The sequence below is a fragment of the Sceloporus occidentalis genome, unplaced genomic scaffold, assembly GCF_023333645.1.
Source record: "Sceloporus occidentalis isolate IW3139 unplaced genomic scaffold, rSceOcc1.0.p SCAF_196, whole genome shotgun sequence".
In the NCBI taxonomy this organism is placed as follows: domain Eukaryota; kingdom Metazoa; phylum Chordata; class Lepidosauria; order Squamata; family Phrynosomatidae; genus Sceloporus; species Sceloporus occidentalis.
Window position 1 is genome coordinate 1,130,377 of NW_028317176.1, and position 72,089 is coordinate 1,202,465.

General features: G+C 42.6%; 1 protein-coding gene across 1 annotated transcript; it reads left to right on the forward strand.

Annotated features, from left to right (window-relative positions):
* The first annotated feature begins 4,512 nt into the window (after nucleotides 1-4,512).
* LOC149278281 (FERM domain-containing protein 8-like) lies at nucleotides 4,513-51,474 on the forward strand. Its single transcript, XM_089502164.1, has 11 exons — nucleotides 4,513-4,588; nucleotides 10,584-10,754; nucleotides 11,096-11,197; nucleotides 16,620-16,678; nucleotides 17,999-18,165; nucleotides 18,423-18,644; nucleotides 18,758-18,881; nucleotides 20,475-20,618; nucleotides 21,291-21,465; nucleotides 21,693-21,787; nucleotides 50,878-51,474. The coding sequence occupies exons 1-11, from the start codon at nucleotides 4,513-4,515 to the stop codon at nucleotides 51,472-51,474; spliced, it is 1,932 nt and encodes a 643-aa protein (XP_089358290.1).
* The last annotated feature ends 20,615 nt before the right edge of the window (nucleotides 51,475-72,089 follow it).

Below are 72,089 nucleotides of genomic sequence, written 5' to 3' on the forward strand. Positions count from 1 at the left end.
GGGGTATAAGGCATATCGGGGAGCACAGTGGCATATCAGGGGGTATAATGCATATAGTGTATATAAGGCATATGTGGGGGGGGCAGTGTGGCATGTCTGAGAGGCAGTGTGGCATATCAGGGGGTATAAGGCATATGTTGGGAGGGCGGAGTGGCATATCTGGGAGGCAGTGTGGGAAGCCTGGGCTCAATTGTGCATAAGTTGGTGGGGCAGATTGGGAAATAAAAACCCATTTTTATCAAAGTTTTGTTTATTCTGCTGTTAGTTTTTAACAACCAGTATGTTTATTAAATTATTTTAAATAAATGAAAAATAAAAAATTATCCGATTGATCGATTAATCGAAGAAATCATCGACCAACTAATCGATTATGAAAATTAGTTAGTTGCAGCCCTACTGCAAATGCTTTTTTGTACAATGTATAGATCATGTTATGAGCTTTATAGCCTTCTCATGTTTATTTCTTGCCCACTTTGTATTAAAGGAAAGTATAAAATGTTAGATTTGCTAATGGATGATGGACGCATGTCTTTTTTCAGCCTATATAACTATGTAAAGACTATTTGCTGCGCTAACTAGATAGCTGCAAAACACATATTGGGGTGTTGTTTGACAGCGCCATATGCCAGGATTGGTAAATTTGTACCTGAAGTACAAAAACAAAAAAAAAATACCACTACAAATTTTGACAAAGCTTGGTGGTAAAATTAGTGCGTGGAAAGGGTTAAAATTCCATTGCTTGAAATACCCTGGGATATCTAGTTTTCAAACATACAGTATGATGGGGGTAAATTGAATTGGCCAGGTTCAAAGATGTCCCTAATAAGACATGAAGTCAGAATCTTCAATGTGTCAAAATTCCAAATTGAAAAACTGAATTGTACATGGCCTGCATGTGGCCTATTACCCCCCCAAGCAACCAGACAAACCCATGCATGGGTGGTATCGCTGTACTCGGAGATGTTGCTGAACAAATATTGGGGAGCTGTTTGACAGTGACATATACCAGGAGCTGTAAATTCATACCTGAAGTAAAATGTGTGTTTAAAAAGAAAACGCAAAAAATGACTACCATAAAGTTTGACAAAGACTGGTTGTAGAATTAGTGCATGGTTAGGGTTCAAATACTAGCATTTGAAATACCCTGGGCTACCCTCTAGTTTTCAAAAATATATGGTTTAGGGCTGCAACTAACGATTATTTTAATAATCGTTAAAATAATTTTGTCGATTAATCGGATAAAAAAATACATTATTTTAAATTGAAGAAAAATTGCAATAAAAAACGTACAATTTTAGGGCTGCAACTAACGATTATTTTAATAATCGATTAGTTGGCCGATTATTTTTTCGATTAATCGGATAAAAAAAACAATATGCAAATTTTTTGTTTATTTAAAATAATTTAATGAACTGGATGTTAAAAAACAACTTAAAATTTACATTAACATTCTTATTTTGTTATGATGTAATAAAAAAACAATATTTTCAAAGTACAAAAACCCAAACACAATATTTATGAAACAAAATAACCCCAAACATTCTGAAAAGAGGTGGACTATTACTGTTCAAGAAACTTTGCCCCAGCCCTGGCACTTTGCACCCAGCACTTTTTCCCCAGCCCTGGCACTTTGCACCCAGCCCTGGCACTTTGCACCCAGCACTTTTGCCCCAGCCCTGGCACTTTGCACCCAGCACTTTTGCCCCAGCCCTGGCACTTTGCACCCAGCACTTTTGCCCCAGCCCTGGCACTTTGCACCCAGCACTTTTGCCCCAGCCCTGGCACGTTGCACCCAGCACGTTGCACCCAGCCCTGGCACTTCGCACCCAGCACTTTGCACTGTGCCCCTGCACCCAGTCTCCAACTCTGCCCTGCCCCCACATTCTGCCCTGCCCCCACACTCACACCCTACCCCCACACTCACACCCTGCACCCACTCTGCCCTGCACTCACACACACCCTGCATCCCCACCCCCACTCTGCCCTGCACCCAGTCTCCCACTCTGCCCTGTACCCACACCCTGCATCCCCACCCCCACTCTGCCCTGCACCCACACCCTGCATCCCCACCCCCACTCTGCCCTGCACCCACACTCACACCCTGCCCTGCATCCCCACCCCCACTCTGCCCTGCACTCAGTCTCCTACCCTGGCCTGCACCCCCACCCCCACTCTGCCCTGCACCCACACTCACCCTGCCCTGCATCCCCTGAAACCCCACCCCCACCCTGCCGTGGACCCCCACTCCGCCGTGGACCCCCACCCCCAGAACCGCTCTGTGCGAATGGAGCCACTCGCTCAGAGCGAACCGCTCTGCGCGAATAGAGCCACTCGCACAGAGCGATTCGCACAGACATTCCCACAGACATGAAGAATACTTACCTCCGCTACGGACTCGTTCCACTTTCAAGCTTCAAGTCTACAACTTTATTAAACTCTTGATGCGCGTCACATCCGTCACGTACGTATGCAGAAGGCGGAGACTGCAGAAACGGGGCAACGCTCGCGGAGGTAAGTAAAAGGAGCCGAGTGCTCCAACGACGAATCGATCGCTCGATTAATCGATAACGGAAATCGTTGACAACGATTTCCGTTATCGATTATCGATTTTATCGATTCCTTGTTTCAGCCCTATACAATTTACACTTTCATCTCTTTATTGCAATGGCCTCTCTCTATTCACCTTCTTATTTTACTGACATAATAAAAGCTACAAGAACCCAAACACAGTGTGTTTCTCAAACTAGGTTTTAATACAAAGTTATTAGTAAATATTAATTCATATGTTAACTATTTTTCATATTTAATAAAAACTATGAGAAAAAAGCCTTGTTTACATTTTTTTTATTTAACAAACTGCCCCCAGTTATGCACATCTGACCCCCAGCTTGCCACTCTGCCCCCATATATGCCTTATACCTCTTATATGCCAGATTCCGCTGTGCCCCTGATATGCCTTTCAGGGCATATAGGCATATCAAGGGGCATAAACATATCTGGGGGTAAAAGGTATCAGGGGGCTCAGTGGCATATAGGGGGTATAAGGCATATCGATATTAGGCATATCAGAGGGGCATAAAAAAAATCTGGGGGTAAAAGGTATATCAGAGAGCTCAGTTGCATATCACTGGCATATAAGGAGTATAAAGAGTTTATTATGAGCAAGTGCTAAAATTAGCGCTGTATCTTCCCAAAAATCCTGACATGTAAAAATGTAAATAAAAGCATTTCAAATACCCAAGGGGTGTCTAATTTAAAAAAAAAAAATGAATGGTTTGATGGGGTAAATTGGAGTGGCCGGGCTCAAAGATAGGGCATAGACACAGACTGACCAAAATGGGGGGAAAAAAAGCGCACTACCAAAATGTGGCATATGAACCCCAAACAGACAAACCCATACATGTGGGGTATGACTGAACTCGGGAGATGTTCCTGAACACATATTAGGGTGTTGTTTGATAGTGACTTTTAGGGCTGAAACAACTAATCGATAAAATCGATAATAATCAATAATGAAAATCGTCAACGATTTTCATTATCGATTAATCGAATCGATTTTTATCGATTTATAAAAATTATAATCCGACCTCAGAGATCGGATTATAACACTAGAATCCAGATCCCCCGCAACGCTGCAGGGGACCTGGATTCCCCTCACTGTCGGCCGGTCTCTCACTTCCGTCTCTCTCCCCCTCCCATACACCCCTCTGACTCCTCCCCCCTCCCATACATCAGAGTGGCAGAGTGCTCCGTTACTGACTTCATAGAAGCCTCAGCGTAAGTGAAGGGCAGTAACGGAGGCTGTCTGTGCGCATCGTTTAGACCCCCACCGGCTGACAGAGGATCATGGAAAGAGTTGAAATACCTTGGGGTGTCTAGTTTTCAAAAATATATGATTTGATGGGGTAAATTGCATTGGCCGGCTTCAAAGATACCCGAAATGGCACATGGGGGGAAGAATTACCAGATTTGGAAAAAATGGTTTTGAAATAGCAAAACGCTACTTGTACTTAATGCTCCATAACGTGCAGAAAAAAGCAAAAAAACATAACATTGGGTATTTCTAAACTCAGGACAAATAGTAGAATATATTTAGTAGGTTTTTCATTAGCTTTTTTGGATGAGTAAAAGAATTTTGGGGTAAAAGTCAGAAAAAGTGTTTTTACATTTTTCATCATATTTTTTTTTTTTTTTTAATGGGAAATTGGATAATATGATTAAAACAATGGTATCTGAAGAAAGCCCTTCTTGTCCTGAAAAAAACAACATATAATTTGTGTGGGTTCACTAAATGAGTGAAGAGAAAATTACATCTAAACACGAACACCGCAAAAGTGTTACAACAGCCTCGGTCCCAATGGTATAAAAGGTAAAACACAGCTTGGTCCTTAAGGGGTTAAGGCCATCTACATTCTATTACATTTTTCATTTGTGTGTTTTGTTGTTTTTTTATGTGTAATAAAGTATAATCTATGATTTAATTTAACCTCAAATATAATTTTATGCTTTCAGATGGATGGTAGTGAAACCTCCTCACGCGCAGGTGCAAATGACTATTTGAAAAGCATTGAGTCTCCAGGAACACGATGTACGTTTACACTTTTTAATAACACGCATAAGGAAGGACTCTATTATGAATAGGTCATCTGGCTGTTGGAATATATTGATAAGTGTGTTAAATGGATGCCCGATTCTTCTTCAACAGCCAAATTCTTTTACATATAGTAAACTAAAAAGTCTTCATTTTGTCCATGGACTTTGAAATCTGGAAGATGAAGATGTAAATATATTATTGTCATTGCATGCATAAATAATTCTCCTCATATAGGACCCTTATTCTTTTTTCCCCAGTAGAAGCGAATGTTGAATTTGTCCTGCTACTCAATACTGATGATAAATTAGATAAGGGGTCGACAACTTTGATTTGGAACTAGGAGTAAGCCAAAAAAAATTTTTTTATTTTCATCATTTAAAAACCTGCTTTTTTTTCCTTCTTCCATAATCATGTTTTTATTTTCCTATATTACCCTTTTCACTTCACTGCGGTTAACCCCTTCATAAGGGGTATTTTACACGATAAAGGCTTGTATGTTTAACTATTATTCCTTTTTTTGTGTTTTTAGAAGTATACCAAAAGAGGAATAATGGTTAAACATGCAATTTTGAGTCTTTATGGTGTAAATATTACATCATTTCAAGGTTTTATATTAAACCATATTAATGCTTATAAATATTGAGGCATGTACCCGAGCTTGTTTAAACTAATTTGCCGTACCTACAGTGCTCTCTCTTACCTCGTTGCTATCCAACAAACATACACACACTGGTTAACCCTATATGTATATAAAAATACACACGCTGACACAATACAGTAGATGTATTAACTCTGGCACTGTACCCATACATACATGCATACATACAAACACACACTATACAGTGCCCTCACTAATATTGACAGCTTGGTAAATAACAGCAAGGCTGTAAAATGTTCTATTGTTTAACAACGATTTTCATTATCAATTAGTCGAACTGATTTTTATCGATTTATAAAAAGGGTTTTTTTTCAGAGCAAATGCTCTGAAAAACTTCTCTCCTTTATATAATCCGACCTCAAACAGAGATCGGATTATAACACTAGAATAATCTCACGTGCGATTCGCACAGACAACTTCTGTCTCTCCCCTCCACTTCCGCTGGGGCTCCTACGATGCAGCGCCAGCATCACATGATGTAGAAGCCCCAGCAGAAGTGAAGGAGAGTAACGGAGGCTGTCTGTGCGCATCGCGCAGACCCCCACCAGCTGACAGAGAATCGAGGTCTCCTGCAGAGGATCATCCTCTCTGTCAGCTGGTGGGGGTCTGCGCGATGCGCACAGACAGCCTCCGTTACTCCCCTTCACTTCCGCTGGGGCTTCTATGAAGCTGCAGTGAAAGTGCCTGTCAGCAACGGAGGTTCACAAAACACCAGGGAGTCGGGAGAGAGGCAGAGCGGTGTATGGGAGGGGGGAGGAGGCAGAGTGGTGTATGGGAAGCCACCCTCCCATACACCACTCTGCCTCCTCCCCCTCCCATACCCCGCGCTGCCTCTCTACCCGACACCCTGGTGTCTTGTGAACCTCCGTTGCTGACAAGAGGCAGAGTGGTGTATGGGAGGGGGGAAGAGAGGCAGAGTGGTGTATGGGTGAGTTATAGTGGTGTATGGGGGTGTAATGAATTTCAGAGAGGCAAAGTGGCATATCTGGGGGAGTTATAGTGGTGTATGGGGGGTATAATGAATTTCAGAGTGGCATATCTGGGGGAGGCAGAGTGGTGAAACAGGGAGTATAATGAATTTCAGGGTGGTGCACGGCATTTATCGGGGGCGGAGTGGCATATCAGGGTGCACAGTGGCATATAGGGAGATATAAGGCATAAATGGGGGCGAGTGGCATATTGGAAGTCATAAGGCATATCAGGGGGCACAGTGGCATATAGGGAGGTACATTGGGGCAATAAAAGTATTTAGTCAGCCACCAATTGTGCAAGTTCTCCCACTTAAAAAGATGAGCGAGGCCTGTAATTTTCACCATAGGTACACTCCAACTATGAGAGACAGAATGGGGGGAAAGATTACAGGAAATCACATTGTAGGATTTCTAATGAATTCATTGGTAAATTCCTCAGTAAAATAAGTATTTGGTCACCTACAAACAAGCAAGATATCTGGCTCTCAGAGATCTGTAACATCTTCTTTAAGAGTCTCCTCTGTCCTCCACTTGTTACCTGTATTAATAGCACCTGTTTGAACTTGTTATCAGTATAAAAGACACCTGTCCACAACCTCAAACAGTCGCACTCCAAACCCCACTATGGCCAAGACCAAAGAGCTGTCAAAGAACACCAGAAACAAAATTGTAGACCTGCACCAGGCTGGGAAGACTGAATCTGCAATAGGCAAGCAGCTTGGTGTGAAGAAATCAACTGTGGGAGCAATTATTCGAAAATGGAAGACATAGAGGACCACTGATAATCTCCGTCGATCTGGGGCTCCACGCAAGATCTCACCCTCAGGTCAGTGAATGACCTGCAGAGACCTGGGACCAAAGTAACAAAGGCTACCATCAGTAACACGCTACGCCGCCAGGGACTCAAATCATGCAGTGCCAGACGTGTCCCCCTGCTTAAGCCAGTACATGTCCGGGCCCGTCTGAAGTTTGCTAGAGAGCATTTGGATGATCCAGAAGAGGATTGGGTGAATGTCATATGGTCAGATGAAACCAAGGTAGAACTTTTTGGTAGAAACTCAACTCGTTGTGTTTGGAGGAGAAAGAATGCTGAGTTGCATCCAAAGAACACCATACCTACGGTGAAGCATGGGGGTGGAAACATTATGCTTTGGGGCTGTTTTTCTGCAAAGGGACCAGGACGACTGATCCGTGTAAAAGAAAGAATGAATGGGGCCATGTATCGTGAGATTTTGAGTGAAAACCTCCTTACATCAGCAAGGGCATTGAAGATGAAACGTGGCTGGGTCTTTCAGCATGACAATGATCCCGAACACACCGTCCGGGCAACGAAGGAGTGCCTTCGTAAGAAGCATTTCAAGGTCCTGGAGTGGCCTAGCCAGTCTCCAGATCTCAACCCCATAGAAAACCTTTGGAGGGAGTTGAAAGTCCATGTTGCCCAGCGACAGCCCCAAAACATCACTGCTCTAGAGGAGATCTGCATGGAGGAATGGTCCAAAATACCAGCAACAGCGTGTGTGAAAACCTTGTGAAGACTTACAGAAAACGTTTGACCTCTGTCATTGCCAACAAAGGGTATATAACAAAGTATTGATATGAACTTTTGCTATTGACCAAATACTTAGTTTCCACCTTAATTTGCAAATAAATTCTTTAAAAATCAGACAATGTGATTTATGGACTTTGTTGTCTCATTCTGTCTCTCATAGCTGAAGTGTACCTATGGTGAAAATTACAGGCCTCTCTCATCTTTGTAAGTGGGAGAACTTGCACAATTGGTGGCTGACTATATACTTTTTTGCCCCACTGTATAAGGCATAAATGGGGGTGAGTGACATATTGGAAGTTATAAGGCATATCAGGGGGCACAGTGGCATATAGGGGGTATAGGGCATATCGATATTGGGCATATCTGGGGGTAAAAGGTATATCAGGGGCTCAGTTGCATATCACTGGCAGTATAAGGCATATCGGGGGCACAGTGGGAATCTCTGGCATATAGGAGGTATAAGGCATATCTGGGGCAGAGTGGCAAGCTGGGGGTCAGATGTGCATAATTGGGGGCAGTTTGGTAAATAAAAGAAAATCTAAACAAGGCTTTTTTCTCAGTTTTTATTAAATATTAAAAATAGTTAACATATGAATTATTTACTATTAATGGTCTTTCAATGCTGATGTTCCATTAGAGCACAGCATTGACGGATATTTAGTCCCAGCAAGCTTGTGGGGACAAATGTTAACCCCTGTAATGCCACAAATGTGTCATACACAATTGTCATTGAAGGGGTTAACGCTGCACTGTCGCTCCGAAGAACCCTATCCCTGAAGCTGCCTCTGGCAGCTGGGATGCAATTGCTGGTCTATAGACCAGCCATTGCAGGGGGGAGTCTCTGATGACTGCTGTAGGCTTCCATGCCTACAGGAGTCATTAAAGGGCTTGTGGGGCTCGTTTGTGCTGTTGCTGGTCTGCCTTGGATTCCAGGGCATTGAAGGGGTTAAAGCTGCACTGTCGCTCTCATGGAGCGATCAGGCAGCAGGGGGGTGTTGTCAGGTCCCCACACTTGTGTAGAGACCCAATCAACACACAACCCCCTTCCCTGAAGCTGCCTGTGGTTTCAGCCTACAGAATCATTCCGTGGGAGTCGTCACAGGCTCGGGGGAAGGCTTTGCGTGCCTGTGCTGTCTGCCCAGACTCCTGGGGGCATTTTTCGGGGATTTAACAGGCTGACAAACACCTAGGCACCAGGGCAAAATGCTCAGTCGCCTTGGCGACCTGGCGCCTGGGATTTGCCGAGCCCTGGATTAATCGATTAATCTGAAAAATAATCGGCCAGCTAATCGATTTATTAAAATAATCGTTAGTTGCAGCCCTATTTTAAATACACAGAAATACTCTGCCCTCAAGGACATCAAATGATTGCAAACACAGCACAGGTGAATGCCAAAAAAGTGTGGCACAATTATTTGCACCCCTTCATGTGAGAAAAATGCTTGAAGTATATTTCTGTTGATATAATTTTTAAGTACATCTGAGCATCCAGGAGCAGAAAATTGTTCAACCATGAGACATAGGTGAAATGTAGTCTTTCATCACCATGGGTAAGATCAAGGAATATACCTGTGATGTGCAGCAAAAGGTTGTCTCAGCGCACATGAAGAAGATGATGTGGCCTAAAAAATCTCCCAGGATCACAGCTGGAGAATTGCAAAAATTAGTTGCTTCTTGGAGTGAGTCTCCAAAACTGCTATCTGAGGTCACCTACATCACCACAAGTTCTTTGGAAGGGTTTGCCAGATGCTACTAGAGCTTTTTGGCAATAAACACCAGAGGTGGGTTTGGCGCACAGAGAAGTATCCATATGGAAAAGTACCTTATGCCCATGGTTAAATATGGTGGTTTTCTACCAGAGGACCTGGACATTTTGTTAGAATACATGGCATCATGTCAACCTCGAAATTTGAAGGCTCTGGAGAGATTCTGTATGAAAAGAACTGTCTCTGATCCCTTGCCATGTATTCACCAACCTCATCAGACACTAAAAGAGCTGTTATCTTGACAAAGGGAAGTAGCACAGAAGGATGCACTAAAAGGGTGTCTGTGCCACACATTTAGCCAATTATTTATTTTTGGATAATTCTGTGTAGTGTTTTCAATTATTTGATATCCGTGAGAGCAGAGTATTTTTTTAAGAAACTATAAAGGGTTGAACAATAGACAGCCTTCTTTGTTCATATTTACAAAGGGTGCCAGTATTAGTGGAGGGCACTGTATACACATACACTCCAGCACCTTATACTTTCCTGCAGACGCACATTATGTGTCCCCGCTGGACACCTCACGGCATCTGCTTCCACTCAACCCCCGCAGAAAAGCATATGGTGCTGGATTCACAATGGCAGCCCTGGCCGTTGTTTACCCTTTCTTGTTCTTTCAAAACCCTGGGTGCCAGGAAGAGGCTTCTAGATGCCATTGTGGCCTTTAGCCCGATGTTTGTCGAGCTCTGCGTTTGATAATGTGATCAAAATAATGGTATCTAAAGGAAGCCCTTTTTGGCCTGAAAAAAAGCCTAAACAAAACACTGTAGACATGTTAAAACAAAAGGTACAAAAACAGCACAGTTGAAATGCATTCATATTTTGTGAGGCTTTTGGGGCTGTAAACTGTCCCTTTTAAGTTGAGTTATTTTATTGCAATTTACCTGTTTAGTAAATAAACCCCACTGTCTGACATATGTACTTGAACAATGTGGATGGATGTAATGTTCTGTTAAAACATTGCCACTTGTATATTTTTTTTATGCAATTGTTGAATCTCTTTTGAACTTGTGTGTTCTCTCTCTCTCTCTCTCTCTCTCTGTAGCTGTGGATGTGATTGTTTACTTAATTAATGACTGTGCAGTGCCACTTACATTGGACAGCGTCCTTTCGGCCACCACAGCTCATGAGTTACACAGGTTGATTCGTGGCATTCTGCAGCTACCAGATATTGCCCAGGAAGTTTTTGCGCTGTGGCTCATTTCGCCTTTCCTAGGTAAAACTAGAGGGAAATTACCTAATTGGAGTGTTTCTTGAAGATAAAGGGAATGGTTAACGTTGTTTTTCTTATTGCCACCTTTGTTATGTTACTATGTGGAATGTATTTAAGAAGTTTGTTTGTATATGAGGCATAATTCCAAATTTCTGTGTTGGGAGTTAAACAACTGTTCTCATTGTTTATCTTTACAGTATTTGATTGTACATTGTACATTGCACATTATGTAAATTATTTAATAATTTGTCATATTTTTAGACCGAGTAATAAAGTAGTAGAATACTTTATCTAAATATTAATTTCCGTATAGACCATCTTTATTTCTAAAATTTATATTTCAGAGGTACAGCTAAAACCAAAGCATCAGCCTTACAAAGTTTGCCGCCAGTGGCATGATCTCTTGGCACGTTTCACAACCTGTTCATTGGATGAAATTCAACAGGGTAAGTAGTGTTTAATGGTCTGTATGTATTCAATTAGATCACTTGGATCATTGTGTCAAAACAGGGGAAAATCATCTGTTCTGGCCCACTCCCATATGCTACTGTGCCACGAGTCATCCAAAGCTTAATTTCATTTTTACAAAGATATACATCTGCCTAATATTGTGTAGGTCCCCTGTTGCCACCAAAACAGCCCTGACACATCGACTCCACTAGACCTCTGAAAGTGTGTTGTGGTATCTGGCACCTAGATGTTGGCAGCAAATCCTTTGAAATGTGGGGCCTCCATAGAAAATGTGATCCGTTGGACCAGGCCACCTTCTTCCATTGCTCTGTGGTCCAGTTCTTATGCCCACATGCCCATTGTGGGTGCTTTTCGGCAGTGGACGGGGGTAAGTCACCCTGACTAGACTGCGGCTACGCTGCCCCATACACAACAAACTGTGATGTTCTGTGTGACGGAACCCTCCATCACTGGGACCACTTGAGAGGCCCGAGAGCCAGCCTCCTCCCTGTTGACTATGAGCCCTGGGTTTGTAAAGACTTCTGTGTCTACCCCCAGCAGTATATCATGTCATCACTTGCTGAGGGGATCATCTCTGGCAGACAGCCAGGTTATGCAACCAGGGAGTGACCGCCATTGTTTTAGTTTACTGTTGTATAAGTCAGTCCCCCCCCCCCCCCCCCCCCAAGTTCCACCACAACAGACATTCACCCCGGCCAAACCCTGGAACTGATTTTGGCCAGAAATAACTAGTGGAGGTTGGGACCCTGTTGTATTGTAAATCCCTTTATTGGCCCTGATGTCTCTGGGAGGCAGATTAAGTGGGTGGTTTGTATCCCAGTATCTTGATGTATGTTAATGTGTGTTTTGCTGGCTATATCCAGCCATGTGTGTCCAAAATAAAGAAGTCTTTGTTTTGTTTGTACCCTACAGTGAGTTTCAGCTAGTGACTGGGAAACCGGGGAAACAGTCTGTTGTCCCAGGCTAAGGAAGCACAAGTTAGCGGAGGTAGTCGGTTGGACTATCCAGATCCATGACACTCTGTGTGTTCTGACAGCTTTCTATCTGAACGAGCATTAACGTTTTCAGCATTTTGAGCTACAGTAGCTTGTCTGTTGGATTTGACCACATCAGTGAGCCTTGGCTACCCATAACCCTGTCGCTGGTTCACCACTTTTCGTTTCTTGTACCAATATTCATAGGTACTGACCGCTGCAGACCGGGAACACCCCACAAGAGCTGCAGTTTTGGAGATGCTCTGACCCAGTAGCCTAGCCATCACAATTTGGCCCTTATCAAAGTCATATAGATCCTTACGCTTGCCCATTTTTTCCTGCTTCTAACACAAGCTTTGAGAACAAAATATTCAGTTGCTGCCTAATATATCCTACCCACTGACAGGTGCTCCATGGTAACACAATTATCTGTGTTCATAATTCACTCCGCCTGTCAGTGGCCATAATGCTATGGCTGATCGGTGTGTGTCTGTGTATATGTATCAACATCAACAGCAACAAATTAACAGATATAGGAAAGGCTGAACTTTATGGACGCATGTCTTTTTTCAGCCTATGTAACTATGTTATATATATAATATACCGTATTTGCTCGATTATATGACGAGGTCATATACCCCTCGTCTTATAATCGGGGTCGTCTTATAATCAGACCTCAAATAGGTCTGACTATGAGACTAAGATCCAGATCCCCCGCAGCGCTGCTGTCTTATTTCCCCCCCCCCCCCCCCCAAACTTACCGGTGCTTCTGACTCCCTGGTGTGTAGCCGGGGCAGTGTGTAGACATCTTCCACTGCAGCCGGAAGGAGGTGCAGTTACCAGCTTGGGTTTTCTGCGTCCATCGTGCAGACCTTCCCCCAACTGTCAGAGATCAGAGTTCCCCACACTGCTGCAGGGAATTCTCTCTGACAGCCTGAGGGTGTATGCGCGATGGGCGCAGACCGCCCCCACTGCTAACCGCACCTCCTTCTGGCTGCAGCAGAAGTTGCCTACTCGAATCACGTAGACGTCTACCTGCTGCCCCGACTAGACACCAGGGAGTCAAAAGCACCGGTAAGTTTGGGGGGGTGTTAAATGGGGGCATAAGGCATTTCTGTAGGCAGAGTGCTCTATGAAATGCCGTTTAACCCCCTTACTGTCACTCTTCCTCCAGAAATGCCTTTTAACCCTCTATACGCCACTCTGCCTCCTGAAATGCCTTATACCTCCCTATATGCCACTGTGCCCCATAATATGCCTCTTAACCCCCTAAATGCCAGAGTGGCATATAGGGGTATAAGGCATTTCTGGAGGCAGAGTGGCACATAGGGGGTCAAAAGGCATATCATGGGGCACAGTGGCATATAGAGGGTTAAAAGGCATATCATGGGGCACAGTGGCATATAGGGGTATAAGGCATTTCTGGGGCAGATGTGCATAACTGGGGGGGGCAGGTTGGAAAATTGAAAGGAAATAAAAACAATATTTTTCTCAATCATAGCTTTTATTAAAAAAAAAAATAGTTTACATAGTTTACATGAATTAACATTTACTGGTAAAGCTTTTTTCCTATAGGGTCGTCTTATATTCAGGCTTTTTCTTTTTTTTTCCTAAATTAATATTCAGATTTTGGGGGGGTCATCTTATAATCATGGTCGTCTTATAATCGAGCAAATATGGTATACTGTGTGCACGTGTAACAGTAATTTCCAAACAAACACCTAATATTTGAGCAATTTCCTCTTGTTCTCGCTAAACAGTGAAATGGAGAGGCTTTAAAAATAAATTCCACAATATAGGTTGCAGCAGGCATGCAGTGCTGTGAAAATGTGTTTGCGCTTTTGTCACATCTAAATGTTTTTCCTGGCATATAGTGGCAGTACAGATGGGGTGGTGTTCTTCCTTAGGGACAAGGATCTGAAATACAAAGAGTTAAAACCCTCCCCCTTCCCTAACTCACCCTCCTCTTTACCCATAAGAGCACATCGGAACAAACACAGCCAGTTCTTCCTTGTCCCTTGTCAGGGATGGACGTGTAGTTTGGTGGGGGCACACGGGTTGTGTCCAGGGGGATCCCTCCTGCTCCCCGGGTGGTGAGCAGAGTGAGGTAGAAACATCTGGATCGGCGGATGTTACGGAACAGAATGAGAGTTCTCTCTCTTCAAGCTGGCAAGGGAAGGAGCATAAGCACAGCGGTGGAACGCACACTCGGGAGGCGTTTCATTCCACCGAAGATATCCTCACAGTCACCCAACTACTGAACAAGGAGATTACATGGTGACCATGGACCTGAAGGATGCTAATGTGCATGTGCCTATTGCAGTTGCATCCAGTAAATTCCTCAGGTTTGCTATTAGGAACGCGGCGAGAGTTCTCCATTTCCAGTTTGGGTCTCTCAACTCAGAGTATTAGGTATTTGGATCATCCCATACCTAGATGACTGGCTCATCAGTCATTTCAGCTTCGGCCTTTGTTCTCATGAAGACGGCATTGTTTCCCCATTGGCAGAGCTCATCAAGCACATGTCTAATGCAAGAGTGTGCTTCCCCAGGATAAGAAGGCCAGATGGAACAGGAGGTGTCCATATAAAACACCAGGCCTTTTCAAAATTTTTATAAGGTGCAGAGTTTTTGTAGAGTTTTTGGATTCTGGACCTCAAGTAGTTCAGTCCTTGGTTAAAAGGGAAGGCTTTAAGAATCCAATCCGACTACGCTACCACAATATTGTATATCGACAGGGCGGCACCCGGATTCCAAAACTTCAGGCCTTCTCGGTTTTGTTGAGCCCATGGCATGACTTCTTCCAAGAAGATTTGTCAGCCACGCGTTTCAGGGGAAGGGACAATTGTATTGCAGATGACCTCAGCAGATTTGATCCCTAGACAAAAGAATCTTCTCCATCCTTCTTTTTTTTTTTTTTTTTTTTTTTTTTTTTTGTTTGGCCTTCCAGGAATCGACCTTGTGGCAACCAGAGACAACAGCAATCTTTTGGGTTTTAGCCTCTCTGTATTCATGGGTCAACCCTCTTGTGCTGGACAGTATGTCAGTGATATGAAGATTCAGGATGGCTTACATTTTTCCTCTGGTGGCGATGATCCCACGTGTCCTCCTTTAAGATTCGAACGGACAAGGCCAGGGTCTTAACATCTATCCCATATTGGCCAATACAGACTTAGTTCTTCATCTGGTAGAGAACAGAATTCCTTCAGATGGTCATTTTGACTGCCTAGCTTTGGATTATCCTTGGAGATAATGGACTCTCCCATGACATGGCTGATGTCCTCCTTATTCTGAGGTTTCAGGCTTGGGGGAAATTCCTCTCCTGGTGATGCAGGGATTTTTATTTCTACTAGTTCCGTCCTCCGTGTTTTTTGCAAGACGGATTCTCCGCAGGTCTTTATGTCTCAACCTCAAAAGGGAAAGTATCGTCCCTCTGTCTTTTTTTCTCCTTTCGGATTTGGCCTTGTATGTTCTGATCGGGCATGTCTTTAAGCGGCAACCATTGGCACAGATGGGATGTCCGAAGAGCTCTAAGGCATTTACACCGCTGCTTTCCGCAATACGGATTTTTTTGGTAGATCTTCAGATCAAGCAGGCCATCTCTAGGTGGCTTACAGAGACCATTCGACTAGCTCACTCAAGCAACAGGCAAGTCATCTCGTCCCATATTTCAGCTCGCTCCACAAGAGCTATGTCTGGGTCTAGGGTTGAAAAGTTGATCTCATCTCCTGAAGAAATATATGTAAGGCAGCTACCCGGTCTTCCTTCGATGCATTACTGACTAGACACCTCCTCCTCTGGCGTTTTTCTGGCGCAGGATGCACCAGTCAGTGGCCTCTTAAGTATTCCCCTCCCATTGGTTATCATGTCTTGCTATATCCCATCTGCACTGCCACTATATGCCAGGAAAAAAAGGAATTTTATACTCGCCGTAAATTCTTTTTTCCTTTAATATAATGGCAGTACATGTTTCCCTCCCTCATTTTGTCTACCATTAAATATATTTTGCAAGCATGTTTGTATTCTTGGTACTTACTGGCTGTGTTTGGTCCGGTGTGCTCTTATGGGTAAGGAGGAGGAGGAGGAGTTGGGGGAAGGGGGAGGGTTTTAACTTTGTATTTCAGATCCTTGTCCCTAAGGAAGAACAGCACCCCATCTGTACTGCCACTATATTAAGGAAAAAAGAATTTACGGTGAGTATAAAATTCCTGTTTTTACATCAAACTAACTTACAAATTAAAAATAAAGGAAAAAATCCTATCCATCCCTACTTGGCCCTATATGGAAAAAGTAGTGTGCAACATTTACAATCCCTTTTAAGAGTTGATTATTTTATGTGTACCTAAGGGTTTATGTAAAGTGCTGTTTTATTTACATCCATTTATTTTTGTTGATTTTACACCCATGTTTATTTCTAACTTCAGATGAACCTTGCCTGCAATTCCGTAGAAACATTTTTTTTCCAAAAGCACGAGAACTTAAAGTAAGTCAAGACATACTATGAATTTTAGTTCAAACTGTTACCATGAACATACCACAGCAACACTGATGACGATAATATCTAAATTGTCTTCAGGCATCTATTAACCCCTTCAATCCCCTATAGACGTACCGGGACGTCCAAAAAACGCCTATTAAGAAACCCCTGTGGACGTCCCGGTACGTCCAGCCTTTCTTGCAGCTTCAGGGACACATCCCTGCCGCTGCACGGGAGACCAGGCTGTCAGCAGAAGCCGGCATTGTAGGCCTTCTGCTGTCCGATCTGCTGTAACAGCTTCCGGCATTAAATTAAATTTATTCATTTAAAAAATAGTAAAAAAAAAATCATTAAAATAATAATATAAATAATACTAAAAAAAATAATGTGAGCTGTGATGTCATTGTGACATCACTGGCATGTTCAGGAGGTCCCTAAGAGGACCTCTAACCATTTTTGTGTAAAAAAATAAATAAATAAAAAACCTTATATCCCATTTCCCTAGCATAACATATAACCCTCCTGCCCCTGTTCACAACCCCCAAACCCGTTAAGCCATAGGCATAAAAATGTATACAAAAATTGTACACCTTATAGTATGCTCCCTGGTGCTGGTAAAGTATGGAAAATCTATATAAATTAGGTATTTCTGAAATCGGGACACCTGAATTGTTATACTTGGAGGGGATTTTCCATCACTTTACCTAATTTTGTGAGGTTCAGAGGGGAAAATGTAAAAAAAAAAAAAATTTTTTTTTTTTCTAATTTTCTCTAGTTTTTACTAAATTTCTCATTCTAAATTTTCAGCTAATCATTCAACTATGGTATCAAAAGAAAGCTCTATCTCTCCTCGAAAAAACAATATATAGTTTACATGGGTACACTATTCACAGGAAAAGAGAATAATCTCTGAACCGACAGCGCAAAAATGGCAAAATTGCTCTGGGCTTTGAGGTACCAAAAACCCCTGGGATTGAAGGGGTTAAATTGCATTTCTTGTTTGGTGATTTGTTATGACAACACAATGTGATAACACTGCCAAGCACTATCTGCCATTTTCTTTATGGAGTGGAGAGTGTAGCTGGTTCTCCAGTGCTTCTCTTTAGTATCGTCTTCATTTTTATGTTGTACACCAATCAACACCTGCCATTAGTTGCCAGTTCCTAGATTCACAAAGTGCACTTAGTGGGTCTGAAAAACAACCTACATACATGAATCAATTTCAGTATGCAAATTATAATCAATTATAGCCGAAGTTTAAAAAATAATTTTCCAATACTATACTCTGCATTTGATACCTACATTTAATCTTTCATTTCTGGTAAGATTTCTAACGAGGAAATCTTAAGATTGCTGTACGAAGAAGCAAAGTACAATGTCTTGGAGGGACGGTATCCATGTGATGTGGAGGACTGTGAGATCCTTGGAGGTCTGGCCTGCTGGCTAGAACTTGGACCATATGATCAGGAGCAGCATACTCCCTCGATATTAAGGTATGAACTATTGAAGAAGTGGAGAAGTAACCAACAAAGTTGTATTTAAAGTCGGTTTTCTCCAACTTGCTGTAGAAACGCCTAAATATCACCTTTCACGTCATAGCTTACTCATTTCCTGTGTGATCCCAAAATTAAAGCCATTTTCATTAATGGTTTCTTATATTTGCACTATTGGCAGCACTGTGTTTTGCATTATTTGCTAGTTCTAATTACATTTTATAATGAGACTGAGATTTGTGGTACTTGCTTCTCAGGCCCAAACTGGACTCATTTCTTCCTCAATATATTTGTAAGAAGAGAAATGGGAGCTTGCTGACTGCTTTCAAAAACAGAGGTGGACGTCAGACAAGTTTCGAGCAAACGCTATTAAATTCATACAAAGAAGTTACAGAAAATAGTGCATGTTCAGAGGTTGAGGCCATGAAGACCCATTACAAGGAGTATTTGAAAAAGTGCCATAATCTTCCCTACTATGGGTGCGTATGCTTTTGGAGCACTACAGGAGGCGTCGTAGCGAGTGGTTTTATATTTTAATAAAAAATATTTCTAGGTGATTTACTTTATGCAGTGTTGATGTGCGTGTCTGCAGGTGTGCATTCTTCCGTGGAGCAATTGATAAGCCTGCACAGGGTATATTAAACAGAAGTGGACGGAAGAATGTATCAGTGGCTGTTAACTTGGAAGGAGTGTCTATTATTGACCATAAAGAAAAGGTAAAGTGCTTGCTTGTATTATTTTACATGAATACCTAAGAATAGGTGGGCATGCCAGCTTTTGAGGTAGCAAAAGCTGAGCCAGGCTCCATGCTCAGTTTTTTGTGTGACTAAACTTTAGTTCCTTGCACAAGTTGGTAAAAATGCTTGTTGAAGTGGAAGAGGAGTTTGAAGTTTCGTGCTGTTTAAGCAGGGAAAGTCACCCAAGATATTGCATGACCCGTAACAATAGCAGCTTCCAGATCATAGATACATGGAGTTTGACTGCAGATAAAAACCATTTGCTCCATCTAGTGTGTATTGTTTTTGTTTTGTTTTTTACTGCTTTAAAGATTCAAGCCTAATTCAGTCCTTGGTTTCTTCTTGGATTCAGAATACTCGCATGCGTGTTTTCCTTTACTGTGTTTTTCTGCCACTTCTATTGGGAGGCTGTTCAACTTGCCTACCACACTCAAATAAAGGTCTGCAGATAAAGGATGTTTTGGTCAAAGCTAACTAATATATAGCGCTGTATTTTACACTCCAAGAGAAAAATATTTTCCCCATGGGACTTCCTTAAAGGGACACTACAGCTATCATATGTACATATCACATGGTCCCTTTAAATTTTCATGTAACCTGTTTTCCAAATGCATAAGGAGATTTTGCAGAGCCCCTTTCCCCAGCCACATCTCCCTGCACATGAGATATTTCCCTTAAGTTGGAGCCGGTGCTGGCTTGGTGTATGCCGTGGGCTGGAGTGTGTTCAGACCCCCCTTGTGTATGTGTGGAAAGTGGTGCCATTCATTTTAATGGGAGAACTTTCCTCTCACTCATTGGCTGCTTCAAGCAGCCAGTCAATGGCTAGAATAGTCAGATCATTTTGTTTATAGTGGGTGTATCGGGGACATTTAACTCCCCCTTTAAGTTCTTAGTGGCACGTCTACCATGTAAAATGATTCCAAATACATTTGACAGGGCAGCAGAGAATAAGAAAAATCTGACAGTGTCCTGTGTTACATTATACCTATACTAATATTTGAAAGGTATAATAGATTTAAAGGTATTTGCACTTGCTTAGATGACATCCTCCAACTAGGTTGGTCACTTAATATTGTTTTTGTACCCCGGATGCCCCGGGTTAATTTAGGGGTAGTTGTGGTTGATGGGGTCTTTAGGGTTAGTTTAGGAGCAGTTGTGATTGATGGGGTCTTTAGGGTTAATTTAATGACTGAGGGTTAATTTCATTAATTTAATAAAGTTAACTCAGGTGCAGTTAGAGATAAAGGGGGGCAACTAAGGGGAATGTAAATCCTCCGTCATAAGCAAAGGTTGTCTGCGCACATCGCACAGACCTTCACCGGCTGCCAGAGAGGAGGATCCAGGTCCCATGCAGCGCTGCAGGGGATCTGGATCTTAGTCTTGTAGTCAGACCTCTGATTACAGAGGTCTGATTAGAAGACAACCTCGAATATAAGACGATGGTTATTTTTCAGAGCATTTGCTCTGGAAAAAAAACTCGCCTTATAATCAAGCAAATACTGTATATAAAGAAAAGCTCTTGTATGGTGAATTAAGCCCCGTGCATTTTAAAACAGAATGTTCTTTACACAGCATGTCTTGATAAGCTTGAAGTATTCAGAGCTTTCTTGGGATCACACCTATCCTGATGAAGAGGAGCATATACTTTGGTTGGAATTTGATGGTGAAAATGAAGGTGCACCTGTCAACAAGCTGTTGAAAATATATTCCAAGCAGGTAAATAGTTACAGAAAATGTTTAAAATGTGAATACCAAAATGTCTTGGTGCCATAATACACCAAGGTTATTTTTGAGTGCATGTACAAATGTGAATGATTTGACCTGGGACCCATGTATATCTAAAGATTAAGCAAACACACCCCCTAAAAAAAACATTATCCATAATTTTAAGGTAAAAACTCTTAGTTAATCCAATCATGTTTTGTAGATTGGGCTACCAAATAAACATACCATATGGCAGGCGCTCATGTTAAAATGAGCAAAGTGTATGTATTAGAACAAATGTAATGAGTAGAATTAACAGATGATTGTTTCTGGCAATACAGAGGAAAAAGGTGCACGTTACTGATACCTTAAATAAATTGGGTAACTTTCCAATCCAGAAACCAGAGCCATCATTTTCAAATGCTGTTATTTTAAATCATTTTACTGACATATTATGATGAAGGACCAAAAACTTTCCCTAAACTATTAAGTGATTAATGGCACAAAATGTATTTATCTTTTACTTGGTCTGTTAGGTGATATTTACTTGGTAGCATCAAACGTTTTACGAAGGAATGACCCCACCTCCCAACAGATTACATCGCTCTTTATATTTAGAAGATTTTTAACCATATTACGGATATTATTGTGAGACAATTAAACGTGTGTGTATTTGTGTTTCAGGCAGAACTCATGAGTGGCCTTATTGAGTACTGCATAGAGCTCAACCAGACACTAGAGTCTGAATCTGATCCTGTTAATCCCCAGCTCTCCGAGAAACGTTCCAAGCTGCGCAGACAGGATAGCGTCTTGTGTAACCGCATGAAAAATCTTGCTACAATTGACTATGTAGAAGATGGTAAGTGTGGTAAATGGTATGTGTCCCATCCTACTGAAAACTGACACCTCCAGAAAAATGTGTACAGCAAAAAGAATGCTTGCTTATAACATGTAAGGTTTATGTGTAACACAAGAGGCATTTCTGTGTCTTTATATCTAGGGTAACGTATGAGCAGTCCCAGTATCTCATTGGAGATTGAAGAATTCACACTCTGTAAAAGTAATTTCTTAACCCTTCCCTTTAAGGTACAGAAATCAAACGAGTGAAACCTAAACGAGCTGCATCATTTTTCACCCGACAACCAACACATAGCTACACCTCGGTACAACCTTCTGAAACAGTAGGACAGAGATGATGCTGGTCAAGAATGCATTGTGTGACCAAAGAGACTGACTTGGCACTGGACCTTTAAAATCATGATACTGACCAAGTAAAAATAATAACAAAATAGCATTTCATAGCGTTTCATTTTGATTGCATGACAGATTTTTTATTTTTTTTTGCAAGGCCCATTGGTGTTATTAATGAGAGCTAAAGCTTATCATATGATCTTAAGGTGCCAGTCAAATGTGATGATGGCCTGCACATTTCAAAATTGTTAGAAAATTGTTTATAGATGGATTTTCATTATTTCTTTATCTCTCCAAGTGCACGTTGTGGAGTAATTCTGATGCATATTTATGTTCTGTTGTACCTGTGTAGTACTGTTAATTGGCAAAAAATATTTCCTGCATAATTCAGTCAAACCCAAAAATCTGCCTGAATGACTTTTGGTGTGCCAGGCCTTGAACTTCGTACATATAGTTCTAGTTTTTAATGACAGGTGTCGGTTATATCAGCAACTGTTTAAAATCAGATCTTTTGGGGGTGCACAAATGAGAATGCTTTTCAGTTTTGGCTTGATATCTGTGAGTCTGTATTTGTATACTGATCTTGTTCTACCAAGGTGCTTCACAGCTAAATGTTTCACGCAGTAATTGTATTTTATTGTACCACCTAACTCCAATTTAACATTTACATTAACTGTTAGAAGATGTTTGAACACAGATTTCATCTAAAGTGTGTCATGATATAATTTATTTACTTTTCTGTTTTGTTTATATTTGGCCCAGAAGAAAATCTTTTTTTGTATCAGGAAAACTAAAGTTTTTTTATGATGACTAACCCTTTAGTCATCATAAAAAGGGATGGTTATGGAAAACTGGTACTGTATGTTCTGCCTCTAACAATCTTCTTAAAATCCCTGTTTAAAGAGCCATTTGACCACTATAATTTTGAAATAATGCACATAATTAAGATAAAAATCAATCTAGGAGAATGTTGAGTGTATCGTAAACTGCAGGTATTGTTGATTTGTACTTTCTTACATGAATGTGTTGACACTTCTCAATGAGACTCCTCATTGTTAAATTTGAATCAAAATCTGCCTTTATATGCATAAAGTTTTTTATGATGAATGTCATTTGTACGAATAACATTTGCAAACAAAGACTGTTTACAGCAACCTATGGTCTCAGTGTAATTTATTGTGTGTGGGTGAGATTAAGTAAACTGGGGCCAGCATGAAATTCAAAAAAGAGAATATGCCCGGTAAATGTATAAAATAAGTGTTACAAGCTTTGAATAATTTATATACCTGTAAAATTGTGAATAAATGTTATTTAAAAAAAAAAACCATAAAAAAAAATGCCTTTCATAATTTGCTTTCCATATCATTTGCATGGGTACACTAAATGAAAAAGGGGGAAATAACGGTTGAAGAAATATAGCAACAACTAAATTTCTCAGGTGCTATAGCATTAATAACAAGTATGGGCTGTAATTACCTTATTATTTATATATATTTTCTGTGGCTGACTGATTTAACCCCTTCCGGACCGGGACGTACCAAGTACGTCATTCCCAAAAACCATCGCTACAATCGTGGTGATTGTGGGGGCGCGGCTGCTGCTGTCTGCCCAGGAGTCTGTTCATAAACATATACTTTTATGGGGTAATTTTAAATTGGGGGGGCTTCCAAAATATCCCAAGTGGGATATGGGCCCAGCAAACCAATTTCAGAAAAATTGCGCATGTTCCAGTTTTGGCCTCATAGCTTCCTCAAAAAATGCATGAACCGTGCATGTGAGGCCTATTTGGAATCGGGATGTTGGTAAACAAAATGTGGTGTTTTCTTCCACTGTTGCACATATGCTGTGCAAGACATAAATTGCAACATTGAAATGTATGCGTTAAAAACGCAATAAAATACATTTTCCGTGAACTTTGGCAGACATCAATGAAGAAATGGCTGCCTGAAAACTGTCAAAATTACCCTAGTTGAACACCTTGACTTGTCCACTGTTCATAAATATATACTTTTATGGGGTCATTTACAGTGGGGGGGCTTCCAAAATGTCCCCAATGGAATATGGGCCCAGTAAACCAATTTCTGAAAATTCCAAATTTGAAAACTAAAATGCGCATGTTCCAGTTTAGCCTTCATTGCTTCCTCAAAAAATTCATGAACCATGCATGTGAGGCCTTGTGGGAACCGGGCTATGTTGGTGAACACAATTTGGGGTTTTTTTCTGCAGTTGCACATATTCTATACAAAATATAATATGAAATCTAAAGCAACATTGCAACATATGCAAAAAAATCCCTGTTTGAAAAGTGTCAAAATGACACCTTGACTTATCTAATGTTCATAAACATATAATTTTGGGGGGATAATCAGTATCTGTGACAACTATTGCAGTTATTAGGCTACCATGCCAAATTTGAAAAAAATTACATTTTAAAAACGTGATGCATGCCTTGCAATATTTGCCCTATACTGGTCAAAATAGATGAAAATCCTGGCCATATTGGGTGGTTTCAAAATCAGGACAAGTTAATGAATATATTTTGGATAATTTTTTCCCATTGGTTCAATGTGTGTACAATTTGTACGTATACAAAACTGTGTGTTTTTTCATTTTTTCCCCACTTTTTCCAGTTTATTTCAAACAAAGCAATGCACCACCCAGCTTAATATGGTTTCAAATAAAAGCCCTACTTGTGCTGAAAAAAAACTATATGATTTGTGTGGGTGCACTAATTGATAAGAGAAATTACAGTTGAAGAAAGACATAGCAAAAACACAAACAGTTCTGGTCCTTTAGCGACATGTTAGTATCAAAATCCTGGTCCTGAAGGGGTTAAACACTCAAATTAAGTATCAAAATTAGGCAGAAAGAAGCAAAGACAGTTCTAAGAGCTGCCAAATCACATGCAGAAGAACGAATTGCCCTGTCAGTAAAAAATTGAGAAAACATTTTTTAGATATATATACCGTATTGGCTCAGATATAGGCCGCACCCTAAAAAAGCACCAAAAAAACATGCTGCCACTCTCCCCCCCCCCCCCGAGATATGCTGCCACTGTCCTCCTCCTCCTCCTCCTCCTCCTCCTATTCCCCCGCCCTGAGATATGCTGCCACTGTCGTCCTCCTCCTCCTATTCCCCCGCCCCGAGATATGCTGCCACTGTCGCCCCCCCCCCCCCCCCCGAGATATGCTGCCACTCTGCCGTATACAACTTCCGGTGCCAGCACTCAGAGGATATGCCGGCACCGGAAGTTGTATACGCGTATTGCGTAGATGTCCCCCGCCGGCCCCGCAAGACACCCGGGAGTCTGCTCTAGTAAGTCTTGGGGGCAGAGGTAAAATGCATCGTGCGGACGGTCACTGGCTGCGGCGATGTGGGTAAACAACCTCCGCAGCCGGTGACCATCCGCACGATGCGCTTACACAACCTCCTGGCACCCCCTGCCCGTGGAAAGTGCTGGCAGGGGAGGCTGTCTGAGCGTATCGGAGAGTAGGATGCAGTTCCCCTGCACCGCTGCGGGGGATCTGTATCCTTAACCCCCCTGCCTGCATGTCCCGGGCGTCGGGCGCTAGACCCCGAATATAGGCCGCACCCCCACTTTAAAGACAAAGTGGGGGGAAAAAGTGCGGCATATATTCGAGCCAATACGGTAAATGAGAAAAGGAAAGTAAAACAAGGATTAGTTCGATTAAAAACAAAAGGAATATATGTAGAAGAGGATAAAGGTCTAGCTGACTGAAGCTCAATGAATATTTCTGTTCCGTTTTTACAAATGAAAATGAGGGAATGGGACCACAGTTAGGAAAAAACACTGAATCATTTGAAATATGTGAGTTTATCGAGGTGGTGGTTCAACTTCAGTTGTCTAAGGTAAAGACAAGTTGATGGGGCCTGATGGGATACACCCCAAGTTATTAAAAGAGCTTGGGGGTGTACTAGCAAAACCGTTAACCGATTTATTTAACAAATCATTGGTAACGGGAGTCGTCCCAGGGGATTGGAAAGTAGCGAATGTTGTGCCCATTCACAAAAAAGGCAGTAGGGAGGAGTCGGGCAACTACAGGCCAGTTAGTCTTACATCTGTAGTGGGGAAATGAATGCAAACAATGTTAAAGGAAAGGATTGTTGAACATCTGAAGTCATATGGGTTTCAAGATCAAAAACAACATGGGTTTTCCTCAGAAAGATCATGCCAAACGAATCTTATTGATTTTTTTGATTGGGTGACTAAAGTAATTGATCAAGGTGGTGCAGTAGACGTTGCGTATCTGTATTTCAGTAAGGCATTTGACACTGTGCCACATAGAAGACTTATAAATAAACTGCAATCTCTGAGTTTAGATCCTAATGTTGTTGAATGGATTAAGGAGTGGCTGGGTGACAGACAACAGAGGGTTGTAGTCAATGGCGTATAGTCAGAACAAGGTCTTGTAACCAGTGGGATACCTCAGGGATCTGTACTTGGACCCATTCTCTTTAATATTTTTATAAGTGATATTGCAGATGGTCTTGATGGAAAGGTATGTCTATTTGCTGACGACAAAAAAATTTGCAACAGGGTTGATGTTCCTAGAGGAAGAAGCCAAATGGAAAATGATTTAGGTAAACTGGAAAAATGCTCAGAGTGGTAGCAACTGGCATTTAATGTGGATAAATGCAAAGTGATGCATCTAGGGCATAAAAACCCAAGGGCAGAGTATAGAATATTTGATACTGTCCTAACCTCAACGTGTGAGGAAAGGGATTTAGGGGTAATTATTTCTGAGGATTTAAAGGTAGGCAGACAATGCATTAGAGCAGCAGGTAATGCTAGCAGAATGCTTGGTTGTATAGTGAGAGGTATTAGCAGTAGAAAGAGGGAAGTGCTCATGCCATTGTACAGATCACTGGTGAGACCTCACTTGGAGTATTGTGTACAGTACTGGAGACTGTATCTCCAGAAGGATATAGAAATGTTGGAGAAAGTTCAGAGAAGGGCTAATAAAATGGTTTATGGATTACAGGATAAACCTTACCAGGACAGGTTAATGGATCTTAACCCATATAGCCTGGAAGAAAGATGTGACAGGGGGTGTGACAGAATGACCTGTCATACAAGGCCCCAAGGTAGTCAGAGATGGCTCCAGCCTGGCTGCCAAACAGGCAGTAACTCCATTGTGTTGACTAATCCCATTAACAGGATGGCTGCCAGGGGGGTATTCAGTAGCTAAAGGGGATTAAAGGTTGGGTTGTCTACATGTACCTGTTTATCAATGTTGATTTATGTTAATTAAGGTCTGAGGCTATATGAGTCTATGTTTTACAACAATAAACTCTTCATTCCTGCTGTACTCAGTTCAAGGTAGTTGTGTGTCTACTTGGGTACACATAGCAGGATTCCAAGGTCCGCATGCTGACTGGTGCTGGAAGTGATTCCGGGGACAACAGGAGGATACATGTGGGTGATCTCTGGGAGTTACTACAGCTCTCTTGGTGAACCCGTTACATGGGGGATATGATAGAAACATTTAACTACTTAAAGGGCATCAACAAGATAAAGGAAGATAGTTTAAAAGGAGAAATACTACCACAACAAGAGGACATAGTCATAAGCTAGAGGGGCAAAGGTTTAATGGTAACATCAGAAAATATTACTTTACGGAAAGGGTAGTGGACGCAAGGAAAAGCCTTCCAGCAGAAGTGGTAGATGTTAATACAGTAAAGGCATTTAAGCAAGCATGGGATAAGCATAAGGCCAAAAGGGCAGGTACTCAAGGAAAGTACTCAGAGGTCGGGCAGACTGGATGGGCTGATACTGGTTCTTATCTGCCGTCACTTTCTATGTTTCTAAATATTGTGGCACCAGAACACATCAGTCTTCTGAATTTACAGCAACTGTTTGACCTTTTGTACTTAAAGTGGAATACATTGGTCTGGGAGTTAAATCCTAACTCTTACACATATATGCAAAATGTTTTAGTTTTTTAAATAATATTGAAAAGGAACATACCAGTTATTTTATGTTGTGATTTACAAGAGAGCTACTATCCTAATGCCACATTTTAACCCCCTAATGACAAAGCCTGTACATGTACGGGCTCAAAATGCATTGTTTTCAATGGGTTTAGGAACCGCCCATTGTCCTTAAGGGGTTAATTTGCTGCCCCTTACAAATATAGTTTTGATGTCAAAGGCGGAAGTATAAACATGGATAACTTAAAAGTTAATGTAATGATGACAAGTAATAGATGGTTTTCAGTTCAAAACGTAATTGTGTAACACATATTTTGCACTACCTCCTCTAATACCAACAACTTCAGTTTTTGTTTTTTCCATTTTACAAATGCATGGGGGAATATGCGCAATAGCCCCTTTGCACACACCCCTCTCCCCCCTTCATTGATAATTGTAATTGCTTTGGGGATATCAAGTATAACGTTTAACCACATTGAAACTGAGACCTGCAGCAGCCTTGCTGGGTCAGCATTATCTGACGTATTTGCTTTTATTCTAGTCACCCACACTTACACGCTGGTTGAACCAATTGACAATCAGCCGCTTTATAGCAGGGCATACATAAGTGGAATGGAGGACAATATTCATGCAGAGCTGCGGAATATGATGGTGCTTTATAAATCAATAATAATCCAGACTAAATACTGTTCCCTTGGTTATGCATACTCACACCAAACAAATTTAAGTAAATGTAGAGAAATTACATCTGATTTAACCAACAGTTGATTATTACTTACATTCAAATATTTCAAATTGTGCGAGTGGTCATAAGGGCACATGATTGGTGCAAGGGGCATATCAGGTTGGTGTGGCAGTAAAAAATTGTAAGTGACGTGACCTGCTGCCATTTAATGAGTCAAGCTAGTAGTTTTTTTACGAACAAGTTATTGTAGAATATACACACAGTATGGTTATTGATGAAACCCTCTCTACGTTAAATATTATGAGCTCAAAGAAAAAAGGGGTTTTGGTTTGGATTAGGGACACTTGGGAGTTAGACATATTGATTTCACTTTCCTCATAAGTATGTGGGTATTGGCTTAGAAACTGCTCAAGCAAATATTGGAAAAATAGAACCAACTGTGAGTCATAGAACAATTTGCCACTAGATGGCTGTATTTGTCTTTTATGCTATACAACTACTGATGATCTTGTGCAGCTGCAAAAAACAAAAACAAAATGAAAAAAAAAATGACTAGTGATTTGCATGTTGGCATCCAAGAAATCCAAGAGAGGGATCACCTGCCTGGACATGTGTGCTGCCTGTGGGGGAGGGTTTCCACAGTCTAGCTCAGTAGTGTCTGTCAGTTCTAACCCCTTAATGACAAGACTTTCTTACTTATAGTACATTTTGGGACAATGGCTCTTAACATTTTTCAGTGCTGCTGTTTATCTGTAATTTTCTTCTTTCTCATTTTGTGCACCCACACATATTATATATTGGGTTTTTTCAGGACAAACAGGGCTTTCTTTAGATACCATTATGTTTATCATATCATCTAATTTACTATAAACAAAAATCATAAAATATGGTGATTTTTTTGGTTAAAAATGCATTTTTCTCACATTTAAAAAAAATATACTCATCTGCAAAAACTAATTAAAAAAACTGTTTAGAAATACCCAATGTTTTTAATTTTTTTTTTGCTTTTTTCTGCAGTAGCGTTTTGCTATTTCAAAACCATTTTTTCCCCAAAGCTGGTCATTCTGCCCCATGTGCTATTTCAGGTATCTTTGAAGCCGACCAATGCAATTCACTCCATCAAACCATATATTTTTAAAAACTAGACACCCCAAGGTATTTAAAATGCTGGTATTTTAACAATTTCTGCACCTGGTATATGTCACTGCCAAACAACACCACAATATGTGTTCCGCAACATCTCCTGAGCACAATGATACCTCACATGCATGCGTTTCTTAGGTTGTTCGGGGTTTAAAAGGCCCTTTTTGAGAGGTGTGCATTTTTCAAATTGGAATTTTGACGTGTCAAAAAGTCTGCCCACATATCCTATTTCGGGTATCTTTGAAGCCGGCCAATACAATTTACCCCATCAAACCATATAATTTTAAAACTAGACACCCCAAGGTATTTGAAATGCTGGTATTGTAACCCTTTCCATGCACTAATTTTACCGCCAGCCTTTGTCAAACTTTATGGTAGTAATTTTTTTTTTCTTTTCACACAAGTTGTACTTCAGGTATAAATGTACTGCTCCTGGTATATGTCCCTGTCAAACACCCCAATATGTGTTCAGTAACATCTCCTGAGCGCGTGATACCTCACATACATGGGTTTGTTGGATTATTCGGGAAGAAGAAGGCCACCTTTGTGAGGTGTGTATTTTTTTGCCATTTAGACATCTGGTCAGTCTGTGCCCGTGTCCCATATTTGGGACATCTTTGAAGCCGGCCAATTCAATTTACCCCATAACATTATACATTTTTTAAACCTAGGCACCCTATGGGCATTTATAATGCCAGTATTTTAACTTTTCATGTGGGGATTTTTGTGAAGCGTGAATTGCAGGACTTGCTCATAAAATATATATATATATATATATATATGCACTTTTTTCTTTTTTTGGTGACAGTGGGGAATTATTTCTACATGTTACCATATGCAGCTGGGCTCCATTGACCTGCATTCAACCTGCAGGAGGAGCTCGAGAGTTCTAAAGAGGGTCTGGAAAGGATGGCACTTATGGTTGCTCTTCGGAGCAATCACAAGGCTATCGGAGTAGGGGGGTTGTGTTGCTACAACCGTTTACGATTAGGAAGCCATTCCAATCACTTCCTAAACTGTTTTAGCCTGCCTGCCGCCGCGATCTTTGATGATCGGTGCGGCGGCCATTTTTCTTGTGGGGAGGGTTTTCCTCCCTGGATACACGGCCAGCGTCACTTGTGAGGCTTCCGTGGATGCTGCAAAGCCGCCGATCTTGGCGATGCAACTGGTTAACAGCAGCCCGTAAATGTACGGGCTTTGCCGTTATTACATTGCGCTGCAAGCCCGTACATTGTCTCTGTCGTTGAGGGGTGAAAGTTAGTATACATTTAGAATGATCAGTCTGGGGCAGTATAGTTTACACCAGAGAGGGCACAAATGGTACTTATGCTCTCTCTCACTTTAAAGCATGGTGCCAGATATTGCATACTGTGGGTACATAAAAGGACAGTGGACTCTTTACCTGACCATTGTTTTGTGGCAGAAGTTTTGTGGCCTTGCTAGAATATACCACTGTCCAGGGTACAAAAGATAAATCATTACATCGGAAACTACCTATTTTTGGGGTTTGTTTATAACGTGATTTTTCTACATTTTGTATTTTAAATATATAATCAACACTTGAGCTACAAAGGCACCCCTTAAACCTTAGGACCTAAAAAACTAAAGCTTCCCTTTGACAGCAGGATCCAGTACAGCATCAGCCCTGATACTTCATTATTCAGTCTGGTCAACAGACTGGTTGAGGAGATGAAAGACCTGTATAAGCACATCTTGTAGGTGTAAGAGCAGTAGTGCAGAACAGAAGGGGAGAGACCAGACTGGTATGGCAAGAGTGTCTTAGAAACATTTTGCATAAAAGCGCAGAGGAGGGGTAGTTGTGGAGGTAACTGAGGTTCCTAGGGCAGAAGCCATGTCAAGTACAGGTAGCTAGGAGTTAGAGACCCGCAACTGAGGAGAATCCAGATAATCCATCAACAAAGTAGGTTTGTTGCATTATAACAGCAGTCTGAGCCATATGCTAAAGTGTAATCTAGAAAAAGTAGTCCAGAAACCTAGCCGAAAGGTTACACAGGAAGTAAAAGTAGGCAGGTCATTGGAACTGGGATTTGAGGATATGGCACATACAAACTGATGAAACACTTTAGGGGGGGGGGTTAAAATAGCCTTAGGGATGCCACTGCACATTCCCAAGTTAATTAGATGAGGGTGCTTTAGGAAACCCCTAATTCTCTTGGAGCTGCAGTTCCATTCCTGTAGTACAACTGGTGATGACTGCATGAAAATCTATTGTGCTTATACTTTGCCACCTGGCATCTACCAAGATATGGAGCAGGATGGGTTCTGGTGGGCCACTGGTGAAGCTGTGGTAAGTTTTGACAATCTATGCCTCTAATCACGGCTAAGTGAGATGACGTACGTATATTACATCATATTCTGGTGCTGACATCAACATACAGTGTGCTCTAACCAGTCATCGCACATTAACCAAAGATACAAGTTTGCATACAACAATAAAATGAGTTGCTGTTGTAAAAGTGAGATTTAGACAGCACTTTGTCCAATTGCTCTTACTTGCTGAGCACTAACACATAAGAAAACCATGTGACTGCCTGAGCACATTAAGACAATAAGGTTGCAAAAATGGGTTATTTCTGGTACATGCAAGAGGTGGTACCAAAAACATGGTTTGCCTGTGACCCTAGAACACCTAGATCAGGCCCAGATTGAGAGGCTGAAGTGGGTCGGTTTAGCCTTGCAATTAGCCTTTTTTCAGCTCACCTGTCAACCAAATTAAGTTCAACAGTATGTGACTATGTAAATTTCTCTGCTTTCACCTCAACATGAGAGAGGAGTTAACAAATCTGGTTGAATTATCTTTTTAGTTCATTATAGTGAATTTGTGCTCCACTGCACTCTTCACTTCATTGAGCTGTCTCACCATGAGGATTCTGCTCCTGTTGCTTCTTGATTTGCATGTTACCATGGTAACATCACCATGAGGCTTAAATTGCTTAGAGAAACAACAGGGGCAGGGTTGAGGAGAAAATAAATGAGGGGCTGGATGCCTTGAAGGACAGAATGCAAGTTATTTTACTGTTCTTCAAGGCTGAACAAGAAAATGCCCTGCCAGTAGAAATGCTATCCCCCAAGATTTTTATGGGTTCATATGCCCATGACCACAAGTTGTAATTGTAAGGGTGTGGGGTGGCCACCCTACAATTTTAATAATAGGGTGTTTTCTAGCTTCTCCATAATAGCATATAATCTTTCTAGTATTTTAACCCTACTGACGGATCAGACACGTCATAGGTCGTTAAGTGACTGTTTTTCCGTGACGTGCCTGACCCGTCAATGGACGTTAAGGGGTTAAAATACTAGAAACATTATATGCTATTATGGAGAAGCTAGACACGTCATCAAAGATCACTTTCTTCGCTTAAACGGTGTTGCTGTAATGCCTCGATGTCGAGGCATTCAGCAATACCGAGATCGGCATCATGGGCCATGTCTGGCCCCTCCCCGTGGGCGTCAACATCCGCCATACACTGTATAGCGGCAGACGCCCGTTTTAAAAGTTTAGGAGGCGATCAATGATCACCTCCTCAACTTCAATGGTGTTGCTGAAATGCCTCGATCACAAGGCATTCAGCAACACCCAACACTCACCCCAGGATGCGCTGTGACCGCTCCGGGGAGCGGTCACAACCACCACTGCAAGTGATTTTGCCAATCCCAAAATGGCGGCCCCCTGTAAAAAAAAAAATAACAAAGTTGGAAAAGTTCGCCAGAGGGTTTCCATACACGTACTGCATTCAACCATGCAAGTCAATGGAGTCCAGCTTTCTAATCACTATGTGATTAGTAAAATATTTAAAAAATAAAAAAAAAAGCTTACAAAAAAATGGTAATATTTAAAAATTATTATGCGTCAGAGGAACCATCCAGTTCTAGCAAAATATAAAAAAAGTCCAAAAAGAATAAAACAAAAAAAAAAAGTTTATTATTATGAGCAAGTGCTCTAATTAGTGCTGTATCTTCCCAAAAATCTTTACATGGAAAGCGTTAAAGTAAAAGCATTTTAAATGGCCAAGGAGTGTCTAATTAAAAAAAAATGAATGGGTTGATGGGGTAAATTGGAGTGGCTGGGCTCAGGGCTTAGGCACAGACTGAACAAAATGGGAGAAAAAAAGCGCACTTCCCAAATGTGGCCTTTTAACCCAAAACACTAGACAAACCCATGCAGGGGGGGTATAACTGTACTTGGGAGATGTTGCTGAACACATATTGGGTGATGTTTGTAAGTGACGTATACCTGGAGCTATAAATTTATACCTGAAGTACAATTTGTGTGGAAAAAAAATTACTACCACAAACTTTGGCAAAGTCTGGTGGTAGAATCTCATGCATGGAAAGGGTTAAAAAACCCTTTGAAATACCTTGGGGTGTCTAGTTTGCATTAGCTGGCTTCAAAGATGGTCCTATTAGGACATGGGGGCAGTAGCACCAGATTTCAAAGTTCTAAGTTAAAAAATACACACTTCCTATAGGGGGCTAAAAGGCATTTCATGGGACAGAGTGGCTTTTAAGGGGGTATAAGGCATTTCTGGAGCGCTGCGGGGAATTCTCCTCTCTGGCAGCCGGGGAAGGTATGCGCGTAGACGACCTCCGCTGCTACCGGCACTTTCGCTGGCGCTCGGCGATAGACACCCGGTGTAAGTGCCGGCAGCAGCTGAGGTTACCAGACCGGAGGATCCAGGTCGCCTGGTGCGCTGCAGGGGATCTGGATCTTTGTCTCATAGTCAGACCTCATTTGAGGTCTGATTAGAAGACGACCTTGATTATAAGACGAGGGGCATTTTACAGAGCACTTACTCTGAAAAAACCTTGTAATTTTGAAAATAAACTTGTAATTAAGTTTTACACTCCAATACTATCCTAATCAAAGTGCACTTCACATCGTGTGCTGACCGGACTTGGCTTGTAACTCGATCTGTGTTTTCACATCAGTCAGAGATGGGGGAGGAGAGGACAGAAATTCAGCCAAGATGGAATTTTCCACAAGCTTCTGTGTTGAAAACAACTTACGTAACAGCATGAGCTGTATTCTCTCGAAAGCTCGCAATTAAACTCTGTTAGCCAATAAATGGTATCATTTTAACTATACTTTTCTCCTGTTTTCTCAACGGCTGACACGGTACAAAACCTTTTTATTTATTTTATTAAAGATTTACCTTCCTTTTTCAGAGGGAGCTGTATTACTTACATGAGGTTAACCGACCTTTTCAAAATGCCAACCGTAAAAAAAACAAATGTTATCAATTCACCCAAGATCCTCATGCTGCGACACAATGTTTTGAAAAGTGGGCAGTATGCATAGCGACTACACACGCACTCCAACCTTATTCAGGGTGCGCAAACAAAACGGTGACTAAAGATTATTGGAATTATAACTCTACAGCAACTACCGTGCTGTTGGCAACCACGATCAGAAACTATGAACATTGTAATTTAAAGGCCAGGGCACTAATCTGCCATACCTGCCCTGCCCTTAATTACACACACCAAGCATTTGTGCAAGACCCTGAATATGTATCTGGAGATAAAACCCTGGCAATCCTGTTCTAATGCAAGAATAATTAGATGTTTGCAGTGCTGCTATAAATATTCGCTGTGATGAATTGCCTTCATGTCGTCTTCCTGCTGTTTGCATCGTTATCATCCTAATCTACTTTTATCGTAGAATGTTTCAAAAGAACAAAAACCGTTTCTGAATATTTTCCCTCAAGCTAAGCTTAGCTGCGGTATCAGCCTACTGGCACGCCCAGCGTTTTTGTCAGCACAGAAATCTCTAGTGCCGCAGTCTGTAAAATTACGCAGTGCAAAATCTCCCATACAATTTAGTCTTTGAAAACCCTGAGTTTGTTACAGTACCATTAACGATATGGAAATCATCATACGCATAGTTTCTTTTATTACAAATAACGAGAAAAAAGTTCAAAAATAAATACGCAACAAACATATAAAATACTTGTATTTGGTAATTTATATTTACCGTAGACTTGTTAGATCATACAGAACTTCTTATACCACAACACGTTACGTTATCGTTTTTTTACTTTGTTGCGGGACTTTATTATTCGAAGGTCATCTAAAACTAGTCTAAATCGGTTAGAACCGGATCTATGGTATCTCCGTAAGAGCCTATCTATTAGGTATCATTCCGCCTCTTGTATTACAGAATTAGGTATTTGTCGCGCTTACGCAATAACTAGTTCAGGACTTCTGGAAATTTCCGCCCATTAACCCTCGTACTTATGTTAAATCAACTTTCTGTTATAGCGTTTTTGTAGACGTGTTGTAAGCCCGTCGTCGTAATTGACAACTTCCTCTGAAACAGTAAAAAAAAAAAGTATAGCAACAAAGTACTAGATGAACAAATGGGTTATTTTTTTAGCGACACTGCGGAAGGATTTATGCAAAACTGTGTTGTTTGACTGAATGAGTCTATAAAATAAGTTCCCAAACGGTGCTTTTCGCCAACTGCGTGTTGCTGCAGCTGAAGATGAGGAAACGCTGGTTTGGATGGAATGTGGGTGGCGGTCTAGGTATGTATAGGACTCTGGACTGGTAAGTATGGGTCGTCTTACTTTAAGTATAATGGCGTGTTTTCGCATGGGTGTTTGCTGGTTTTATTATAGGCAGGTGTGTGTCTTTTAAATAATAATCTGCTTTGCACAGTAGATGTAAGAATCATTGAAACCATAATACCGTACTTTGTCTTAATACCGATCCTAGAACAGGTGGCGCTGGTAAAAAAAAAAAGTGGGATAAGAATTGTTCGTGGGCATGAACGTCTCTCCCAAATTGATTTACTTTTCTAAGTAGGCAGACTTGTTTTGGAGCGTGTGTCCCCTCTAGGAGGCAGCATCATTGTTTTTTCATCAAAGCAAAGGCATTCATGCGGGGTGGGGTAATTGCTTCTTGAGTCTTATTTTTCAGGTTTAAGCTAACAGCCTTGTGAGGTTCTTGAACTGATGTTGATAGTCCTCACCATCTGCTCGGTTTTATTCAGGGGCGAGGTTTACGTAATTTTCAGAGGCATGTAAGAATATGTAATGTATGTAGCAATGTTAATGTAGATATTGGAAAGGGGTAAAAATAAATATCGGAGATCCAGAATAGAGGGTTACTGGGGTATACAGTAAAGATGGGTGGGTGGTGGGTACCATAAATAGCTGTTTTAGATTCTTTACAGAAAACTGCGCCTTCATAAGCAGTCCTGTTTCCTGCTGACATCCACAGTGGCCTGAGATGTCCATCTGGGCCAAGTGTCCCTTTAGAGGTTTTGAATTCTTACCCAGTCGGCTTGAGATGGTTTCTACGTTACACAGCCGAAGGACCTTTGCCTGCTGGTTGCCTTTGCGTCTTGTAATTCTGCACAATCCCATATTGTGCGCGCTCAAGTCCCTATGGAGGCAGGCCAAGAGCGCTGAAAATTTAAATTTGTTGGAAGACCAGAGGTTCCCCTGTAGAAGTCTTGCCCTGAGATTGTTTCAATGTATGATGTGAATCAAAGTCCCGATACTGCTACTGCTGTGACATAGTACAAGGACATTGTCTGATCATCCCCCCTCCACCTAATTGTAACTGCATCCCCACTCAAAGATGAACATCTAATATGACCCCATATGCTACATACCAAAGTATTGTGAAAGGGAGCCAACGATTATGAACATTTAAACTTATCATTTTGGAAGATTGTCTTGAGAATTTGTAAAACATTTCTGCTTAAGGATTGAGAAGCATGAACTATCAATTTTAATAGTGTCCAAAGAGCAAACTCCTGAAATGTAAATAACCCTGTTTACGTTAAGTACTGCTATTTTTTTCATGTACCATGAAATTTCCAGTAATGTGCTTTTTAATTTAGCATGTATTGTAATGGTATAATGATCGCTTACTATGTGTGATTTGAGACGTATTGCATTTTACTGTTTGTCTTCATGTTGCAAACCTATGGTGCCAAACAGCCTTGTGTTTTTAATTCTAGGCCTCTAGCAGCAACTTAGATACTATGTGTCTGCTGGCTTTCTAGTGTGTCACACTGGCTTCATTTAAACACCGTTGATAAGCTCTGTAGGGTGTAAAGCATTGCTATATGAAATAAGTGTGTTAAAACTCAAACTAAAAATGTTCAAATCATGACTGGTTTCAAATGGGCTCCACACACAAACCTTAGTGGTTGCTACACACGTCTCAACGTAAAAAAATAAACACCTTTTGGTCAAGGAAGAAGGATTTTTAACATACTATAAAGTATGTTAGTAACTCCATTTTAAAATCTAATGTGGGTGTATGGAGTAAAACTGGGCCTTACTAGCTGAAGTTTAAAGAGGAATTAAAGCAAATTATCGTAACCTTGCTGCAAGAGAAGACTTGTTTGGATGACGGGAATTGTGACCAATATTTTGTCTACGCTACCACGCTATTTTTTTTAAAAAGGATTCTGAAGCATCTGCACAACTCACGTCATTAACGGAGAAAGGGAAATTTACCATATGCAAATAAAGTAGTGACATTCCTATTGAGGAAAACGGTGGGGCTGTGCTTCCAAGCTTTTACTTGTTCATACTTTTTATTCCTAAAACATCTAGCTGTTTGATACAAGGCTTTTAACTGTACAGTGCACAAGGTGGAGTGTGTTAGAGATGACTCAACCATATACTTGTTTGTGGAGATTGCACTTGAGGTAATGAGACTGTCATAGTTGTGGTTAACAATTTGTGCTATCAGACCTACTATTGGTGTTTATCTTGACAACAAGTCCCAAAAAAACTTTTTCAGCAGTCACTTATATATATATATATATATATATATATATATATATATATATATATATATATATATATATATATATATATATAATATAAAAATGTGTAATTAATACTTTGGAAACAATAGGTTGTTAAAAAGGAGCGTTCATTAGCCATGAGTAATGTATATGGGGCAGGGCCGGCCGAAGACTTAACGCCGCCTGGGGCGAAGTTTAAAACGCCGCCCCCCCGCCGGGGGGGCGGCATTTTAAACTTCGCCGAAGCCATAATCTACGATCCCCCCCCCCCCCGGTACTTACCTTTAAACAGTCCTGGGGCGAGTCTCCCTGCTCTGCCACGGTGCCGGCTTGTAATGCTGAGCGCCGGAAATTGACGTCACTTCCGGCGCTCTGCATTACAAGCCGGCACCGGGACCGAACAGGGAGACTCGCCGCAGAGGAGAGAGAGAGAGGGGCGCCGAGCGGGTAAGCGAAAACCACTCGGTGCCCCTCTCTCTCTCCTCCGCTTCAAAAAAAACAAAAAAAAGCGCTTGGGGCGGCAAAGTGCCGCCCCTTCTAAAGTGCCGCCTGGGGCAATTGCCCCAGTCTGCCCCATTATAGGGCCGGCCCTGATATGGGGTAATATTTATTTTCTCAATAAAGTGCTACTTTATGTGCAATTTCACATCCCATGGCCATTGTTTTTCCTTTATATGGTAAGTTTCTATATTAAAGCTTCCAGTTTTCGACAAAATGCATATTGGATCTGTACTCTGGTAAAGTCTGATTGCTGGTGCACACTCCTGCAATCCAGATGTTAATGTTGGTCATTTTTATTTTTATTTTATACACCAACTTTATTTGTGTTCTATGTACCAGTTTGAAAGGTTTACTGAGGAATTGTGCTCTTAAAACTAAGCTTTTTACTCACAGTAGTACTTTATATCTTGCTTTGAATTTATGAAACCTAACATTGTCATGTAGAGCAGGGTGATTGTTACTTTGATATACATAACTATTTTTCCATTTTTGTTTCAATCTAACCCTTGTCCTACTTTTTTAATTTTAGTTAAGACCTATTGTGCTGACCGTCTTCATTCTTCTAGTAAACATCTTCATATCATAGCCCTGGTGAAATACCGTATTTGCTTGATTATAAGACAAGGTTCCCCCCGAGAAAATGCTCCGAATAATATCCCTCGTCATATATTCGAAGTTGTCATCTAAGCAGATCTCGAAAAGACGTCTGACTAAAAGACTAAGATCCAGATCCCCCGCAGCACTGCAGGGGACCTGGATCCTCCGCTGCTGTCGGCTGTTCCTCTGGGGGCTTCTATGACAGAGTGCCACCATAGAATCCCTGGTGCAAGTACCAGCCAGCAGCAGCAGAGGTTGTTTGTGCGCATCTCACAGACCTCCACCGTCTGCCTCCACTAGACACCAGGGAGTCTGAAGCACAGGGGACAAGTTTAGAGGGATGCATCGGTATGTTGGGGGTACGTAAGAGTGGCCTGTGGGGTATAATGGTTTTCTGGAGGCAGAGTGGCAAATAGGGGGTTAAAAAGCATGTCAGGTAGGCAGAGTGGCATATAGGGGTATACTGCATATCTGGGGGGCAGGTGTGCATAACTGGGAGCAGAGTGGCAAATAAAAGGAAAAAACAAAAAATGCATTTTTCTCAATCATAGTTTTTATTAAATATAAAATAATTTACATGTGAAATAGTATTTTCTAGTAAAACTTTTTTTCCTATAGGAGAGGCTTATATGCGGGCTTTTTCTTTTTTCCTAAATTAATATTCAAATTTTGGGAGGTCATCTTATAATCGGGGTCTGCCAGTTGTTAATGAAGCTTCCTCAAGGTAAAGGAGACCTGCAGTTAATTTAATCAGCTAGTGTGTAAGTATATTTAGAAGCGGTAAAAGTATTTTTGCTCTAGACCTGCTATAACGCTTTTTCCTTACTCCAATAGAAGATTTATTTGTATAGTACTGGTAAATATGGCTAGCATATGGTCTTTGAGTTTAGACCAACATGTAAGTAAAAGCATTTGTCATAGAATGTGCTTTTACTGTTTGGTTCATGTCATGATCCATTGGGTTCTAGAGCAAGCCTTATGTAGTATACTAGAAAATAAATCTTATCGCTTTATGTATGAAAGTTCCTAAGTTATAATCATACCTGGGAACTTCTGGGCTCCGGCTACCAGAGCCTTCCCTTGCAGGACCCGGCTAGGACCGCACACTGACGTCGGTGGGCGGTCCTGCTGACGGCAGCAGAAAACACTCCCAATTAAAGGAAAAATGGGCGGGGGGTGTCAAGCTCCCGCGACCCAGAGGATTCGGGTCTTGAACCGGAGGAGCGGCGCTCACCCGGCGATCTCCGGGTCAAACCTGGAGAGTTCCCAGGTATGGTTATAATAATGCATAGGTGTAAACTGCTGTCAGACAGCACAACCACTTGGTGTCCCTCTGAACCTTTGAGCGATTTTAGAGACTCAGATCGCAAGAGGGGACCTGCCTCCACATTCCCCTGCTGCCCGATCACTAAATTAACGCCCTCAATGCAGTGATTGTGGCATTTTAGGTGTTAATGCCTGTTTTGTATGGGGCACTACTGCTGCTGGTCTACTGAACCCACAGGTCAATATGCACCTAACTAGATTCCCTGAGCTATCTACTTTTGAAAGTACATAGTTTTATGAGGTTAAATAGAAATATGGGACCTCAGGAAATATTAGATTACTGAAAGGGTAGTGGATGCATAGAATAGCCTTACAGCAGAAGTGGTAGATGTTAATACAGTGAAGACATTTAAGCAAGCATGGGATAGGCATAAGGCCAAGCTAAATATAGGATAAGCATACCTCCCAACACTTCAAAATGTGAAACTTGCCAATACAAGCAATTGTACTATAAAATGTCCTGCTTGCATTGCCGCTTAAAACACGCTTTTTTTTTTTGTCAGCACAGTCCTACACATTAAAAATAACCAACACATTGAATTGGTGCACCTGAAGTGAGTATCGCTCTCGCCTCACCCTTCCTCTGTTCCGGGACAGAGCCCGAAAATGTGTTGCAGCTTCAGGGAAGCTAAGTAAACCTGATTAGAGTATAAGCTGGAATTGGGTCAGGTTGCCCAAGAAGCCTGTTGCTCAGTTTTTTAAATTTTATTCTGGTAAAAGTATACGTCATAAAATGGCACAGATAATTAGGAACTGTTTCTGTGGTTTTTCAAGCCCTGCTATATTGACAAAAATGCTCGCTATAGTACAGCTGGTAAATAGTGACAAGCATCTTCTTTCTTTTCAAATTGGTAAGATTGAGAAAATGTCCCCAAATACACAATAATGTGTCTTGTTTTTTAATTTGGCTGTTACCAGTGACTTCTATACTTCTAATGCAGCGCTTCAGAAAAATGTAGTTATTTTTATCATACTTGTTAAGGCTCTAAATTGGCTTTAAATGTACTATCTGTACTGTACCTCTATCTGTATACATTCTTGTTAATATTAAGAATGCAGGTGAAATAAAAACTTACCATTATAAAGTTGTGTTTCAGCAATTAGGTTAAAGGTTTTATGTACAATCATTCCTTCTGAAACTGTGTAGGACATTGCATGTCGGAGAAACCCCTAATAGAACTTTATCAAGACTTGTTTTGGTCTAAAGTCTTTGTGTGTTGTGGTAGATGTACTAAATTCTGATCTTAGCCTGTCCACAAAGATTTAGGAATTTATCTCGTCCTTGTTGCTCATTACCTTTACTGGAAAACATCCTAAATGTTTTTGTACAGAGTGGTCCTTTAGGAATTTTCTGTTTTCTAGATGTATGTAGCTATGATGGATATTCAATTTTGCACTGTTCTTTCAGTCATTGTGCCAAAAGGTTGGGCAGTGTTATTCCTCGCCTACAATAGTGGTTTAGCTGGAAAACCATATAGTAATCATTTGCTCAGGGGCGTAACTAGAAACCACCGGGCCCTGATGCGAAAATTCCCCCTGGGCCACACAACTTCAACAGCTAGTCTGTGCCATCATTGGCCCTTGCCACCCCCCCTCCTTCCAACATGTAAACATAAATTACACACTCATACTCTCATACATGCTCACATGCACACACATACATACATGCATACATCCCTCCCTCACCTCTCACCACTCCTGCAGCTTGTTATCTGGCTGCTCAAACATTGCAAGCAGCCTCTGTTTTGTTGTGGGGTCACGCGACATCACATGACCCCCAATACGCTCCTGTCTCTCTGCGCGGGTTCATACTTGCTGCGGTCCAGGTCGGAAGGGCACTTTCTGAACAAGTTTGAACCGGTACAAGGAGACAGGAAGAACTACCCCTGTAGTTATACCGGCGCATATGCTGTAAGTCCATAATGTATTACGGGTAACATACAGCTGTCAAAGATGTGAACAGTATTAGGGGCTTGTAAAGGGTTTTTTTTTTTTTTTTTCCATTCTCATGTAGTTCCTTCTGATTTTCTCTGCACTGATCACACTGTGTGCATGGCTCCATACTCTTGCATTGCATCTTGCATCATCTCAGCCAGCAGGGAGAGCAATCGGGGCGTAATCAGACATTAACACTGTAACAGTGTGTCACCGCTGACGCTGAGTGCCATTGCGCTTGAACCTGATGTTATGTTTGTCAAATAACTTCAATTGGTACTTCCTAGACTGTATTAATGATCAAACTAAACATCCTGTTGAGCTAGCTCCCCTTACATAACTTTTGTCAGAAATGGGATATATTTGGGGGGAAAAAGGGGATTCCAGGTGCCGTCTTTAGTCTAGGGTTTAATAACTTAAATCCACATAGCTCGAATAATCACAGGAAAAATGCTTCTTTGATAGGAACATGGAGGGTTTAATGCTGTGATGAAGCCTATGAAAGGCTAACACACACAGGGTTACATTGGGAATGAAGAATGTAAAGATGGTAACTAACTGCAACAAGGATGGAAAGATTGTAACACAACTAAGGACATGCAGGGAGTTCTTATAGGGAGGGATCAAAGGTACATTCAATTAACATTACTATTGAATCACACATTTACAAACTGACCGTACAGACAATGTAATACATGAATTACAGCTGCCCTTTGATGTGGGCTTCGGAGGGCTACATTTGCACTTAAATAATTCTCCTGTCCTTTCTGTGAGGATGTAAATTCAACTGGCCAAATGTTGTTTAGTCAGGTCAGATCACTTTAACACCCATAATGACTGGAATTTATATTTTTAATATAATTATGTTATAGTGCTCCATAAGGTGTCTGACATAGTCTGCATGCTACCTCCACAACTTTTACCAGACATTAATCCATGTAAATACTGACACTCCCATCCTCACGGAAAACCTCATCTTTAAAAAAAATAAAAGTATACTGATGAGCCCATAAGTGGATTTCATATACCAAAATGCCCTGACCAGCTACTTAAGCTGACCCTGTCTAGACCCATATTGATCAGTCTTAACAAGTTACTCTCCCTATAAAAAAAGAAAAAAAAAAAAAAACCCCACACACATCCAAAGGAGCACTCTCCTACTAATGTAGAAGTTCCATTAACCTGCCTATACACTTGCTGTTAAGCTGATGTTGATAACCTTGCCTGGACAAACATTTGTGGATAAGTAAGCTTTACTATTCTTTATGACAGTAAGACTTTTAAGCCCTTATTTTGCTATGCCAGGGCTCGACAAAGCCAGGACTCCATGGCCATTTCCTGGTGCATGCATTACATGACCTTTACTGCTTCCCTGCTGGAAAGCATAGGATGGTAGAAGCAAGCCAGTAGCATGGCAGCTCTCTACAAGGTGAGGGATGGTAGTGTAGGTATGTGCATACTTTCATTGTGTATATCTATAGTGGTGAGTCTGTGAGTGTGTTTTTACTGTTAGTGAAAATATGAATAGTGATGTGTGTGTGTGTAAATATACAGTGCCAGGTTCAGTGTCTGTGTTGATACTGTCACTATGCATGTGTAAGTGTAGTGTTGGCCCGTATGGCATTAGTATGAGTGTGTATGGTGTTGTGTGTGTGTGTGTGTGTGTGTGTGTGTAGAAAGTTACTGTAAGGTGTTGGTGTTTGTGAGCATACGTCGGTAGCATGTGTGTATCGGTTACTGTATGGTGTGAGAATAATGGTTAAACATGCAAGCCTCAGTCTTTATGGTGTAAAATCCCCTTGAAAGGTTTAACTGCGGTACTGTACAAAGTTATGCAGCCCTGAAGAAAGGTGTGATGTTGGAATGCCTCAATAAACATTCTAACTGCAGACCTGGTGGTAATATATGAAAATAAAAACATGATTGGGCAAGAAAAAAAAAAAGTAGGCTCGCAACTTTTGTAGCTGGCTCTTAGATCCAAACCATGTTTGTTTGACCCCTGCTGTAATGTCAGTCAGTGTGCATATGTTTAGGGCTGGAGTCGGTCTGGTGTATGTATACTGTAGTATCGGTTTGTATGTGTGTAAATGTATAGAGCGTGTAAATGTATGGCTAGACTCGACAAACCTGGGCTGAGTTCGGTAATATATGAAAATAAAAACACAAAGAAGGGGGGGGAAACCTTTTTTTTTTTTTTTGTTACCTTCTAGATCCAAATCAATGCCATAACTGATTAGCACTCTTACAGAACGCAGCTCAGTCACCCCTCAAAATCCATGCATCCAAAGTCATTTCTGCTCCGTTCTCTACCGTCAACAGCATGCTTTTCCTGACAACAAAGCCATCATTCCCAGGTTAAGAGGGCACTAAGGACTTGTTCCTAGACCACCAGTAACTCAAACCAAAAAGCGCAAGTAACACACTTAAACCAGCTAGAAAAAAAAGTGACGTTCATACACAATTATGTCCTTACACCAATGTTCAGGCCCTAACAAGTAATCTTAACTGACTACACTCATGCCTCTATAACAAAGCAGACAAGCCAAAACTACAAACTCATACGTGCCCAAATAATCATGCTCCTTGTCCCATAGTCACACATCCAATGAGATGCAGAATCTCCCAAACCTTGGACCTACAATGATCCTTGTCAGTTTGATTTAGATGTAAATTACTTTGCCTTTTTTTCATAATTTAAAGTTATTGTTGCATCTATGTTGCCGAATGTGACATTTTATAGCTGAGTGCAGCATTAGAAACTCGCCCCAAACTAGATTCCCGGCGTTGTCTAGTACCCAAACTCTTCACAGAAACAGCTCTTTAAATATGTTTGTCTCCTTTTTAATGTATTAACTTACAATTATGTTGTCAATAAATGTAACTGCACCACTCAGTATATTAACTTATGCTTCACTCCCTATAGTGTAAATGGCTTTCTGGAACTAAGATTCATTTAAACTTAGTAAATGGCAGCAGCAATATTGCCTATTTAACAAAATAAGTTTTTTGTCTGTTTTGGGAGAGTTTGTAGGAGTTGTGTGTTTAACTCTCTCCTTGCTATTCATTATGAAAGGTTGACATAAATGTCTAGCGACAAGGGCTGCCCTGGCTGTGTATAATACATGAGGCAATGTGCAGAGTGACAAAATCTCACTTATTTAACTATAGTATAAAATATACAAGGCCAGTCAAGAGCTTTCTTCAGAAGCTGGCATCTGCTCTTAATGTAAATGAAGCTGAGGAATGGTCACAACTCTCCAACAAAGTTTACTTTCAATGGTTTGTTATTCAATTAACCACTTAAATATTAAAGCACATAGCATGTGATTGTTGAGCTTACATGTCCATGCTTCTTGCAAGTTGAACGGTGACCACTTCCAAGTATGCAAGTCCAATTCAATTGATGGATAGAAGCAGATATAACTAAATGTTTGCAAGTAGTAAATGCACTGGAGTCTATCTAAAAATGACTCCAGTGTGCATTTTATTCAATTTTGGGGGTAGAGTATTTCTTTAAGGAAAAATATATATCAAGAGCTTTAATAAAAGTGAGTTAAGGATTTTGAACACCTTGGTTAACTTTCGGGGTTTTTTTGTATTTAAAGTTTTAATAGAACAGAACCATATACCACCTCGTGCCGGACATAAAGTAGAAGTTAACAGTAGTGATGGTAGTGCAAGGTTTAGAAGATAGCAGCTCAAAAAAAACACGTGGAATCACCCCCTATTCCACAAAGTGCAAACATATATATATTCTGGTGCTTTTGCAGTGTGGAGAGTTTTTAAACTCACCCTTTATAAGTAGTTGCTGGGTGGTAACATGTAACGGGAAAAAACAGAAATACAAAAATAACAGTGCAGTATGTCTGTATATAGAAGTAGATATATCTCCTACAGAGTGCGTACTCACAATTTAAACTGAGCCTTTAATAAAAAACCCTCCTGAAAATCATACGACTGTGCCCTTAAGGCGGCACTTCACCTAAACGTCTCTGCGGTTTGTTTTGTTTTTCCTCCCTTGCTCTGAGCCGTAAAATTACCTGGCTCCGAGTGTTGTGGCTTGTGCCTAATGTAAAGTAAGCAGACCCTTCTTTAAAGCAGGTAGCAACTGTAGTGCCAGAATATATATGTTTGCATAAGTTGATGGCATATAAGAACCATTTGGTGCACCTAGTCGTCCTATTTTTCCTGATGTAAATACTCAGACCTTAATCAGTTCTTGGTCTAATCTCAGAGGCTAATGTAGTTAGGGAACATAAACACGTATGGGATAGGCATAATGTTTTCCTGAATCTAACGCATCTCATGGGAAATTGTTCCTTTTATCTACCACCCCCCTCAGTAAAGTAAAACTTATATTACATTTAAAGCTCTGGCCCTAGTTTTCTAGGTATGGTGTGTGTGTGCTGTTACAGTAGCTTGCAGGCAAGACAATATAGCTTAAGTTTTAGATCTTCCCTTTAAAGCAACGTTTTATAAGTTCCCAAACCCTGTGCTTGGTTGAGTTTGTATGCTACTTTTTAAAAAAATAGAGAAAAAACTCTTGTCCATTAAGATGGTTACTCCATATGGGTGCAATGCAATAGCGACAGAGCTCCGAATTGCTCCGAAGAGCAACCACAAGCGCCATCATGCATCAGGTACTGCATACAACCATGCAATATATATATATATATATCACATATGGTTTTCTTTTGTGAGCAAGTCCTAGAATTCTATATCTTCACAAAAAGTCCCGCATGAAAAGAGTTAAAATATTGGCATTATAACTGCCCATAGGGTGCCTAGTTTAAAAAAATTTGGATTTGATGGGGTGAATTGTATTGGCCGGCTTCAAAGATGTCCCAAATATGGGACGTGGATGCAGACTGACCGGATGTCTAAATGGCCAAAAAAATAAAATAAAAATAACACCTCACAAAGGTGGCCTTTTACCTCCCAAATAACCCAACAAACCCATGCATGTGGGGTATCACTGCGCTAAGGAGATGGTGCTGAACACATATTGGGGTTTTGTTTGACAGGGACATATACCAGGAGCGGTGAATTTATACCTGGAGTACAACGTGTGTGGAAACAAATATAAAACAATGTTTGCTACCATAAAGTTTGACAAAGACTGATAGTGGAATTAGTGCATGGAAAGGCATTTTAAATACCTTGGTGTCTGTTTTTCAAAAATATATGGTTTGATGGGGTAAATTTCATTGGCCAGTTTCAAAGATACCCGAAATAGCACATGGGCAGAATGACCAGCTTTGGGGAAAAAAATGGTTTTGAAATAGCTAAACGCTACTGGTACTTATTGCCCCCATAACGTGCAGAAAAAAACAAAACACAAAAACATTGGGTATTTCTAAACTAAGTAGAATCTATTTAGGAGGTGTTTTCATTAGTTTTTGCAGATGAGTAAAATATATTTTAAAAAAAAGTGTCTTTTTAACAATCGCCATATTTTATCATTTAGTTTTTTTATAGTAAATTAGTGGATATGATAAAAATAATGGTATCTAAAGAAAGCCCTGTTTGTCCTGAAAAAAAAGTTTTTGGTTGTTTTTTTTTTTTTTGCACAAAATGAGAAGAAAAGTACAGCAACACTGAAAAATGTTAAGAGCCTTTGTCCCAAAATGTACTACGAGTAATAAACCGTCTTATCATTAAGGGGTTAAATGTCTCTTATCCTTGCCAATGAGTCTAATACAAATAGCTGCTTTCCATCATTGGGAAGATAACTAAGTTTACTTTCAAATTTAGTCTGTTTCACCTGCTTGAACCCCATTTCACATGAAGTGTAAGACTGTCCCTTCCTTGTTAGCAATGTGATTGAAACTTTACTACGTATTTTTACATGTAAAATAAAATCCGGTGGGAATCATTCAAGCAGGCATACTTAATATCTGACCGTGTAAGATGCTATAGCCCTGTACAGTTATCAGGAGTTGCACCCATTGGTGAGGATTAAGGGAAGAGTCCTTAAATGTGACACACATTCTACCAAATTAAATTACTTGAGTGTTTCTCTTGAAAAATAGTAATAGGTATTTCATTCTTGCTGGTCTACAGTATTTGGAAAGAATGCCCTTTAAGATATAATAAACTAAGCTTACTAGCACCTTCAAAGTTGTAAAAATTGATCTTATTGTGGTAGCATGTAATGGATGGACCAATTTCAGCCAGATTGCATAGAAACGTATTGTGTTGGAGGATTAGAAGCATTCGGCCCATCCAGTCTGCCCAATTTTTGAATCTTTTATCTACAATAGCCTATACCTATCCTATGCATCCTTAAACTCATTCATTGTATTAACTCAATCACTACTGCTGAAACCTTTACCTCTCTAGTTTAAGACTACATCCTCCTTGTTGTAGTATTTTTTTCTTCTTTAAATAAACCTTCTTTTATCATCTTGATTCCGTTTATGTATTTAAATAATTTATATTCCACCTATCTCGTCTCCCCCTTCCCTCAAGCTATATATATGTGTATATATATATATATATATATATAATATATATATATATATATATAATATATATAGATAAATTATGATCCTTTAACCTTTCCTTGTAAGTTTTTATATCCTGCAATTCATGAGCCAGTTTCGTAGCCCTTCTTTGAACTCTTCTGGATACAGTCTGCGTACTGTGTACAATACTCAAAGTCTATACAATGGCATGAACATTTCCCTCTTGTATTGCCTACCTTTATAAATCCTCTTTAATAATAATAATCCCTAAATCCCTTCCCTCATATTTTGAAGTTAGGACTGTATGAAATATTCTATACTCTGCCCTTGCGTTTTAATGCCCTAGGTGCATTATCTTGCGCTTAATCTACATTAGACATCAGTTACCACAGCTCTAACCGTTTTCCCAGTTTACCAAAATAATTTGCCATTTGGCTTATCCCTCCAGGAACATCAGCCCTGTTACCATCAAGATTTTAAAAAAAATCTAATGGAAGTTAGTTGCAGTCAAAAAGAGATCACCCTTGATGAAGACCAGTTTGGCTATAACGTTGGATTTCCACTTTCCTGTCACTCTCATGTTTACCTATATATCCATGTAAATGTTTTATACACTTTTACTTGTTTTTGGTAATAAACATATTGTTGTTTTTTTTTTGTATTATTATATAACATTTTGCAATATCACAGATCCCTGGGGTACCTCACTTGTAACAAGACTCCATTGACATCAACCCTCTGTCTGTTACTCAGCCATTGCCTAATCTGTTCAACAATATTGGGATCCAAACTCAGACTGCAGTTTATTAAGTCTTTGCGACAGTGTCAGACTGTTTTGAAATCTAGATAATGTCTACAGCACCCCCTTGATCAATTACTTTAGGCATCCAATCAAAAAAGAAAAATCAATAAGATTAGTTTGGTATGATCTCCCCAAAGTAAACCCATGTTTCTGATCTTGAAACCCATGTGACTAGATGTTCAACAATCTTATCCTTTAACATAGTTTCCATTAATTTTCCCACTACTGATGTAAGACTTACTTGCCGATAGTTGCCTGGCTCCTCTCTACTACCTTTCTTGTGAATGGGCACATTCTCCAGATTCCAATCTTCTGGGACTGCTCCCATTAAGAATAATTGGTAAAATAAATCTGTTTGCTAGTACACCAATGAGCTATTTTAATAGCTTTAGGTGTATACCATCAGGTCCCATCGACTTATTTGTCTTTACCTTAGACACCGGAAGTATAACATCTTAATCTATGAACTCAACTGTATGAAGTAAATTCAGTCTTTTTTTCCTAACCAAGCTCCCTTTCCTATATTTTCATCTGTAAAAACTTAACAGAAATATTCATATTGTGATGGGTTCACACCTTTCCTCCCATGTAATGTCTTAAGAAGAGGTTATTTTCCACCCTAAGTAATGAATTACAAAATCTCAATTTTAAACATGTGGATAGGTCTCACACAACATCTAAACAGTATAACCCTCCTGGCCCTGTTCACAACCCCCAAACCCGTTAAGCCATGAGTATAAAAAATACTACCCTGGGGGCGTGGCTTGCCTAGCTGGAAGATGGCTGCTTGAACCCTTAGCTCCGCAGCCTGCTCACTACAATCTGCACCCATCCGGCGATACGGCACGAGATGGGCAAACCCAAAACGTTCTTCCCAGCGCCAGGAACCACCTGAGCCGCGACCAAGCTCGTCGGGGCTCTCGCTCCGCAACTATTTCCAGACTCCTGCGGTCTTAGACACGCAGCCCCCGTCGCCCCACATGGCGTCCTCACCGGCCAGTACCACGTTGTCTGAGGAGACTTCGCGTTCACCGCCACCCGCCGGAGCGTCCCCATCGGCTGAGGCCTTGCAGGAGTTGTTCCGGTCCCTCCCTACTAAGGCCAATTTCAGCAACCTGATTGCGGAGGTCAAGCGCACCTTACATGAAGAGGTTGCGGCCCTCCACGCGGATATAGCTGGCGTGGAGTGGCGAACTACTCACCTCGAGGATTCGCATACTCGTACCGCACAACAGGTGTTGGAACTGCAGCGGACAACCTCTCATCTGACCGGCCTGGCGACAGAACTGCGGCGATCGGTAGAGGACCTCGAAAACAGAGGTAGGTGCAACAACGTGCGGATGCGGGGCCTGCGTGAATCTGACGGTCCTGAAGACCTCCGGGCGCTGCTGCAACGACTCTTTAACACGGTGTTGGGCCGCGACCTGGACTCTCCCATATGCCTGGTAGGCTCACAGATCCACCCAGAGACGTAATTTGTTGTTTTCAAGACATGAATACAACAATTGGCGCTGTTCCAGGATCTCTCCGCAATCATTTTGCGCAACCGACGACTGCTGCGGCCGCTTACGTCTTTGCTCCGGGACCGGGGCATTCGATACCGCTGGGGATTCCCCTTCCAGCTCTCTATTCTACATGAAGGCTCCACTTTCCACGTGAAGACACACCGTGATGTAGCGGAGGTGACCCTCGCATTAGGAATACCTACTCCACACGTTGACGACTGGGCCCTTGCGGGGTTTTCCTCAGTTCCTGCTTCTCGTGATGTTCCGGCGCGGAGGCGATCCAGGCTGAGACGGGGAGGAGACACGGATGATGGGAGACGTTATCCCACCGCGCCTGAGGAGTAAACTGTGACGTTCCTGTTCATACTCGTCTCTATGCTATTCCCTTGGGGGTGTGAGTGTTTTTTTTTTTTGTTTTTTTTTTTTTTTTTTCCCTGCACCATGTACTACACATCTGTTATACATTTTTACCTTCCGCTGCTCCCGTGCGCCGTCCTCTTCTATGCATCTGCCCTGCCGGCTCACTGTAGCAGTGTTACTGGGATCTCTCTCGCCCACATGGAGATGTTTGTATATTTGATACTTGTAACTGTGCGTCTTATTCATTTGCTCTGCTGTTACTTGTCACCTTTTTGATTTATTCATGTCTGCGTATTGGTTGCAGTGCTGGGGGTCCTATGTGTACTCTGGCTCGCTTTCCGGTCACACTCTCTAGTCATGGTGGGGTTTTTTTTTTTTGTTTTTTTGTTTTTTTTGTTTATTTATTTATTTATATATATATATATATATATATATATATACGCCTTGCACTACACTTGACCTTCCGCTGGGTGGCTACTGAATATACCTGATTATATTTGATAACCAGTGGATGTTTTCTTCATTTGCTCTGTTGTTCCTATAACTAATATGATTTGTACACATTTGCGGGTTGGTTGCTAAGTTGGAGGGTTTTGTGGGCCACCCGAGCATGCTGTACGGCATCGCTCCCTGATCAGGTTTATTTATTTTTTTTATTTTTTTTTTTCTCTACCTCCAATTTTTGTCTTCCTCATTACCCCACCCTCATTATTATGTCTTTCCCCCTATTGTCTTGATGTATTATGTTTAGCCATGTTTTCAAAAATTTTCAATAAAACTTTAATTCACCTAAAAAATACCACCCTATAGGGTACTATATGTAAGGGGATGGATATGGCCCTCTAGAAGAAAAAAAAAATTAAGGATGTGGGGTATCGCCGTAATCAGATGCAGCTTAACAATTTTAGCCGTAACACATACCGTATTTTCCGGCGTATAAGACAACCCCCAACTTTTCCAGTTAAAATATAGAGTTTGGGCTATACTCGCCGTATAAGACTACCCCTCTACCCAGTATACAACAACCAGCCAATCACGGCAAGCGATGTACCTTACCGGTGATTGGCTGGTTGTTATATACAAAGCCTGCTTGGATTGGGTGGGTCAGCTCTCCCTATTAAAAGCTATGTTAGAAGGAAATAAAACCAAAATATTTTTCTCAATTTTCCAGCCTGCCCCCCCAGTTATGCACATCTGCCCCAGAAATGCCTTATACCCCCTATATGCCACTGTGCCCCATGATAAACCTTTTAACCCTCTAAATGCCACTGTGCCCCATGATATGCCTTTTGACCCCCTATGTGCCACTCTGCCTCCAGAAATGCCTTATACCCCTATATGTCACTCTGGCATTAAGGGGGTTAAAAGGCATTTCACAGAGTACTCTGCCTCCAGAAATGCCTTATGCCCCCCATTTAACACTGCTCCCCCGCCCCCCCAAACTTACCGTTGCTTCTGACTCCCCTGTCATGCAGCTGGGGCAGCGTGTAGATGTCTTCGCGATTCGCAGACCTTCCCCGACTGTCCGAGAATTCCCCGCACCGGTGCCGCACTCTGATCCCTTACAGCCGGGGAAGGTCTGCGCGATGGACGCAGACAACCCCTGCTGCTAGCCACACCTCCTTCCAGCTGCAGTGTAAGTTGTCTACGTGAATCGCGTAGACATCTACACGCTGCCCCGGCTACACACCGGGGACTCAGAAGCACCGGTAAGTGGGGTGGGGGGAGGGGGACAGGAGGATCCAGGTCCCCTGCAGCTGCGGGGGATCTGGATCTTAGTCGTCTCATAGTCAGACCTATTTGAGGTCTGAATATAAGACGACCCCGATTATAAGACGAGGGGTATTTTTCAGAGCATTTGCTCCTAAAAAAACCTTGTCTTATAATCGAGCAAATACGGTATATATATATATATATATAAAAATGGTTGCTAACGGTCAAAGAATCGGGAGAGGAAAATTACCACCAAAGCCAGGCTCTGTTATATCTTATGTAACAGAGAAATACTAGTTCTGCATAGTTAAATCCTTAACCATGCTTTTACTGATGCCGTTAACAGTCCCTCTCCTTTAGCTGAGCAGAGAAATCAATATCGTAATCATTCGGTCCAGCTAATGGCATTAACTTAGGAACAAAAATAGGATCACCATGTTTTGAACCTATTGGTGAAAAAGGTGATCTCAAGTAAAATTTTCATGAGAACTTCGTAATTGATAAAAATCACCCAACTTAAATACACAAGGCTCTCTATACAGATGCAACAAAGTATTTCTCCACAACCCACCAAAACAAGTCTTATGAGGAGGTCCATTGCAAGCAAGCAAAATTGTGCAGCCAATGATTCCATGGCTTACGGTATTAACAAGTCCTTGTTTAGTTTACAATTTAATTTGGAAAATTTGTTTTCCTCTATTGACACATTCAAAGAATGATGGATCAGAAATATTCCTCAAACCCATAAGCTGGCAAAAATAATTTCTCTTGAGATTCCTCGAAAGCAAGGTTCCCCTCTGTCAGAATCGAATACGGTCCCACTGGCTGTAATGGGAGGTGATATAGAAAATCTTTCATATTCGTTGGACTCTGTATCCATTTCACTGTTGGAGGCGTCGGCATTTGTTGTAGGTATGAGTACATTGTTGTCTCGTAAACCTTGAGATACCATCTTCCTGGGACTCGGGGAGGCTTTGTGTTTGTTTGTTGTGAGGATGTTTCACTATAGTGGTTCCAAAGAATGTCACAATATTTCTGTGGTATTATGGGTATAAAGATCAATCCTACAAAATTATCAAACAAATAAGGATTATTCACGTTGCTTACCAGGTATCCTATCTCTCAACCTTAAGATAATATTCTCCACATTTATGGGAAATATAATCATATGGCTGTTTTATTTGTGTTAGAGCTAAATCAGCAGTATCAATCAAATGTCCAAAGTTATCAATTTCCCAGTTAGTAGTATAAATGTCACCAGGGATAATCCATTCATAGTACAAAAACCATTCCCATTGACTATTGGGATTTTTTGTTTGTCTATGCTTAAATTCATATTATAAATCCTGAGTTTCAATACATGAGTTAAAACTTCAGTTTGTCCTTCACTCAAGCTTAATTGTTTTTTAATCCATTCCGTGAATATTCGCCCGTTCCTGTCTTCTCTTCGGGCGAATATTCGTGGACATTCTTCGTGTTTGTTTTTTCTTCTTTTTTTCCGGTTTTGTATAAGGGGTTAATACGGGGTTAACGCGTACCGCAGGAGCTCTGGTGCCAGGAGTTTAAATGTCCGTATGAGCAACTCTATTGGTCTCCAGCAGGGGGTCGTCAATTGGTTGATGCCAGAGGAGGTCCCTGCAGGCGACCAATAGGCTCACTCGCACTGCCCTGAAACCCCTGACGGCGAACCTGCGGATTTCCGCTTCCGTCAACTCTTGCGATGCCGCGAAGATAAGGTAGGCTAGATGGGGAAGGGACCAGGGAGATTAGTAGATGAAGGCCATCATGATGATTCTTCGTGTTGTGTGTCTTCGTCTTCATCTAAGTTTTACTGCCGCTATCTTCTCTTCTTCATGTCTTCGGAACGAACACGAAAACGCACTCTTCGTGTTCGTTTTCATGTTCACCCGAAGACGAATGCACAAGTCTAGCTTTTATCACAGCTTCCACATCATATGTGGTGCTGTCTGTTAATCATTTCTGAAACGGAGTAAACTGTAACAAATTTAGATTTCTGTACGCACCAAAAACCAGAAAGTCCAAAAGTCAAAAACCAGGAAGTGCATCGATAAACTTGTGAAGGAATATTTGGATCACATATTCATTGTTCTATCAAACTTTCATATGTAATACCACACAGATTACCTTCTGCTTTGCAAGAGTGACTAAAATATGATGTATTCAGAAACGAGGGAAAGCTTGGCATTGTACAAATGTCCCATTCGGTCAGGCTGCAAAATAACTTTATCCGTTTTGCCTGCCATTCAGGGGGTAATGCTGGTCTCTTTAATTTACCTGTTTCTGGATTTTGTACCTCAACATGTAGTTTCGTCATCAAGGCATCATAGCCATCATCATCATAAACATACCTGGGAACTTCTGGGCTCTGGCTACCCGGATCCTCCTGTCTTGTGCCCCCCATTTAACACCCTACCCAATTCGCGTAGGCAACTTCCGCTGCAGCCGGAAGGAGGTGCGGTTAGCAACGGGGGTTGTCTGCGCTTCCCCGGCTGCCTGACAGCTGGAAGGTGTATGCGCGATGGATACAGACAACCTCCACTGCTAACTGCACCTCCTTCCAGCTGCAGCGGAAGTTGCCTACGCGAATTGCTTAGACATCTACGTGCTGCCCAGACTACACACTAGAGACTCTGAGTCAGAAACACTGGTAAGTTTGGGGGGGGGAGTTTTAAATGGGGGACATAAGGCATTTTATGAAATGTCTTTTAACCCCCTTAATGCCACTCTGCCTCCTGAAATGCCTTATACCTCACTATATGCAACTCTGCCCCATAATATGCCTTTTAACCACCTAAATGCCAGAGTGGCATATAGGGGTATAAGGCATTTCTGGAGGCAGAGTGGCACATAGGGGGTCAAAAGGCATATCATGGGGCTTAGTGGCATATAGGGGGGTATAAGGCATTTCTGGGGCAGAGTGGCAAGCCTGGGGGCAGATGTGCAACTGGGGGGGCAGGTTAAAAAATAAAAGGAAATAAAAACAAAAAAATATATTTTTCTCAATCATAGCTTTTATTAAAATAAAAAAATAAAAAAGTTTACATAGGTTACATGAATTAACATTTACTAGTAAAACTTTTTTCCTATAGGGTCATCTTATATTCAGGCTTTTTCTTTTTTTCTTAAATTAAAATTCAGATTTTGGGGGGTCATCTTATAATCGAGCAAATACAGTATGTTACTCACTCTCTCCCTTAATTTGACCCATGCCTTAATATATTTAACCACTGCCTTCTCACTAGGGTGACAACCTGTCCTGGGTTGCCTGGGACAGTCTTATAACCAGTGAACCTGTCCCTTGTGCTCTGATTCCGGGACAATATGGCGTCTATGAGTGAATACTTTTCTCCTTTTGAAGATCATGAGACATTATCTTAGTATTAGGAATGCACCGAAATGAAAATTCATAAAATATTAAATATAGGAACTAAATAAAAGAACTGTTCTCCATGGGAAAATGTTGCTCTTAGAATCCCAGTTTCCCCAGGTTTTGCTTTTTGACCTGCGAATCTTAAAACATAGAAGAGTACCTCTACCAAAAAAAAGCAAAAGATGCTGGTGGTTGGCACTCCTGGGTAACCAGGATGGGGTTCAATTCCCTGAAGCATCGTTGCTTTTAAATTGTTTTAAAATACATTTGGTGACACCATGGATATGACTCCTCCTCCGTACTTGAGTTAGGGCAGGACTCAAAACACTTAAAAGCTCCTCCCTGAGAGCACCAGTCTTTTTTTTTCCTGCCCTACATCAGGTAGGGAGGACTTGTCTCTTGTTTTTCATGGCCAGCATCCTAGGCTAAGCCCCTTTTGGGCGGGGGATGCTTTTTGCACCTTAGCCTGTGGGGTGCTGCACTGTCCAACGCGTTATTGCTGTGACCATGTCAAGTCTTTTTCCATCTAACTTCCAGTAGCAAGGTAGGAGAAGGCTCCACCTATCCAGGTAGGGTAGGAAATAAAACTCTCGGAAACTCCACACTTCCCAAGTGTTTTTTTTTCCTGCCTGGTTAGGAGCTTCTCCCGGTTTTTTTTTCTTTATGAGAGAGCCCGGTTTTCGCTGATGTGATTCCCCACTATTGGAAGCAGGTTTTTCCACAGTTTAGCTATTGGTAGAATATTAGCTCTTAAGAATTATTTTGGACATTTACTTTCTCCACTGAATGCATCATATAATTTGGCTAAATAAGGGCCCAGTTTTGTCTTGAGTGTTTTATAGAAAAGACCTGAAAATCCATCTGGACCCGGCATTTAAAAAAAAAAAAAAAAAAAATTATTTAACATTATACGATTGTTACAAATACGTAATTTAACGATGTGTCCTATTATAACACATTTATATGCCAACCATAATGTAGATTGTGTTATATTATGTGTTTGTTTTTCTTTGAAATATAGTTCTATAGTGGTTCTTAAGTATTCAACGTTTTAAAGATTATTTAACATACTATTATTTAATTTCCATTCTCTGATTTTTATGTTTCCTTGTGGACCAAACCAGTGCATCATGATTTGACCAGAATATATTATAAATGTGTACATTATGAATCTTAAATATTAAGTCCCTAAATCCCAATAATAAATCTATTCTTGCATATGATAAATGAGTTTCGGAAAAATGTGTATAATCATTTTGGTTAAAAATAGCCTATATATATATTTTTTTATTTTTTTTTAGTGTTCCCATCATTTTCATAATTTTTTAGATCTAATATAGGGTCTATACTGGAGTCAGTCTCCTGCAATCATAATTTGGCCACATGCTATTTTTACCAATTCTTCTAGTGTGTTTGTTATAAAAGGAACTGGGTATACATTTGCTATAGTGAATATTTCGTTTTCTATTTCACAAATTAAGAATTGAAATCTGGCATTTGGATCTTCTTAATGGTATAGTTTATATTCTTTCTAATCAATACAGCAACCTCTTTTTTCTTTCTTCCTCTTCCAGAGATGACTCTAATATAGATTCTATATTTTTCCTCATCTACAGTAGTTTTTTTTCTTTATCCAGTGAGTTTCTTCTACAAGACAAATATCGATTTTCTGCTGTTCTATTAATGTTCTCAGTAAGGATCTTTTAAAGGGGGAATTTAGTCCCCTCATATTTAAAGAGACATATTTTACCTTGTAATTAATTAATTGTTACTGATTTTACTATGAATTGGCCGACCTTGCATATACAACAAAAAAGTGAGTTTACAACAAGAAAGAGCAGACAATTAAATAGACGATCTGAAGAAGAACCATCTATAGAAGATACATAAACTGCCCCGTGAAAGTCACAAGGCAACCTGAAAGTCGATATACCCCCAAAATGAATAAAAAATTTAACCCCTTAACGACCAATGATGGACCTGGCAAGCTTAAACAGTGTTGCTGTAATGCTTCGATGTTTAGGAGGCCTCCTAAGCTTCAATGGTGTCGCTGAAACGCCTCAATAGCGAGACATTCAGTGACACCGAACACCCACCCCAGGACGCTTTAAAAAAAAAAAAAAAAAGAATGGTTTGATGGGGTAAATTGGAATAGCCGGGTTCAAAGATAGGGCATAGGCACAGACTGACCAAAATAGAAAAAAGGCGCAATTTCCAAATGTGGCCTTTTAGCCCCCCCAAACAACCAGACAAACCCATGCATGGGTGGTATCACTGTACTCAAGAGATGTTGCAGAACATATATTGGGGGGGTGTTTGACAGAGGCATACACTCGCTGGCCACTTTATTAGGTACAGCTGTTCACTGGCCACTTTATTAGATACACCTGTTCAATTGCTTGTTAACACAATAGCTAATCAGCCAATCACTGACTTTAAACGTGGCATGGTTGTTGGTGCCAGATGGGCTGGTCTGAGTATTTCAGAAACTGCTGAGCATACCATGGGGCACTCCAGAAAAGCCTTATACCCTCCTATATGCCACTCTGCCCCATGATATGCATTTTAACCTCCTATATGCCACTTTGCTTCCAGAAATGCCTTGTAGCCCCTATATGCCACTCTGACTCCGGAAATGCCTTATACCCCTATATGCCACTCTGGCATTTAGGGGGTTAAAAGGCATATCATGGAACAGAGTGGCATATAGGGGTATAAGGCATTTCTGGAAGGAGAGTGGCATATAAGGCATATCAGGGAGGCAGAGTGGCATATGGGGGGCATATAAGGCTTTTATATAAAAAAATATTATACAGTTTGTTCAAAAAAATAAATTTGTTTATTTACCTTCTACTTCTTCCACTTTGGGGCTTTTTCATCCTGGCCTCCGTCCTCTGGTAGCTGCAGGCTGCCGTTTTCTATGTTGACAGGATGTCAGTGACAGGACATCCGGTGCTCCAGCAGTCTGAGTGTGAGGGGGCGGAGCTTTCACCCCTCACGCTCCTCCCATCACTATGCAGCCATCAGATTAATGGAAATGGAATCGAAATGGCCGATGCGTGCTGACACCGCCGGCCGGAGCTACTTTAATTCTTTTTTTTTTTTAAATTGAATATGCCGGATCGGCTTGCCATATAAAGTAAAATAAAAAAGTATTAAAGTAGCTCCGGCCGGCGGTGTCAGCACGCATCGGCCGTTTCGATTAAATTTCCATTAATCTGATGGCCGAATAGTGATGGGAGCAACATGAGGGGTGAAAGGTCCGTGCGAGGGGGCGGGGCTTTCACCCCTCACGCTACTCCCATAAGTAGGCGGCCATCGCACACGGCTGCTGAGTGCTGATGCCGCCGGCCGGCGCTGCTTTAATACTTTGATAAAAAAAGAATTGAAGTAGCGCCGGCCGTTTAGATTAGATTTCGGGCAGCCGCCCGGCCTACGAATCTGCCGGCCCACCGGGAAATTTCCCGGTATCCCGGTGGTGCAGTCCGGCCCTGTGCACATCTGACCCCCAGCTTGCCACTCTGCCCCATATATGCCTTATACCTCCTATATGCCAGAGATTCCACTGTGCCCCCTGATATGCCACTGTGCCCCCGATATGCCTTATACTCCTTATATGCCAGTGATATCCAACTGAGCCCCCTGATATACCTTTTACCCCCAGATATGTCTTATGCCCCCCTGATATGCCTTATAACTTCCAATATGCCACTGGCCCCCATTTATGCCTTATACCTCCCTATATGCCACTGTGCACCCTGATATGCCACTCTGCTCCCCATAAATGCCCTGCACCACCCTGAAATTCTCCCTGATTCACCACTCTGCCTCCCCCAGATATGCCACTCTGAAATTCATTATACCCCCCATACACCACTCTACCTCCCCTATACACCACTCTAACTCCCCCAGATATGCCATTCTGCCTCCCTGAAATTCATTATACCCCCCCATACACCACTATAACTCACCCATACACCACTCTGCCTCCTCCCCCTCCCATACACCATTTCTGCCTCCTCCCCCCTCCCATACACCACTCTGCCTCCTCGCCCCTCCCATACTCCACTCTGCCTCCTCGCCCCTCCCATACTCCACTCTGCCTCCTCCCCCCTCCCATACTCCTCTCTGCCTCCTCCCCCCCATACTCTACTCTGCCTCCTCCCCCCCCATACTCCACTCTGCCTCCTCCCCCCCTCCCATACTCAACTCCGCCTCCCCCCCTCCCATACTCAACTCTGCCTCCTCCCCCCTCCCATACTCAACTCTGCCTCCTCCCCCCTCCCATACTCCACTCTGCCTCTCTCCCGACTCCCTAGTATTTTGTGAACCTCCGTTGCTGACAGGCACTTACACTGCAGCTTCATAGAAGCCTCAGCGTAAGTGAAGGGCAGTAACGGAGGCTGTCTGTGCGATGCAGACCCCCACCTGCTGACAGAGAGGATGATCCTTTGCAGGAGACCTCGATTCTCTGTCAGCCGGTGGGGGTTTGCATCGCACAGACAGCCTCCGTTACTCACCTTCACTTACGCTGAGGCTTCTATGAAGCTGCAGTGAAAGTGCCTGTCAGCAACGGAGTTTTAAAACACCAGGGAGTCAGGAGAGAGGCAGAGCAGTGTATGGGAGGGGGGAGGAGTCAGAGGGGTGTATGGGAGGGGGGAGAGAGACAGAAGTGAGAGACCGGCCGACAGTGAGGGGAATCCAGGTCCCCTGCAGCGTTGCGGGGGATCTGGATTCTAGTGTTATAATCCGATCTCTGTTTGAGGTCGGATTATATAAGGATAAAATCGATTAGACTAATCGATAATGAAAATCGTTGACAACGATTTTCATTATCGATTATTATCGATTTTATCGATTAGTTGTTTCAGCCCTAATATCCAGTGAGCGTCAGTTGTGTGGATGAAAATGCCTTGTTGATGTCAGAAGTCAGAGGAGAATGGGCAGACTGGTTCGAGATGACAGAAAGGCAACAGTAACTCATATAACAACTCGTTACAACCAAGGTATTCAGAATACCATCTCTGAACGCACAACACGTCGAACCTTGAAGCAGATGGGCTACAGCAGCAGAAGACCATACCAGGTGCCACTTTTGACAGCTAAGAACAGGAAACCAAGGCTACAATTCGAACAGGCTCACCAACATTGGACAATGGAAGACTGACATTGTCAGACTTTGGTGTAAACAACATGAGAAAGCATGGATCCATCCTGCCTTGTAACAGTTCAGGCTGGTGGTGGTGTAATGGTGTGGAGGACGTTTTCTTGGCACACTTTGGGCCCCTTAGTACCAATTGAGCATCGTTTAAGCAGCCTACCTAAGTATTGTTGCTGGCCATGTCTATCCCTTTATGACCACAGTGTACTCATCTTCTGATGGCTACTGATGCACCATGTCACAAAGCTCATCTCAAACTGGTTTCTTGAAAACGACAATGAGTTCACTGTACTCCAATGGCCTCCACAGTCACCAGATCTCAATCCAATAGAGCACCTTTCGGATGTGGCTCAAGAACAAACACATTAAGGTCCTGGAGTGGCCTAGCCAGTCTCCAGACCTTAGTCCCATAAACAATCTGTGGAGGGAGCTGAAGGTTCGAGCTGCCAAAAGTCAGCCTCGAAACCTTAAGGACTTGGAGAGGATCTGCAAAGAGGAGTGGGACAAAATACCTCCTGAGATGTGTGCAAACCTGGTGGCCAACTACAAGAAACCAAAATAGAGCTTTTTGGCAATACACACCAGAGATGGTTTTGGCGCACACAGAGAGGTAGCCATATGGAAAAGTACCTCATGTCCACCGCTAAATATAGTGGTGGCTCATTAATGTTTTGGGGTTGTTTTTCTGCCAGAGGACCTGGTCATTTTGTTAGGATACACGGCATCATGCACTAAATGAAAACCTGACTGCCTCTGCCAGAAAGCTTAAAATGAACCTTGATTGGATCTTCCAACGGGACAATGATCCAAAAACATAAATCAAAACCAACACAGAAATGCTTTACTGAGAATAAAATCAAGGTCCTACCATGGCCATCCTAACTCCTGACTTGAACCTCATTGAAAACCTGTGGGGTGAACTGATAAGAGGACAGTACACTTATCATTGACCTTGAAATTTGAATGATCTAGAGAGATTCTGCATTCTTGTTTCCATCATTGACGATAATCCTTCAATAATGCACTGTATTCTATGTCATAATATATTTTTTATATGTTTTAAATACTATTTTTCTGTTTAATTTTTTGTACTGCACAGATCATATTGATATTTTATAGATTATTGTCACAATTAAGTATATCTTTAGTTACTATTGTATAATATCTCATGTTGCATTATACATTTTGAGATAATTTTTCAGAGGTAAAATATAGGGTTTCTCTTTATATTAATGTTGTGGGTGTGGTCCTATGAAAATTAATAGAACCAGAATTTCACATATGCAATCAAATATTGTTTTTGAATATTTTAGATTATAATTATCCCTGCTAACATAACACATTAAACTTTTCTAGGTTATCTTAAAATAAGGGGTTCCGTCCCTCCATTTTTGTAGCCCACCTCTGCATTTTTTTAAGTTTCATGTTTTACTTTTTAACAGATGCCCAAACTTGGACTGGATATTCAAGGTCGGGATCTTACCATTGACATAAACAGAGGCAAAATTAAAATTTCCTCTTATGAGTCAATATCCCCTGTAATACATCACAATGTCGTACAGGCCTTGCATCCCCTGACTTAAACAGTGTTCAATGCCAAAGTTTTGTTGTCTACAGTTATTCCCACATCCTTCTTATTTAATGATATAACACCTAGTATTTATATAGCGCCTTTCTCCCAGTGGGACTCAAAGGGATTTTTAGCATATGCTCTCAGAATTAAGCTAATTGGCAGCTGAATAATAGTTATTATAAATAAATGGACATTTTTGAGGATGAAGGGTTGAGCTTACCCTGCCAGGATTTGAACCTAAAACCCTGAGGTTTGAATAGGATGTGCAGTCAGGGGCATTTAGTAGCTTTAGTCAGGAGCTAATCTCACCTGCTTTGCCTAACACAGTCTTGTTTAACACCTTTATAAGGCTAGGTTTCCACTTGTTTTTTTTTTTTGCTAAAAACACCCATAAAGGGGCGTGGCTAGCCGCGGACCAAGATGGCTGCTTAGGCTCTTTGCTCCACGGTCCCTCTCCGTGTTTCTGCTTCAATAGCGTGTTTTTCTCCCGCCATGGGCAAGACCAACAGAGCCCCCGGCACCCCGAAACCCTTGGGGCATAAAGAGAAGTCCTCACTTACCTCGGTCCGGTCCTTTTTCCATGGCACCCACGATCATGATTCCGGCGACTCCTTCAACAAAATGGCGCCTTCTCCCGCCGGCTCGTGCAGCGACGGTCCAGAGGACTCTGGCGCTGACTCCAGGGACTACTCTACCCTCCGGGACACTCTCCGGCGTCTCCCTACAAAAGAGGACATGGTACCGCTTATTGAAAAAGCCACTCAAGGCATCCGGGACGCCCTGACTGAGCTAAAGGCGGATGTGCAACAACTTGGCGACCGCGTGGCCACGGTGGAGTCTGACGCAGCACAGATCGCTGACTCCGTGGACACTCTCTCCTCGCAAGTCTCCGAGCACTCCCACATGCTGCGAGCGATGGCTCGCAAACTCGAGGACCTCGACAATCGAGGCCGGCGCAACAACTTGCGGGTACGCGGGATCCCGGAGGACATCGCCCACTCTGACCTCGCCTCGACCCTGCAGGCCATCTTTAATGGCGTCCTGCAACGCCCTACGGACACTCCGATTGAGTTCGACCGGGCTCACAGGGCCCTCAAGCCGCGGGGTGATGCTGGTGCCCCTCCCCGAGATGTCGTTTGCCGCGTGCATTACTATTCTATGAAGGAGAACATCCTCCGTGCCTGTCGGGCAGGGGGTGACCCTACGTGGAACGGACATGTCATCTCCGTTTACCCGGATCTCTCCCCCTCCACCCTCCAGACGAGACGCATCCTGAAACCGATTACCACGGCTTTGCGAGCGGCTTCAATCCCCTACCAGTGGGGTTTCCCATTCGCGCTGATTGCCCGGAAGGACGCCGACACGTTTGTCCTTCGACAGGCCTCGGATGTCCCGTCCTTTTTGGAGAGCTTGGGGCTACCTCCTATCCCCGTTCCGGATTGGGAGTCGGCCCTTTCTGCTCCTACACGCCTGCGGAACCCCGCTCAGGACTGGCTTCCCAAGCCTCGTAGGACCAAGCGCCAGAAGCTCCCGACTTCCTGACTTTGCCGCCGCGATGTTGGCCTACGCCGTTGACTGCTACTCACCGTGGGGCTTTGACGCCCTTCCCGACCTGCCGTTTCTCTGGATCCTGCACCGTGTTGCTGAGGTGATGTCCTCTTGCTGGCTCCGGTCAGCTCCCCGCGGCCATGGACATTTTTATGGACGCGCTGCTGTGTTGTATGGCCCCGGGCCCATCTACAGACGACTCACGGTGCACGGTTCCTGTTTTGTTTCGGATATGTTTTATTTTCTTTCGGGTTGATTACTTTCTTTTGGCTCTGTGCCCCCTCCCCTCCGTCCCTAGGTTCTCGATACACCGGTATCTCCGGCCCTATCTAGTGCATATGGGTGGCCTCGCTGCGCCCCATGCCTCATTACACACGCACAGACATATACGCCTCACGGCTCTGCCTTGTTAGTTTCTCCGTCTGGGGCTGGTCTATCTGGTCCCGGGGGGCGGGCCCGGCTCCTCCAGGTGTACTCACCTGCTGATGCTGTTTTCGGTCCCTTAAGTCCCTGGAGCTGCTGCTTTCTTGCCTCCTCGGTGGCCCCGCCTCGTGGCACCTTGTGCAGGTTCCGTGGCGCGCCTGTGGTTTCTCCTCCCGGGGACGCCACCCGGCCGGGCCTCGTCCTTCCCTGGACTCCCCACTGTCTTGCCGGGATATATGGTCCTACACCCGGGCTGGCCGACCTCCCGCGGTACCATGGGACTGGTCCTCCTTCCCCGTTAGACTCCTTGCCCCATGGCTGTTCTGTTCTTCCCTTGCACACGCACACGCTGTTTTCTTTTATTTTATTTACATTGACACTTTGACACGGAGAGGGTGCCTACGCATCCAGCCTCACCGCCGCATATCTCCTTCACTACACGATGTCATTTTCTGTTTTGTTTATCTACCGTCTGTTCTGCTATTTCGCTTCCCCCGCCAGAGCCTGCCTACCTTGCCCTTTGGGCTTGGACACTAGGTCATTGACCACTGGTCTGGTCACTCGGCTCGTAATTCGATGTGGTTGCATCGGGCTTATGATTGCCCAGTTCGTTTTTGTTTTTTTGGTTTTATCGCACGTGACAGTTTGTGTGTTTCTCGCTATATTGTATCCCAATGGGTGGTGTGGTGCGTCGCTAACTAAGGTCTCTTTTCTCTGTGTCCCTCATGGCGGCCGCTCACTTTAACTGTACATCCCTGAATGTCAGGGGCCTGAATAAACCCCAGCAACGGTCCAAATTACTTTGCCTCCTCCGCTCTTACAAAACACGTATTGCCTTCCTTCAGGAGACCCACTTTGTGGCCGCAAAGGAGCCCAGGCTCACGTCCAACCACTTCCCCCTAGCCTATTTTTCCAGCTCCCCCTCCACTAAGACCAAGGGGGTGGCTGTTCTCCTGCATAAAAGCCTCCCCTTTCAGCTTCTTGATGTGTGGAGGGATACGGAGGGCAGGGGTTTGATTGTCAAGGGGTTTTTGGGTATGCATAAGATTACGCTTGCCACGGTGTATGCTCCTAACAAGGATCAGATCCCTTTCCTAGTCCGCTTCCTCTCTAGGCTGGCAGATTATCAAGAGGGGGTGACGGTGTTCGGGGGGGACCTCAACATGGTTCTGGACCCCAGACTTGACTGCTCGACGGGTACATACCATCTTCCCTACGCGAATATAAAGAAAGTTAAACGAATGCTCCTCCTCAATCAACTGGTTGATGTCTGGCGGGCCTGCAACCCCGCTACCCGTGACTACACTTTTTACTCCCCCCCCCCACGACCGTTATACCCGTATTGACGCTATATTTTTGTCCCACCACCATTTGTCTTATCTCCATACTGCTTCTATTGGGCCTCAGGTTCTTAGTGACCATGCCCCGGTTCACGTTGCTCTCCGTTTTCCTTTCCATCCTCCCAGGGTGTGGTGCTGGCGCCTTAATGCCAACCTGGTTAATGACCCCACGTTCCTCCCGGAGCTTGAGGAGCACCTCAAGCATTACTTTGATGATAACTCCTCCCGTGGTACCCCGATCCCGACTGTTTGGGAGGCCCATAAGGCGGTAATGAGAGGCCACCTAATCCAACTGGGGGCCAAGCTTAAGCGTTTGGACCACCTGTCCCTCATCTCCCTGACGCGTCAGATAGCGGAGCTGGAAGTTAGGCATAAATTTACTCTGTCCCATGAAATCTTTGAACAGCTCCAAGCCCTTCGTGCCCGTCTTTCTGCCCTCCTAGATTCTAGGGTCAAGCGGAATTTTCTCCTCACCAGGAGGCACTTTTATGAGTTGGGGGACCGGCCTGGGAAGCTCCTTGCTAGGGCCCTCCGGGCTAAGAGGGTAGCCACATTTATCCCCAGGGTCAGGGATGCGTCTGGTACCCTGCAACACCACACGAGGGATATCGCCCGCTGTTTTTCCGCATACTACTCTAAGCTTTACAGCCTTGATGGGGGTAAAGCCCCTGATGACGCTAAGCTTGCCCGCATGTCGGCCTATTTAGATCAGCACCTTAAGCTCAGACTCTCTGCTGCCGACAGGGCTGGCCTTGACTCACCTATTACCCTGGAGGAGGTTGAGAGGGCGGTTAAGTCCTTGCCGAAGGGCAAGAGTCCGGGCCCGGACGGTTTCACCCCACTCTATTACAGTAAATTTTTACGCCCTCTCGGTCCCCACATGGTGTCCCTATTTAATGCCCTAGCCTCTGGGACTCCCCTTGATCCTCAGACCAATACTGCCCACATCACGGTCATCCCAAAGCCGGGCAGGGACCCTGAGATCTGTAGCAACTACCGCCCAATTTCCCTTATCAATGTGGACCTCAAAATCCTCGCCAAAATCCTCTCCTTTAGGCTCAATCTCCTCCTTCCCTGGCTTATTCATAGCAATCAGGCTGGTTTTGTCCCTGGTCGCAGATTCAGGCTGCCTACCCTTTCCGGTGGACCGATTCGTATCTCACTTACCTGGGGGTTCGTATCCCGGAGGACCTGTCCACGCTGGTGGAGGTGAACTTCACCCCCTTCTATCCTCAGTCACCAAAGATCTTAAGAAATGGTCCTTTACTCACATCTCCTGGTTCAGGAGGGTAGGAGTCCTTAAGATGAATATCCTCCCGCGCCTCCTATATCTCCTTCAGACTCTTCCGGTTTATCTGACGCAATCGTGCCTTAAGAAATGGACTAGGACCTTTACGGGCTACGTTTGGTCTAATCGCTCCCCTAGGTTGGCCTTCACTTACCTGACTGGTCCTAAGGAACAGGCCGGTCTGGGCCTCCCGGACGTCGAGGGCTATTGGGTTGCTTCCCATCTTAGGAGGGAGGCGGAGTGGACGTCTTGTACCCGCAAACAATGGGTGCACATTGAAAACTCCCTTTTCCCCTTGGAGATAGCTGCTGTCCCATGGCTGCCCCGTCGCCATGGCCGGCCCGCTGTCCCTAATCACCCGACCGTTACCCCGACGCTCCGTGTCCTTTGGAGGGTCCTCGCCAAGTATCCCCTCGCGTCTTGCCCTGGCCCCTTGTCCCCCGTTTCCTCTAATCCTGACTTTCCTCCGGGCCTATGCCAGGCGGATATACGGCTTCTCCTGCCGGCTCGGGAGCGGGTACTCCGTGCTTCGCACCTCTTTACCGGGGACTCGGTCCGCCCCATCTCGGACTTTATACCTGACACCCCGGTTCCCTTTAGGGTCACTTTTCTCTACCACCAAATTAGGCACTTTCTGTCCTCCCTGTCCCCTCCCTCTGACTTGACTAGACCACTGACGCCGTTTGAACTGCTCTGTTCGGACCCCTCTAGGCATTCCCACCTACTCTCTACGCTGTACAAACTCCTACTGACTCACCGTACCCCTAGGAAGCCGTACTTTCTCAGCCTGTGGGAAAGGGATCTGAACCTTTCGTTTGAACCCGTAGGATATGGGATAGGATAGGATATTACTCGCCCTTAGAGGGGTCACTTCTAGTAGGTTGCAAGAGTCGGCATATAAGCTCCTCACCAGGTGGTATCGGGTACCTGCTGAGCTCCACCGCTTCCTTCCCCAGGTTTCCCCTCTGTGTTGGAGGTGTGGCTCTGCTGAGGGGTCTTACATGCACTTGTGGTGGTCCTGCCCCCTGGTGCAACCCCTGTGGGCGGCTGTGGCCGCGGTGATACGGGCAGTTGATGACCCTTCCTACCAGGCCTCCCCGGAGGCAATGCTTTTACATCACGGCTCCTCTAGCCTGGGCTCCTACAAGAGGTCGCTCACGATTCACTTCATTACCGCCGCCAGGGCTACCATCCCCTGTTTTTGGCGTCGGGCTGTGCCCCCGCCTGTCTCGGTGTGGCTGAGGAAGGTCAACTTCATATGCCAGATGGAGGATCTGGTCATGACCTCCAGGGGCTTTGGGTATAGAAATGGTTTGAAGTGGTTGCCGTGGCGGGAGTTCTTGGCCTCTCCCTCCTTTCAGACCGTCCTGGGTAGTTTCGTTGCAGCCCCCCCTGCTCTAGACTGAGCTTGCCTGTGGTCTTGTATCCTTGCGTTTTGCTTTGGCTCCTGACGCTCTGCCCTATTGCGGCGCCATTATCTCTGTATGCTTTTGGAGACGGCACCTCACCCACCCTCCCACCCATTTATTCGCATGTGGTACTGTTGATGTTATTGTTATTATTTCCTTTTGTTACTTTTTGCCTTTTCGCCTGTTTATTTGACAACTTTCCGCTACGGGATCATCTGCTGTCAAGCCTTGTGGTGTTGTACCTCGGCTATTATGTACATTGTATCTCTATGCACGGTATTTTGCCCTCTGTCACCTCTGCCGTTTATTTGCCATCTTATGTGCCTCTGGGAACTGGCATTCCCCAGTGTGACGCTCGCCCGTGTGTACGATTGTGTCTTGCTGCCTGCTGTACTGTGTTCACAGAGATGTCTTGCTGCCGATGTACTATGTTCCTTACTTTATGCGCTGTTACCTGTTTTTTCAATAAACGGTGAATTGAAAAAAAAAAACACCCATAAAAACGCCAATTCAGCCAGATGTTAGCTGTTCTTCAATAGGAAATCGCACAATGCCATATCCACTTGGCGTTTTTCTCTTTGGCGTTTTTTCAGTCCTCTTTGGCGTTTTTCTGCTTTTTTGGGCTCTGTGGCAGTTTTTCAAAATCGCAGCATGTTGACACTATGGCGTTTTTTGCAAGGAAATCTTGGCGTTTTTCTCCCATAGAAGTCTATGGGAGAGAAAAAACGCCATGAGGCTAGGTTTCCACTTGGGTTTTTGTCCTGCGTTTTTTTTTCTTGATGAAAAATGCCAAGAAAACTGCCACTGCATTTTCCTGCGTTTTGGCGTTTTTTTCTGGAGTTTTTTCCTGCGGAGGGCGGGGGGGCGGTCCGCACCGGGTGCCGCTCATCAGGGGGGTGCCAACTTGCCGGCACCTGGCACCCCTCCAGAGACGGACAGTAATGTCCGCCGCTGGAGGAGAAAGCTCGCAAGGGAGCTTTAACAGACCTCCGATACTGCTCCCGGGATCTGACAACAAACCCCTGCGCACAGCAGCAGTTGCCGCCCACCGCCGTCCGTGCCCTCTGACCCGGAAGAAGACAGAAGAAGAGGAGCGAAGAGGAAGAAAAGGAGCTGACTGCTGTAAGAAGAAAAGAGGAAAGGTAGGAAATCATTCAGTGAGAGTGACAGTGAGAGTGGATTGGTATGTGTGGAATCTGTGGATTGGTATGTGTGGATTGGTATGTGTGGAATCTGGATTGGTATGTGTGTGGATTGGTGTATGTGTGGATTGGTAAATGTGTGAGAGTGATGGGTGTTATGCTGTACCATTTCCAATGTCTTTTTCATTATATAATGATGGCACAGGCAGGGTGTTTATGGGACAAAGATGGCACAGGTAGCGTGTTTATGGGACAAAGATGGCGTACACTCGGCTACACACGTCCTATGTGTGTGTAATTTGGGTGCAGGTCAGGTTCTATGTGGGCAATGTGGACGCTGTTTTTTTTGGAGGGTTATTAAAGAAGCACTATTATATGTTCAGTAAATGTTATTTAAACATGTTTATTTTACTTATAAGTTATTAATTTATTTTTTCAGATTTCTTGTTGTTTACAGTTGACATACAGTTTACAAATTGGTGCAATAAATATTCTTGCCAACATAATTTTGTAGATGTCTTTACATTTGGGGGGGGGGTGCCACTTACAGGATCCGCCCCGGGTGCCAAATACTCTAGGTACGCCCCTGCCTTAGGGTCATTGTCATGCTGGAAAGGCCAAGAGCCTCCCATGAACAGCTTTTGTGCAGAACAATGCAAATTGCCTGCCAATATTTTCTGATACATGCTGCATTCATCTTTCCATCAATTTTCACAAGAGTCCTTTAGAGCTCACCCACCCCAAAACATAGTACTTATGGTTGTAACTATAAAGCTCTATTTTGGTCTTGTCAAATTACAGTGGTGAGGTGTGTCAAGGTTTTGTTGGGCATATTGTAACCAGGCTTTTTTGTTGCATTAACTCAGTAAAGGCAACTCAACCATGCAGCTAATTTTTGTTCATGTACTATCATATATTGTGCTCCTTGAAACAACCACATGGACTTTTCCAAAGCAGCCTGTATTTCTCCTGAGGTTACCAGTGGGTTTTTCTTTGTATCCCAAAAAATTATTCTGGCAGTTGTGGCTGAAATCTTTCTTGGATCCTGAATTTTTCACTTCTTAATTTAATCTTATTTTCAAAGCTTTGGATATCTTTTTATTTTGTTTTCCATCTTTATAAACTTCCATTACCTTGTTATGTAGGTCTTTTTAATAAGGACCATTTGGGTGATATCTGTAAGAAATGGCTTCATGTGATCACTAGCCTTAAATAAGAGACAGTGTTTTTGCATGAT

Bases quoted from the DNA above. Each gene is read 5' to 3' on its own strand.
- LOC149278281 (XM_089502164.1), top strand. From the start codon at position 4,513: ATGGATGGTAGTGAAACCTCCTCACGCGCAGGTGCAAATGACTATTTG. The intron at 10,755-11,095 runs GTAAAACTAGAG...TTTATATTTCAG, and splicing joins GCTCATTTCGCCTTTCCTAG to AGGTACAGCTAAAACCAAAG. The intron at 16,679-17,998 runs GTAAGTCAAGAC...ATTTCTGGTAAG, and splicing joins CAAAAGCACGAGAACTTAAA to ATTTCTAACGAGGAAATCTT.